The sequence below is a fragment of the Bombyx mori genome, chromosome W (genome assembly GCF_030269925.1).
Source record: "Bombyx mori chromosome W, ASM3026992v2".
In the NCBI taxonomy this organism is placed as follows: Eukaryota; Metazoa; Arthropoda; class Insecta; order Lepidoptera; family Bombycidae; genus Bombyx; species Bombyx mori.
In genome coordinates, this window is record NC_085135.1 from 974,268 (window position 1) to 1,046,356 (window position 72,089).

At 44.7% G+C, this 72,089-nt stretch overlaps 1 protein-coding gene and 1 long non-coding RNA gene across 2 annotated transcripts; one reads left to right on the forward strand and one right to left on the reverse strand.

Annotated features, from left to right (window-relative positions):
- Window positions 1-37,490: 37,490 nt before the first annotated feature.
- On the reverse strand, window positions 37,491-38,148 carry LOC134201679 (uncharacterized). Its single transcript, XR_009977019.1, has 2 exons — window positions 38,021-38,148; window positions 37,491-37,935 (listed from the first exon to the last, which is right to left on the reverse strand). It is a non-coding gene; the product is annotated as an uncharacterized LOC134201679 (long non-coding RNA).
- Window positions 38,149-50,299: 12,151 nt separating this feature from the next.
- Window positions 50,300-51,103, forward strand: LOC119629725 (uncharacterized). Its single transcript, XM_038016594.2, has one exon. The coding sequence runs from the start codon at window positions 50,300-50,302 to the stop codon at window positions 51,101-51,103; it is 804 nt and encodes a 267-aa protein (XP_037872522.2).
- The last annotated feature ends 20,986 nt before the right edge of the window (window positions 51,104-72,089 follow it).

Here is a 72,089-nt window from a genome sequence, read left to right on the forward strand (position 1 = left end):
GCCAGAGCCGCGTTTAGTCAACTTAGGCCAGTGTGGAGTTCCTCAACCTTAACAAGACGAACAAAGGTGAGGATCTTCAACTCAAATGTAAAGTCTGTATTGCTGTACGGGAGCGAAACTTGGTTTGTTCGCAAGGACTTGATCAAAAAACTTCAAGTGTTTGTGAATAGGTGCCTGCGTCAGATTTTGAAAATCTTTTGGCCTGAGAATATCACTAACAAAGAGCTGTGGAGGATCACTAAGCAGACACCAATGGAGAAGGAGATCCTTACGCGGAAGTGGCATTGGATTGGTCACACTCTGAGAAAGCCCGATACACACCTATCAAAGAGAGCACTGACCTGGAAAGTGTCTGGTAAAAGGAAGAGAGGCCGCCCCAGAACAACTTGGCGTCGCTCGGTGGAGCAGGAGCTAGGGGTCTTGGGCATGACGTGGGAGGAGCTAGAACAGACTGCCCAAGACCGATACAAATGGAAAAATTTGATTCGAGCCCTACACCCCAGCAGAGGGTAATAGGAAAGCATGATGATGATGATGATATAATATTTAGATATAAGCATTGTAAATTTTTTAACAGCAATAAAGGCTTATTATTATTATTATATTGTTCGGGAATTAATGAATTAAAATAATATAAATTGGGATAAAATTCAGAGCGTATATTTTAAACGTGTCACACAGTGCTCAGTTTACGCGGAATCGAAAAAAACAGATTATATATTCAGGCGCCTGAACATGCCCCCGAGCGTTGAAAGCTGTGCTTTCAACCAGAGCTGGATGACTCAGGCAGCGGACATATTCTGTTAAAAGCTCTCCGGTCGGCGTTCTGATGTCAGCCACACGAACGATGCCATCAGTTCCAGGGAATGTAGCCACAATCCTTCCAAGCTTCCATTTTAATGGTGGCAAGTGATCTTCCTTTACAACTACCAGTGAATTCATTTTTAGACTATCTTTGCATGAACGCCATTTAGTTCGCTGTTGTAACTCTGCGATGTATTCCTTGCTCCAACGAACCCAAAAATGTTGTCGAAGCTGTTCAATTCGTTCATAACGACTTAAATTTCCACTGGAACAATCTTGATAGTTACGTTCAGGTAACGACGTGAGAGGACGTCCAATCAAAAAATGTCCTGGAGTCAGTGGATTCAAATCAGCTGGATCTGAAGACAGCGGAGTTAGAGGCCTAGAGTTCAATATCGCTTCGATCTGCGTGAGCGTGGTGTAAAGTTCCTCGAACGTCAGATTACAATTCCCCAGCACTCGTTGCAAGTGATATTTGGTTGAGCGAACACCTGCCTCCCATAGCCCGCCAAAATGAGGGGTATACGCGGGTATAAAATGAAAGTCAATGCCTTCATTTGCTAAACTCTCACCTAAGGAATTGCAATTGTTCTTTAAAAACTTTCGAGATATCATTATGCGCACCAACAAATGAGGTGCCGTTGTCTGAATAAATATTCAGCGGCTTGCCTCGGCGTGCAATAAAACGACGCAATGCTAGTAAAAAACAGTTACTAGTTAAATCACTTACTAGCTCCAAGTGCATGGCTTTAGTGGTAAAACATATGAAAACAGCTAAGTACACCTTCACTAATCTACATCCACGTCCTCGACGACTAGCACACATGATAGGACCAGCGTAATCTACACCCACAGTTTCGAATGCATAGCCGCCTGCAGACAACCGTCCTTGCGGTAAGTTTCCCATTAATGGAGTAACGATTTTTGCTTTTATACGACTGCACAGAACGCAATTGTGATATGTGGCCTTTGCCAAGTTCCGACCGCCTATAGGCCAATATGTTTCCCTTATGGATGCTAATAACAACTGTGGACCTGCGTGCATCAGCTTTTTATGCTCAAAAGTAAATATTAGTTTTGTGAAAATATGAGTGGACTGTAATATTATAGGGTGTTTTTTATCATAACAAAATTTCGAATTATCGAGACGTCCTCCTACGCGCATTACATTGTCGTTATCTAAATAAGCATTAAATTTTAATAGAGGACTCCTTGTAGGTAATTTTTCACCTTGAAGTAATAACTTATATTCAGGAAATGAATCAGATTGACATTTTCTAACAATAGCATTTAATGCATTCTGCAGCTCGTACTCTTCTAAAAAGGCGGGTGCCTTGGTGCGCTCTTTACACAGGCGAATGAAGCGTAACGCATAGGCTACAGAACGCACAAGTCGTTCGTAATTAGAGAAACGACTAAAGTCAATAAATTTATCACTAGTACTAGTATTATTGACAACAGTATTGAGAGAGATGTCAAGACGAAGCTCTGGCAAAACTTCAACGGACTTAGGTTTAGAAGGCCAATCGCATGATTCTTTACTTAAAAAATCAGGGCCGTTCCACCATAGATGCAGCATTTGCAAGGAATTTATATCCACGCCTCGAGATATAAGATCTGCAGGATTCTGATTCGTTGGGACGTGTCTCCAGGTACAGTTACCTGCCATTTCCAATATTTCAGCTACTCTGTTACGAACAAATGGCTGAAGCTTGTGAGGCAACATTTTTATCCATCCCAACACTATGGTGGAGTCGGTCCAAAAATAGACATGGTCTATCTTAGCCCGAAGAGAATTTTTCACCTTATTATAAAGCCGTGCTCCAATCAAGGCACCACAGAGCTCCAACCTTGGGATTGTAGTTGGTTTAATTGGAGCCACTCGACTCTTAGCTATCAATAGGCGAACCATTATTTCTTCTTTATCGTTGGTACTACGAATGAACACACATGCACCATATGCACGCTCAGATGCATCTGCAAAAACGTGTAGGTCAAGCGTTTTAAAGGAATCGCAGATAACCAGTCTAGGCACACGTACATCATTCAAGAGGTGTAAGTTTTGAACGATGCCGTTCCATTGCTGATGAATATCAGATGACAGAGGTTCATCCCATGTCAGCTTCTGAAGCCATAATTTTTGCAATAGCATCTTCATTACAATAACACAAGGTGCTAATAAACCTAAAGGGTCATAAATGCGTGAAATTGCGGAAAGTATGTCACGTTTAGTATTACCTTTAGGAAGTGATGAATCTAACGGAAATGACAGTTTGTCAGAGCTCGCGTGCCATCCGAGACCCAATAACTTACTGGGCTCAATAGACCCAATATTTAAGTCTAGGGATGTATCAGTGGTATCAGGTACTAGTGTCCGTTCATTTGACATCCATTTTCGCAATGGCATCCCAGCCGATGCCAGTATGTCAGATACCTCTTTCCGGATTTTGAACAGCCTACTGATTTCATCAGCGCTGGTTAGAAGGTCGTCGACGTAAAAATCGCGTGCTATTATTTCTGAAATATCCTTATCAGTGCAATCAATGGCTAACTGCTTAAGACATCTAGTTGCAAGAAAGGGTGCACTAGCAGTACCGTAAGTGACTGTGTTCAATTGAAAAGTTTTAATAGGATCAGATGAATTATCACGCCAGAGAATCTGTTGCAGCTGCCTATCAGACTCATGGACGACAATCTGCCTATACATCTTTTCGATGTCCGCTGACAAAATATATTTGTGCTGTCTAAACCGGAGAAGTATGGAAAGCAGATCGTCCTGAACCGTAGGACCAACCAGCTGAATATCGTTGAAAGAAATGCCAGACGTAGAAGGGCTACTCGCGTTATACACTACACGGAGTTTCGTAGTAGTGCTGCTTGCACGCAACACCCCGTGGTGAGGCATAAAATACGCCGGGCGATTCTCGTCTGCTTCATGCGCGTCTGTCATGTGACCTAGTGTACGGTATTCCGTCATAAACTTCTTATACATTTGACACAATTCTGGTTTGTTGCTCAATCTGCGCTCTAAAGAAATTAAACATTGTTTCGCTCGTGAGTAGGACTCACCCAATACATCAGGGTTTTGCTTGAGTGGTATTCGAACGCAGAAACGACCATCGTCCAGACGGTACGTATTTTTAATAAAATGATCCTCACAGAGCTTTTCGTCTGGCATATAATGAGGTGACTTTAAATCAATTTCTTCTAGCTGCCAAAAACGCGTTAAATCGGTTCTAATGTCATTGATATCATCCTTAAAACTTGAATTTGTTTTAAGGAGATTACATCTTAAATCATTGGACAGTACAGAGATATGATTGGTAAATAAAGGACCTGAAATAATCCAGCCTAATTTCGTCTCACATAGGACGGGTTTTTTATCACCTAGTTTTATTTGTCGTGACCCAACTAAATCCCAAAAGAGATCAGCGCCGATTAATAAATCAACATCGCAAGGTTTGTGAAATAACGGATCAGCTAAACAAATATTCGTAGGTATTTTCATTTTTGAGATGTTGATTTCACGACTTGGAACATTACTAGTAATAGATGGCAAAACATAACAAAAAATGTCGGTTGTAAAATGATCATTTAATGATTTCATATTTACACGACATGTTTTGCCTACGCGTAATGACACGTTATTAATGCCCAATATCGATCTATCGATCTCGCTAACTTTTAAATTTAATTTATGACACATTCTTTCAGTCATAAGACAAGATGTGCTACCACTGTCTAATATGGCACGCACGACGTGTTCACAGTTATTACCATCACATAACTTAACTAAAGCTGTGGACAACAATACGTCACACGGCTGAGGTGGACAATAACCTTGACTTGATGCAACGCTTGCTGATAAGAAAACATTGCTACGATCGAGAGAAGACTTACTGACGACGACGGAAGCCGGCACTGTCGTGCCTGAAGTATCTTTCTCGGCTTCACGATTATCTATTATTATATTAGGCTTAGACATATTAGGTTCCGAAATATGAACTAAAGTGTTATGTCGTCGCTTACATATTCTACAACCAGGCTTCTTACAATGATTTGCAAAATGTCCCGACCGAAAGCAATTGAAGCAAACTTTAAAATTAGGTAACGCCCTCATTCGGGCCTCGTTACTTAGAGCTAAGAATTGCGCACAATTATTAAGATTATGAGCACATTTACACTTTGGACAAACCCTAGGAGGTGATTCAGAGTTTGAGCTAAGTGAATCTTGAGCTACCATAGCCTTAAGCTTAGGATTACCTTTACTACGCGAAACTGTGGGTGCGCTGTGTATCTCTAAGTTCTCAATAAAATCAGCTTGACTGTTTAAAAAATCAATGAACATGTCAAAGGATAAAGGGCTGTTTTGATCCAGATTACGCTTTTGTTCTTCCCACGCACAGTAGGTGTTTTTGTCTAGCTTTTGCGTTATGATGTATATTAATAGGGTATCCCAATGTTTCACCGGTTCTCCTAGAGATTCCAAAGTTCTTAAATTTTTACTTAAATTATCTATCAGATTTTTTAAAACAAAAGAGGATGCTTGTCTAATTGGCTCAAAATTAAATAACGCTTGTACGTGATTATGTATCAATAACCTTTTTTTATCAAACCTATCGCATAATATATTCCATGCTATAGCATAATTTTTAGCTGAGGTCTTGATAGATTGGATAACTACAGCAGCAGAGCCCTCTAGTGAAGCTCGTAAATAATGAAACTTATTAATCTCATCTATTTCGTCATTTGAGTGAATGAGGCTAGTGAAGGTGTCACGAAACTCTAACCAATCGCTATAAGATCCGCTAAATTTTGATATTTGTATAGTAGGTAACTTGACTGGCTTCTGAGCGCTTGAGTGAGGCTTATTTTCAATTACTTGTGTTTCCTTAAACTCGCTTAATATGCCCTGAGCGTCAGACAACGCTTTATAATAAGAAGTCTCAAACTCAGCGCGTTCATTAAGTTGTAGTTTTATATTTTCGGCTAAGCATTCCAGTTGTATCTGAACCTCATCAAATTGTTCATATAATGATTCCATCTTACCTATCCGCAATTGCAATTCCCTATTGTCAGAATCAGATAAAGGTTTAGACAATGACTGCAGGTAATTAATAAACAAAGTCAAACGCCCCTTAAAGCTGCCTCGCCTTTTAACTAATTCTTTTTCCTGGCTCATGTTGGGAACTTGGGAGATCGGGTGATGTCAACCTGGAATTTATACAATAGCAAATATTATTAACTACGTTAATTAACAAAGTTGATATATGGAGGTATTTCGTATATAAATTCAAAACAATAAACTTTATGGTTTTATCTCAATGAACCTAAAACAATTATAATATTCAAATTCAAATTATTATTCTCTCAATTGTTTTAATTGCACTTAGTTTATGCTATTAGCACGAAAAAGTGAGGCTTATACCAACTACCTGCCGACACAAACAATATAAAAGGTAGGGAGGTACTATATAAAACTTATTATTTTACTGAATTTAATTAAATTAATGCCCAATTTACAACTATGATGTACCTGATGACAAAGTAGCTATGTAAGTATATAATGTAAATCCAACAAATGTGAGTTTTACTGACCTGTACTAATTAAAGATCAATACTTACAATACCTTAATTAACTACTAGTCTGAGTGCTGGGCTATATATAATTAAGTATTTAAAACACTTTTACACCGCTCACAACACTCGGTACGAATTCCTTGTTAAATTCCGTTTTAAATTGCAACCACGTACAATCTCAGTTTTCAATGAGATAATAATCCACTCGTTATCTTCTGAATTTATCTTACTGGTACTAAATCTTCAAAATCCGGCTCGATCCAGGACCATGTTCGGGAATTAATGAATTAAAATAATATAAATTGGGATAAAATTCAGAGCGTATATTTTAAACGTGTCACACAGTGCTCAGTTTACGCGGAATCGAAAAAACAGATTATATATTCAGGCGCCTGAACAGATATCAGATAAAAAAAAATCAAACTACTTCAGGATAGAAGCTGCATAAGTTACAATAAAAGCTATGTGATATAGAACAAATAAAAGCTGTGTGATGTGTAACAAATAAAAGCTGTGTGATATAGAAAAAATAAAAGCTGTGTGATGTGTAACAAATAAAAGCTGTGTGATATAGAAAAAATAAAAGCTGTGTGATATAGAAAAAATAAAAGCTGTATGATATATAACAAATAAAAGCTGTGTGAGCCAAGACAAAATAATTTAAGACATACAATCTGTGTGAAGTAGGCTAAATAAAAATTGTGTGTGATCTAGGATTAATAAAAGTCGTATAAATTAGACAATATAAGATTTAATTACTGCTTAAACAGGTCAATTCCAGGTGCCATACACCAGCAACAACCCAGACACCATTAGCAGCGCTGATCGCCGTGGGACACGGCATACACAGGATGGCCGAATGTTATCGAGTAACACTTCCGGCCTCACATAATATGTGAACCATTATTTAATTATTGTTTTATAATATAATTAGTGATTTTATAATCAAGTGAATAATTGATTCATACCGGCGCAATAAGCCCTTTTGTTATTTAAGTTGTACAATTATATTTTTGTTATTAAGTAACACTTCCGGCCTCACATACTTAATATGTGAGCCATTATTTACAAACTAGCTCAGGTACATCCTAATGATTAGGTAATATATAGAACTTATTTTTGTTTTATAAATAGTAATTTTGTAATCAAGAAAATTGGTTACGCGCGGATTAGTAATGGGATGCTAATGAATTATTGGGATGGCGCCACCTTTGGAGTTTGTCAGTAACTAATTACCGCGACTATCCAAAGCGTGGTTCTACCCGATCGATCACGCTTTACCGCTAGCTGCCTAGATGGCGGCACTTGTATATTGTGTGGTGCTTGTGCTTACGAAAAGCTACGTGAGCTTCGTCACCCCCTCCCGCCGCCCGCGTGCATCCATCGCCGACGCCCGCACAACAGTCACTGGCAAGGTCTACAGGTGAGTGCAAGTTCTTTTAATTTATTGCCATTTTATTGCTGCTTCCGTGTAATCATTCGCCCGCCCGCTCGCTTATGTGTATTTAATTTATATCTTTAGTTTGATTACTAGCTTTTGTTTACCGCTATATAGTTTTACCGCTCCGCTAATTATAAGTGACAAACATTTGTCACATACCGCTTAGGACGGCTATTTACACGCCTTTCTACAACCCCGCTATATATGCTCCCGCCGCAGGAGGGCTATTTACACGCCCCCTTGCTACCCCATAGTTTGGTCCTGCGAGCCTGGATTAGATCCAGCTTAAATTTTAATTAGAATTAGAATTAATTTATGATTACCCCCATTCGCCATTTTGTTACAGTATTGTATTGTATGTAAAAGTTAATTACATTCATCGCTATTAATAATAACTCGTAACCGCATATTGAATTATATTTATTAACGTAGTTCATTTAGTGTTATTTTTTAGTCAGTTATTTCATAACTTTATTATGGAAAATAGACAACTAAAGAAACTTATCGCGAAGAATAATTTAGTATTTGCACAAATTAATGATTTATATAATAAATCAAAAAATATTTCGGAGTTTGATTCGGAATTAATCGAAACTTTTCTTGCCGAATCAGAATCGATTGATGACATGCGTGTTAGATTTGAAAGCAATTTGGATGATATCAATGATTTAAATTTAAAGCAAAACCCCGAAGTTGAGCCTGAATACGCAGCTTTATCGTCTTTTGACACGTTATATAATTACGTAAGACGCGCTCGTAACAAAATTAAAGTTGGTAATTCGTCAAATGTAATGAGAACTACCGCCGCCATAAATGTAACATTGCCAACAATTTCACTTCCTTCCTTTGACGGACGCTCTCTTGAAGGATGGGAAACATTTTACCAGGCTTTTAAAGCTAACATTCACGATAACCCGCAACTGTCTGATGCGCAACGTGTGCAGTATTTAATGGGCAAATTAACACATAGTGCATTAAAGTTAACCGCTGGTATAATACCCACAGGTGAAACTTATAATATTATTTGGTCGAATCTAATTAGTAAATATCAGGATAAACGAGCTTTAGGATGTCATTATCTGAATAATATATTAGATTTAAAAAATTGTTCACCTACCGCAAATAGTTTAAATATGTTCATTGAAAAAATTTCATCTTCGATTGCCGCTTTAAAACAATTAAATTTACTTGATTTGACTGATTTTATTTTATTACAATGCTCACTGAGAAGGTTGGATCCTCAAACTTTACATTCGTTTGAAGCATCGGTTCGTGGTATTGAAATACCCACAACTGAAATGTTTATTAAATTCATACAGGATCAGATAAAAATATTAGAACGCTCTGCACCGAAGTGTAACATAGAGAAATCTAAAAATCACAAATCGTTTATTTCTAGTAGTTATAATGACCCAGTCCGCACTGAAAGGGTTAACAAACCGGTTTCGTTATCTACGTGCGATCTTTGCTCGAGCTCGCACCACACGCAGTTATATCGTTGTAATGAATTTAAAAATATGATTTCACCGCAAGCACGTTATGATTTTATTAAATCGCACAAGGGTTGCATTAATTGTTTAAGCTTATCGCATACATTAAAAGCATGTCAATCAAAGTTAACATGCAATAATTGTAAGAAATATCATCATACTTTGTTGTGTTTTGGTAATAAACGGGCGAATCGAAAAAGTAAAAGCGTACCCAGTCCATCGAATGACTACGCTGATATGGACAGGCAGGTCAGTCGGTCGCAGGTACATTTTATTATCAACCGCGCAAATATACGCTCACTCGAATAAAGGGGAACGTAAAATAGTTAGATCTTTAATAGATAATGGTTCCCAAAATAATTTAATAACTGTCAATTGTTGTAAATTACTTAAATTACCGATTATACCTTTAAATAATTCTTATATTAGAGGTATTGGATTAACCGCTCGCCCGATTCACGGATATGTTTATTTAAATATTGAATCTAGATTTTCTCCTAATAAATATTATATTCACGCTTTAGTAGTAGACTGTATTACAGATAAATTACCCGCTTATTTTATAAATTCCTCAAATATGAATCATATACGTAATTTACCGCTTGCCGATTCAAATTGGAACGTTCCAGGTGTGATTGATATGGTGTTAGGTGCTCAGTTATTTCCATATATATACTTAGGTAATCGTATAGATACCGGCTCACTAGCGCCACCTGCCGTAGAAACAACCTTCGGTTATGTTCTTATGGGTGACGTACCTGAAGTGAGTTACACTGGCATTATGAAACTGCAACATGATAATTTTTCTGTTATAAATGATAATAATACCTCTTTGTGACTATCTAGTACAGTTTATATTGATAATCCACCCGCTTTCGAAAATACTAAAATTCATTCTGCATTCACTTTAAATAAAACTTTCTCATCTATAACGCATAAAGACCTTGAGTCATTTTTACATAAATTTTGGGAATTAGAGGAGATTCCTCATGAGCGTCATCTTAGCCCTGAGGAAGCCGAGTGTGAAAACAAATATATTTCTACAATTACCCGCGATAATGATGGCCGATATACGGTTGAGTTACCATTTAGTAGAAATCCCGCTGACCTTGGCAAGTCTTATACTGTTGCTCACCGCCGTTTTCTTTCGCTCGAACGTAAGTTTGTTCAATTACCCTCACTCCGCGATGATTACGATATCGTTATACAGGATTACATTAGTAAAGGTTATTTAACTGAAATTAACGACACCGCTAAGGAAACCGATAACGGTTATTATATACCGCACCATGCAGTTATCCGCCCAAGCAAGACTACCACTAAACTACGTGTAGTTCTTGATGCTAGTGCTAAAACATCTAGTGGACTGTCACTTAATGACGTCTTGCATACTGGTCCAAATTTACAGGCAGACTTATTTTTGCTTTTACTCCGCTTTCGTTTGTTCCCTGTGGCATTGTGCGCTGATGTGGAACAAATGTACTTACGCATTAGAGTGACCACAGACCACCATAAATATTTAAAAATATTGTACCGCTTTAAAAATGATAAACTTCGCATTTTCGCTTTTAACTGTCTGCCCTTTGGTTTAAAATCATCACCTTATTTAGCAATGCGTACTATACGTCAATTAGCATCAGAAGAATGTTATCGTTATCCAGAAGCCGCTAGTGTAGCTGAGTCTCAATTATATATGGATGATCTCGTCACATCCCTACACGAAGATATTTCAGCTATCAAACTATCGAAACAACTAATTTCACTCTTTAAATCAGGAGGTTTTAATTTAACAAAATGGGCAAGTAACTCCACTGCCTTTCTTAATAGCCTTCCAGAAACGCACCGCTCTTCTGTAAGCTTCTCTGATGATGCTAATAATACCATGAAAGTTTTAGGCCTTGCATGGCTTCCCGCTAATGACTCATTTTTTATGACGAGCTCAAACACTAATGAAAAGTGCACTAAAAGAACAATATTATCTTTAGTCGCACGCTTGTTCGACGTGCTTGGTTTAGTTGCTCCAGTTATACTGTTCGCTAAATTGCTTATTAAGGAACTCTGGAATTCTAAAATAGACTGGGATGATACACCTCCAGATACAATTATTTACCGCTACTCTTCACTTGTGAAAGAGCTTCCATTGCTTTCAACTATAGCAATACCGCGCCATATTGGAGTTTCCAAAGACTGTGAAGTAAATATTGTTGCATTTTGTGACGCAAGTTTGAACGCTTACGGTTGCGTTGTTTATTTACACATTACAGATCCCACAGGAAATATTACTTTAAGATTATTGTGCTCAAAATCAAAGGTTTCTCCGGTTAAAATAACTACATTAGCTCGCCTTGAGCTTTGTGCCGCTATTGTTTTGTCAAAATTAGTTAAACTTATTTATAACGCTTATAATTCTTTACATCCTATCACCGCTATATACGCTTTCTCAGATTCTACAATTGCTCTTTCTTGGATTAAATCTTCCCCGCATAGATGGTCAATATTTGTAGGAAACCGCATCGCTCAAATTCAGGAGAATTTATCACCTGACCGCTTTTTTCATATTAATGGTAAGGAAAATCCTAGCGATTGTGTGTCACGAGGTCTTTTACCGTCACAAATTATTAATAACTCGCTTTGGTGGCAGGGTCCTTCTTGGGCCTGCTATCCTATTTCACAATGGCCTATTGAACCTTTTGTACCTTGTAAATCTGGAAGTGACATACCTGAAATGAAAAAATCTGTAACACTTACCGCTTTAACTGTTGTCGAAGATTCCCCAATATATCAACTTGGGTTGAGAATTTCGTCATGGTCAAAACTTCTTCGCTGTGTTGTTTATGTACTTCGATTTATAAGAAAATTACCGCGAAACAAGTTTGTAACCGCATTCGATTTAAATACTGCTGAGAAAGCTATTATTCGAGCTCTTCAAGCTAAATATTTTGGTCATGATATTGCCAGCATTAGAAAATTAGATTTACCTTCGAAAAATATTCGTAAACTTAGTCCATTTATTGACGAAGATGGAATTTTGCGTATTCAGGGTAGACTTTCGAACTCTGATTTACCGTTTGAAACGCAACACCCCGCTTTATTGCCAAAACACGATCACATAATAAATATTATTGTTGATTATTTTCATAATACAAACTTGCACACTGGTCCGGACCTTTTGATGTCCATTATTCGTCAACGCTTTTGGATATTGTCCGCTAGAAACGTTATAAGAAAAAGAGTGCATATGTGTAAATCATGTTTTCGTGTATCACCTTCACACCCAACTCCCATGATGGCTGACCTTCCGTCAAGCCGTGTAATGGAGGCCAAAGCTTTCTGTCACACGGGAGTAGATTACGCGGGCCCATTTAAGATAACGCTTGTACGCAAACGTGGTCATCATTCACAAAAGGCTTACATTTGCCTGTTCGTATGCTTAACGACAAAGGCTATACATATTGAGTTAGCCTCGGATTTGTCAACGGACTCATTTCTTGCCGCTTTCAAACGTTTTATATCTCGTCGAGGTCCAGTTTCTTTCATGTATTCAGATAATGGCACTAATTTTGTTGGCGCAAAGGCTCAGTTAGATGAAATGTATAAACTTCTAGTTTCAAATAATTTTATATCCGCATGGAATGATGAATTAACTAAATACCGAATCATTTGGAAGATGATCCCGCCTCGGGCTCCACATTTTGGAGGTTTATGGGAATCAAACATTAAATCCGTTAAAACTCATTTAAATAGAGTAATAGGCGCACAAATTCTCACTTACGAAGAGATGTTGACTGTGTTGAATCAAATAGAATGTCTTATGAATTCCAGACCTTTATGTCTTTTATCCGCAGATCCCAACCCCGAAATTCTCACACCCGCACATTTTTTGATGTCCACTCCTTTGCAGTATTTACCCGCGTCTGAATTGTCCGCAAATCAGATGAGTCTAACTAATCGCAAAGCGTTGTTAGATAGTTTGGTTAATTCCTATTGGAGGAAATGGAGATTAGAGTACCTGCATACGTTGCAAGTCAGACAGAAGTGGTGTACATCAGATAACCCCGTGAAGGTTGGGACAGTAGTTCTTATTCATCAAGATGACATTCCACCGCTCCGCTGGCCACTTGGCGTTATACAAGAGGTGTATCCAGGTGCCGATAACATTATACGCGTTGCTTTGGTAAAAACGAAATCTGGATTTCTTAAACGTCCAGTTGTAAAATTATATCCGCTACCGCTAGAATAAATTAGAGTACCGCATGTCATCAACCGCTTCAACTCTACTCGTAAACATTCATGATGGCTTATTATTAATTAAAATTTGTTTCTTTTCAAATAACTTCCCGCTATTTAAGCTTTATGCTTCCTATCTTAATATCTTTATATATTTGTTGAAAGTCCTGCGAACTTTCAAGGCGGGCAGGATGGTTACGCGCGGATTAGTAATGGGATGCTAATGAATTATTGGGATGGCGCCACCTTTGGAGTTTGTCAGTAACTAATTACCGCGACTATCCAAAGCGGGGTTCTACCCGATCGATCACGCTTTACCGCTAGCTGCCTAGATGGCGGCACTTGTATATTGTGTGGTGCTTGTGCTTACGAAAAGCTACGTGAGCTTCGTCACCCCCTCCCGCCGCCCGCGTGCATCCATCGCCGACGCCCGCACAACAGTCACTGGCAAGGTCTACAGGTGAGTGCAAGTTCTTTTAATTTATTGCCATTTTATTGCTGCTTCCGTGTAATCATTCGCCCGCCCGCTCGCTTATGTGTATTTAATTTATATCTTTAGTTTGATTACTAGCTTTTGTTTACCGCTATATAGTTTTACCGCTCCGCTAATTATAAGTGACAAACATTTGTCACATACCGCTTAGGACGGCTATTTACACGCCTTTCTACAACCCCGCTATATATGCTCCCGCCGCAGGAGGGCTATTTACACGCCCCCTTGCTACCCCAAAAATAGTTGATTCATATTTCTTTATACTTATATTTTATGGCGCCTTCCGCTTGACAGCTTCCGGCGCCGCGGCGTAATAAACCTTTAATGTTATAAAATTATATAACTTGATATTATTAAGTAATAAGTAATAATTGTACGTAAATAATCAACAGAATAATTAAGATAAACAATATTTAATATTACCTATTAAGTTTGTATTAAAGTAGGTCAAGACGGATTGTGTAAATACCGGCGGTTAGCATATTTCAACCCCTTTTTTGTACTCTACCCGTCGCAACGTGCATTAAAGAGAACTTATTATCTTCGTGTCTAATTATCGCCGCCACCCTGATAATCCTTCAACACGTGCTAAAGTATTTACTCTTACCAAGTTGGTCTAATATTTCAGATATGTTTGGAATGGGGTATGAGTCTCCGATGGTGATATCATTAAGCTTTCGGTAGTCTATGACTACCCTCCACTTCTTTTCACCAGAAGCGTCAGCTTTTTTAGGTACGACCCAGATTGGAGACGACCAGGGGGATGCTGAAGGTTTAATGATACCTTGTTCTAACATTTTGTGGATTTGTGTGTTGACTTCCTTCTTGTGGCACTCTGGGAAACGATACGTTTTAACGTGGATGGGAGTTGATGTTGTCGTTTTTATTTCATGTTTTATTTCATTTGTATATGTCAATAGATCGCCAGGGAGATGGAAAATATCTGAGAATTGTTCGAAAAGCTGTGATTTTTCTTCGTAGTTTAGATGGGCGATACGAATTTGTTCAAGAACCCTTTTTGTTCTAAGGTTGAGGGCCGAACCTCCTACGAGGTCCCCGCGCAAAAGGGGCGCGCGGGGTATGTGAGACTCGACGATCTGCATGGTGTTGTGAGCAGACCGCGGGCCCAAGGATTTTAGGACCCACCCACTAAACGACTCCCCTGCACTCTTACACCCGACGTCCGATCCCCTCCGAGGTCAGAACCCGGATGAGGTAGGGGGGCTACCGCGGTCAACACTACAACCAGACGGCGCGGCTCACCCCAAGGACGCCCAGCCGACGGAGCCTTCGAGGCGAATCGAAGGCTCTGAAACGTCGGCCGTCTCGGTACGGCAGCCCGTCGGGCCGCCCAGACGGTGCCGCTGGTGTCCCGGAATACCCCGCTGGACCAGAACCAGCCTGCCGGGTCGGGACGCGATACACCGTCGACCGGTCGCTCTATTCACTCCACAGCAGCGCGCTAGAGTGCTGGTAGCGCGCCGCGCGGCCTCACCCCCTCAGGTCGCCCCTTGACCTTCACCGGGGGGAGGCCGCCACCTACAGGGGCCGGGACGTACGGGCGTATTCCCGCCTCCGGCCCCCGGCTCGACGGCGACGGATCGGTGCGGAAAGGGAAGAGCTCTCCCTCTCTCGCTCCGCCGCCTCCTTCTGCGAGATGGTGGACTCGCAGAAGTCGAGCATCGCCTTCCAGGACGCCTCGCTGCCGAGCATCGTAGCCACGACGCGCGGCAGCGAGAGGTCCTCTCCTATGACCGCGACGAGGGCGGCGCGTTGCTCGTCGAATCCAGAGCAACGCGCCAATGTATGTTCCGCTGTGTCATCCTCGTCGCGGTCAGCGCAGTGGTGGCACTGCGCCGTCGGTTCCCTTCCGGCTATCTTATGCAAATACCGGCCGAAACATCCGTGGCCGGTAAGCATTTGCGTCAGCCGGAAGGTGAGACATCCGCGGTCGCGGCTCACCCAGTTCGCGAGAACCGGGCGGACCGCCTCGACGGTACGGAGGCCGGCCGACGGGTCCGCCAAACGGCGAGACCACGCCTCCAGCACGGACCGCCGAGAGTGGAGCCTCCGCGCTCGAACTACTCCTTCGCCGGGGCGCCCTTCCCCCCTAGAGCGAAGGTCGCTACGCCACCTGTAATCGGCAGCGAGCGCCTCCGCCTCCAGGTCCCAGGGTGGCGCCCCGGCGAGCAAGCACGCCGCCTCGAAGGAGACGGTGCGGTATCCTCGGATCGCCCTGACCGCGATCGCGCGCTGCGGACGTCGCAGCGCCGCGACGTTCTTGCGGGTCAGGGCGTGGCACCATACGGGAGCCCCGTATAGTGCCATCGACCGCACCACCCCCGTGTAGAGGCGGCGCGCCACCTGATCGGGACCCCCGACGTTTGGAAGCAGCCGGCTCAAAGAGCCGGCCGTCGCCATCAGTCGAGGGCCCAACTTCTCAAAGTGAGCGCGGAAGTTCCACCGACTATCCAATTCGAGGCCGAGGTACCGAAGACCGGTCACCCCGACCCCGACGCGGACGCCTCCGATCACGAGGTGGGCACCCAGAGGCGGCGCTCGTCCCGGCCCGTGAAACAACAGGGCCTGGGTTTTGTCGAGCGCCACCTCGAGCCCCAACCGTCGGATCCTTGTGACGACGTGTACCACGCCTGCGCACGCCAGACGGGCAGACTTCCGGTAGTCCTTCCCCGGAGCCACGACCAGAGTGTCGTCAGCGTAGCAAATGACGCTCAGCCCGGGGAGGGGACCCCGTATGACGCCCCGCAGGACCCAGTCGTAGCCGATGTTCCACAGCAGGGGGCCCAGGACAGACCCCTGTGGAACACCGCGCTCGACGGGGAAGCGGTACATCGCCCCACCGTGTCCGATGCACTGGATCGACCTGCCCTCGAGGTAGGAGCCGATCAGTCGGCGGAGGTATGCGGGGACGCCGTGATACTCCAGCGCCCCCGCGATCACCGACCAGGGCAGGGTGTTGAAGGCGTTCCTTACATCTAAGGATAACGCCATCGCCACCCCGCCCCGGGATACGGCTTCGTCGGAGAGGGCCCTCACGCGCAGAATCGCGTCGATCGTCGAGCGGCCCTCCCTGAAGCTGTATTGCTCCGCCGAAAGATCGGGACCCGTCTCGGTCAGGTGCCGGACGATGCGGGCCGCGACGATTCTCTCGAGCATCTTGCCCGCTTCGTCCAGCAACACGATGGGGCGATAGCCCGCGGGTGAGTCCGCGGGGCGCCCGTCCTTCCGCAGAAGGACCAGTCTGCCCGTCTTCCATTTCGACGGGAACCGTCCCGACTTGAGGCACGCTTCGAAAAGCCCCCCGAGCCGGTCCCCTAGGGCCTCGAAGGTCAAGCTCCAGACCCGGCCGTGAACGCCGTCAGGGCCGGGGGCCGTGTCCTTCGCTCTCATTTTGGACACGGCCGCATGAATCTCCGCCCCCGTGATAGGGGGAGGGGGCTCCTCGACAGCGGGAACGCTGGGGCGACGTGGAGGCGTGCTCCACGTGGCGTCCATCTGGGGGGGCTCAAAGTCCCCCCCCCGCTGCCGGCGGGAAAAGCGCGGAAACTATTTCCCGCAGCTGCCGAGGCTGGAGCCGCTCGGTCACCGGGAGCGCCCATGGCTGCAGTTTCCTGCGAACCATCTTGTATGGGCGCCCCCAGGGATCTTCGTCGAGCGACTCCAGGAGAGTCTTCATGCTCTGCTTCTTGGCCTCGCCGATGGCCAGCTGCAGCGCCGTCTGCTTTTGACGACAGTCAGCGTGCAGCTGGGCCGCCGTCTCCGCGAACGCAGCGTCGCGACGACGGCGGCGGCGGTGGCGTGCGCTCCGGCGGCGCGCCCTCACGCACTCCTCCCGGAGTCTTGCGATCTCGGGCGACCACCAGAACGCACCCCCACGTGGTGCTCGGGGTCCGACCCGGGGCATGGCGGCATCGCAAATGTTTGCCATGGTGCCCCGGAACCAGTCGACCTCCGCATCCACGTCCGCGAGCCGCACGGGTTTTGGCGCCCACGCAGCAACAGCGGCCGCCTCCATCAGCAACTCCTTGTTCATCCTTTTCAAGGCCCACCTGGGGAACAAACGGGGCGCACCTTGCGGGAGCTCCTCCTCGCCGCGGGCGCCCGCGGCTGACGACGACGACAAGGAGGAAGCGGAGAGCTCGAATCGGACGTATCTGTGGTCCGAGAGCGTCTCCGCCCCCTCGAGTACGCGCCAGCCGCGGGTGCGGCGCACGGCGGACGGGGACGCGAACGTCACGTGGGATTCCCCGTTCCACCGCACGCAAGTCGCGACCGTGCCTCTGTTTAGGAGACAGAGGCCGGTCGCGATCGCCCACTCCGAAAGGGCCTCGCCTCGCGCATCCGTGCGGGGGGAACCCCAAGCCGTACACTTGGCATTGAAGTCCCCCGCGACGATGACAGGGCGGGACCCGAGGCGGTGTAAAAGCGCCTCGAGCCCGCCCAGAAACCGCTCGAACTCGGCGAGGCTCCTGTTCGGAGAAAAGTACGCCCTGATCACGACGGTCCCGTCGATCCTAGCCGCGACGTACCCGGGTCCCCTGGCCACCATATCCAAGGGGGGTAACGCCGCGGACTGTCGTAATATAATGGCCACGGAGCCGTCGACGTCCCCTATCCAGCAATCCTGGTCGGTGGGGACGAAGTACGGCTCCGCGGCGACAGCGACGTCGATTGACCACTCCGCCATGGAGTGGACGAGGAGATCCTGTGCCCTGGCGGAGTGGTTCAAGTTGCACTGGAGGAAGCGGTGGACGCAACCCATTACGGGGCTACGTCCATCGCTCCCTCGTCTGTCCCGCCCTGCGGCTCTTCTCGTGCCGCGGCGGGAGCTGACTCACCGGCTGCCCTTTTTGCAGCCGGCTTCTTTTTCTTTCCGCCCCTCTTCGTTTTTGTAGAGGAGGGGGCGGACTTACACGCCGGGCCCCCGGCCCGGTGGTCGGCCTTCCTTTTAGCCGCGTCGCACAAGACGCAGTGCGGCGCGGCTGTGGTGCAGGAGGCTGCCTTGTGCCCCGGTTGGCCGCAGCGGAAGCACAGGTCGCTGCGGTCCACTGTCGAGGGGCACTTGGCGAGGCCGTGGCCGGTGCCGAAGCACCGAAGACAACGCCACGGCCTGCTCTCCTGCAGCTGCACGTGGGCCACTACCCAACCCACGCACAGCCATCCTGGGCTGTCCGAAGGCCGACCCTGTGGAGGGGTGGCCAGGAGGTTCGCCGTTGCTACCGGGCAACGCGCCCACGCCGTCCGGGTTCCGGAGTACGTCGCCCGGAGCTCCCCGACCTTGACATCGGCGAGGGCGTAGTTGCCCTGCGACGCAATGGCTGCGGCGACTTCCTCCTTTGTGGCGCACTCGTCGAGGCCCGTGATTTTAACTTCTCCCATCTTCACGGGCCGCGCGATGCGCACCATCTCGGGGTCCGGCAGAATTCCTCGAAGCCGGGCCGCCAGTTTTTCGGCCGCGGCGTTCGTGTTTTCGCCGGGGCACTCCAAAAGACGAGCCCCGTTGGCCGTCTGCCGGACCTTGACTCCACCCTCCACGCCGAGGGCGTCCACATTTACGCCGCCGCGCGCCTGGATCATCACGTCGTGGTACGTGATGCCCTTTTCTTTGGCGGCCGGCAGCAGCTCCAATACCACTGCAGCCGACCGCGGGGCGCGCGGCTTTCTGCGTCCGTTTCGGCCCCTCGGCTCCGCTCGACCCTCTTGGCGGGGAGCGGTGGCCGCAGGGGCGGGCTTGGGGCGCGGCGCAGCAGGCGCCGCCACTTTCTTGGGCCCACGCCGCACTACCGTCGTCCAGGCCTCGTCCATATTGGCCGGGGCTGGGGGCAGTGGGCGGGGCTGGGGGGTCGGTGCCGGTTTGGCTGCATTGGTCCGCCCCTTCTTCTTGGTCCGGCTCCTGCCGGGCCCCGCCTTCGCAGGCTGGGACGGGGCAGGAGCAGTCTTCTGCGTCTCACGCTGGCCGGTGACTTGTGCTCCTGCGGGGGCGGGTTTTGGTGCCCCCGTATCTTTTTGGGTCCCCGAAGCGGCCGGACGTGCCGCGGGTGTCGCGCCCTTTTTAGGGCCGCTATACGTTCTAGCGGCCACAGTCCTGCGGGGTGCCGGTGTAGGAGCTCCGTTTTTTACCTCATGAGCGAGGGGCGGTCTTGCGCGCTCAACGGTCGAGCTCCTTGCCTCCTGTATAAGGAGCTGCCGCCTCAGCTCCTCGACCTCAGTGAGGCCTTCCGCTTCGGGCGGAGGAGGGACAGGGGCCGAGCTGCGTTGCCGCTCTATAAGGTCGGCCACCATGGTCCTCAACTCGGCCATGTCGACGCGGAACTGTCCGTTCACCGCCCGAAGTCGGCCATTTTCCTCCGCCAGTTGCTCAAGGCGGGCGTGCTGCAGGGCTATTTCCTGCCGCAGGCCTGCCGTCTCCGTGGTTGTGGTGCGGTCCACAACGTCCTGCAGCCGTTCCTCGAGTGTGGCGGCCGCCGATTTCATGGCCGACACTTCTGAGCCCTTGAGGCCTCCAGTGGATTTAGCCGCAATGGTCGCGACTATCTTCCCGACTATTTTACAAGCTCGGAGGGGGTCAGAGGGACCCACCTCCGTCAGGGATCGCTGTAGGCGCTCGACCTCTTCTATTTTCCTATTTTTATTTTTATTTTTCGCCTCACGGCAGGCGGCCCTGAACTGCGCCGAGGAGGCAGCGTCCAGTCCGCAAGACGACGGCTTCTCAAAATCAGTGGCGGGCGGCGCCGCAGCAGCCGCCGGCCCTTCCGCCAATGCCATGTACTTGGCGCTGGCAGGCTCTCCTTCCGAGGAGTCAGACGGAGGAACAGATGCCGGCTGACGAGCCGACTTCCTCTTCCGCCGAGTCCGCTGCCGATCGCAATCGGCAAACAGCGCTGGCGTCTCCCGCCCACTAGACGCGTCGCCCCTTGCGGAGCTCCGCGCCGAGTGCAGCGAGATGAGGCTGTCGCACCTCTCCAGCAGCACGGTGGGGATTTTGTCCCTTACGCGACCCGTGTTGTCGCCCCCTTCGTCGTGGCAGTATTTGCCCCCCCCAGAAACGGTGGGGCAGCGTGCGGCCGATCGCTCGACCGCACGGAGGGATTCTCCCCCCGCAGAGCGGGAGGTACCCTCCTGGGGTAGCAGTTTTGGAACAGATGACATTATACATTTTTTCCTTTTTTATTAACCAGGGGTCGGTCCCCTGGGGTCTGGTTGGTACCCTTGGGACTGGACTCCCTCCAGCCATTCATCCCATCGCCGGGCACCAGAGCTTAGGATTGGGGCATTTTTTAAAGAGGTTTACGTCCTCGCGGCCCCATGCCTCGCGGCAGCGGCCCCCGTCCCCCACGCGGTGAGGATTACGGGTTGGCCGGCGGCCCGCCGAGTGCAACGAGCAACACGACAGACCACCGCCCGACGCTCAAGAGAGCAACTACGACGAAGCCACGCCGTTTCAGCACGTAATTTGACCTCCTTAAAGGATGCCATTAGAGTGGCCGAAGATGAAACTAGCTTAACTGCGGAGCGTCAGACCATTATGTCATATAACCGTCGGTCTACTCGCACTAATAATTTTGGTCATCGTGGATTTCGTGGTCGAAATTCATTTAAATATTTTCGAGGTATTAGACAGCCACATAATGTGCAACAAAATTTTGCTGCGTCAAGGAATACGTGGCGAGGCACCCGAGGTGCTCAGGTATATCGACGAGGAGCGTCAAGTTACGGCGCCAGGTATGTTCGTGGAAATCGTGGCAATTACGCAAATTATTCTAATAATAGAAATTTAAATCATTTTATTGCAAATGAACGACATGATTTACCGACTTCAGAAAATAGTCGTAATGATATTTTTTCGGATCAGAATTCGGGAGCATTTTTTCGTCCCTAATCAAGTTCTTACTTGTGATAGCATTAATTGGGTAAACTTAAGTTTAAATAACATACAGTTAGAATTTTTAGTAGATACAGGGGCCTCTTTATCGTGTGTTAATTATGATATGTTAGATTTATTTCAGCTAGAGTTACATAAATGCGATTTAAATATCCATGGTATTGGTGGAAGTTTAAAGTCCGTAGGATTTGTTTATTTAGCATTAGAGTTCAGGAATATTATTTTTAAGCATAAGTTTTACGTATTTAGGAATTTACCATGTAAGTCGATAGGTATATTAGGTCAAGATTTTATTAAACGATATAGTGGAATTATAGATTATGACTCAAATACTTTATCTCTCAAAGTCGCAGAGAGGAGAGTTTCATTGACTTTACATTATTATAATTGTAATTTTATTATTGGACCGAGGTGTGAAGTTATTAAGTTCATACCTACGCGTATTAATTATGACTGTGTCATTTATCCGAAGGAGATAAGACAGGGTATTTTTTTGGCTAGTGTGGTAGCTAGGCCGAAAAATTGTAGGATTCCTGTAAGACTTTTAAATACTACTGACAAAGAAGTATCTTTATGTTTGAATAAAGTTGAAGTTGATAGGTTAGAAAACTATGAATTTTGTAATTACGAAAGCTCGGATGTTAATGTAGAGAGAATACGGACGTTATTTTCATTACTTAATGTAGGCTCATACTTAAACAAAGAAGAACAGTTGTCAATCGAGCAAATTTGTGCCAAATATTCGGACATATTTCATTTACCAGGTGACAAATTAAGTGTTACGGACGTTTACGAGCAGTCTATTCATTTAAAAGAACATGCTACACCTGTGTATAGAAAACAGTACAGAATTCCGTTTATGCAGAAGGAAGAACTTAATAGACAGATCGATGATATGTTACGAGAAGGTATTATAGAAAAAACTTGCAGTGAGTGGTCTAGCCCTCTTTTGCTAGTTCCTAAAAAGTTAGATAGGAGCGGTAAACGTCAATGGAGAGTAGTGGTGGACTACAGACAGTTAAACGAGAGAGTGCAGGACGACAAATTTCCCCTCCCAAATATAACAGATATATTAGAGTCTCTATCAGGTGCAATGTACTTTAGCCATTGCGATTTAAATCGTAGTTATTATCAATGTAATCTTTCAAAAGAATCTAGAAAATATACGGCGTTCACGACAGATAAAGGGCAGTACCAAATGTGTAGATTACCGATGGGGCTAAAAATTAGTCCATCTGCCTTTAGTAGATTAATGACAGTTGCTATGTCGGGTTTAAATTACGAAAAATGTATTATCTATTTAGACGATTTAATAATTTTTGGCCGAAATTTGACGGAACATAATAAAAACCTCATGTTTGTTTTTGACAGATTACGAAAAGTTAAATTAAAATTAAATCCGTCTAAATGTGAGTTTCTAAAGCGACAAATTCTTTACTTAGGACATGTAATATCATCCTCAGGTATTTTGCCCGACCCTGAAAAGATTCGAGTAATCGAAAGCTATCCGACACCAACGTGTGCGGATGACGTCAAACGTTTTGTTGCATTTAGTAACTATTACAGGAAATTTATTCGAAACTTTGCAGCTATTGTCGTGCCACTAAACAAATTATGTAGAAAGAAGGCTCAGTTTGAATGGACTACAGAATGTCAGAATGCCTTTGAAACTCTTAAAAAGTTGCTATCTAGTCCGCCTGTCTTAGACTATCCAAATTTTTCTAAAGAAAATGAATTTATTTTACAAACAGATAGTTCAGGTTTTGCTATTGGCAGCGTGTTAAGTAATTCTAACGGAAAACCCGTCGCGTATGCTCGTAGGAGTTTAAATAAAGCGGAGTTAAATTATGCAACGATTGAAAAGGAACTTCTGGCAATAGTTTGGTCAATAAAATATTTTAGGCCATATTTATATGAAAAAAAAATTGTAATAAGAACTGACCATAGGCCTTTGCTTTATCTTTTTAACATGTCAAATCCATCCAGTCGCTTTACAAAATTTCGTCTTTTATTGGAGGAGTACGACTTTAAAGTAGAATATGTCAGAGGAAAAGAAAATGTAGTTGCTGACGCACTATCTAGAGTTATTTTGACTTCAGACGAGTTAAAACAAATGAATAATAAAGTCATAAATGTGATGACTAGAGGACAATTCAGAAAAAATCAACAATCAACTGATTTGACAACTAGTACTGAGACTTCGAATGACAATAGGTCTGATCAGCCTAAAGTTACCGAAGTACTCAAGAAATGTGATACGGATGTAGAATTAATTATTTTACCGGAAAGAAATCTGCGCAGATTACTTAGTTTACAAAATAATGACGATTCGTTAATTTTTTCAAGGAATAGGACTTTCGTGTATTGTAAAAGTAAAAATAATGTATTTGCAAGCTCATCTTCTTTATCAGTAAACTCGCGAGACGATTTATTGAAAGAGATGGCATTATTTTGCAAAACATTGAATATTGAAGAATTAATAATTATGAAAACGCGTAAAAATAAAGAGCTCATTGAAAGTATAACCAAATATGTTGCTAAAAATAAATCGAGTGAATTTCCTCGAATATGTGTTATAAAGGACGTCCAAAGAATAAATGATGATGACGATAAAAAAGTAATAATGAACGATTTTCATTTATTACCTAGTAGTGGTCATATAGGAGTTCGGAGAATGATAAGTAAAATTAGGAAATATTATTATTGGCCATCATTAGAAAAAGATGTTAGATGTTATGTAGAAAAATGCAGCAAGTGTCAAAAACAAAAATACACAAAAATTCATAGGGAACCATTAAAAATTACATCTACAGCATCATCATCTTTTGAGAAAATTTTCTTAGATATTGTAGGTCCATTAGATAGAGATGATTTAGGCTACTTTTAACATTGCAGTGCGAACTCAGTAAATATGTTGAAGCATACCCTTTAAAAACTAAAACAACAACAGAAGTTGCTAAAACATTTGTGGAAAACTTTATTTTACGATACGGAATTCCAAAAGAAATTGCAAGTGATAGAGGTACAGAGTTTATTTCTAAGGTTATGTCAGACTTATGCAAAATTTTAAATATAAAACAAACAATTGCGACTGCTTACCATCATCAAAGTATTGGATCATTAGAAAATACACATAAAGTGTTAGGAGCCTATTTACGAATCCAAACAGATAATCATCCTTCAAGTTGGAGTTCATGGTTACAGTATTGGTGTTTTTCATATAACACTACTGTACATTCAGAGACTAAATATACACCTTATGAGTTAGTTTTTGGTCAAGTATGTAGATTACCTAATAATTTATGTAATATTGTAGAACCACTGTATAGTTTCGATAATTATATGTTGGAATTTAAATACAGATTACAAAAAGCTCAAAGAGATGCAAGAAATAATTTAATTATAAGTAAAGAACGTAGAAAACTAAATTATGATAAGTCAAGTAATCCCATTGTATACAAATCAGGTGATACACTATTGTTGAAAAATGAGATAGGAAATAAATTGGATACTTTGTACACTGGCCCATATATTGTGATAGAAGACCTTGCGCCCAATGTTAAAATTAATATTAATGAAAAAAATGTCATAGTTCATAAGAATAGGACAAAGTTGTATTCGGAACCATAGTTGTTTATTAATGTTAAGTGTAATAATAATTATATAATAGAAGTAATAAATGAAAAAAAAAAAAAACATATGATCAAATATTTTTTTTTTTCAAATAACAGGGATGATGTAGTGTGTAAACATTCAAGTATGTATACAGCCTTATTTAAAGTGCTTCTTCAGCACTACTGTCTTACTGTCTTGTAACTAAATACATATTTGACACAATAAACCGAACCTTCAAACTGAATGGACGTATTATTTACTCTCGTCTAATCCATCGTGACCAGACCACACCACAGTAAAACAATGTTATATTGAAGGTGGTGATGATATAATTAGTATAGCCGAAGATGAGACGGTCTCTGTCTTACCCAGACCCACGAACGAAACATCACATACAGGTAAACTGTCAATTTCTTATTCTTACTAATCATTTATGTTATAAATGTGATTATAAAATATACCTAATATCAGTTCATTGAACTTGCTTAACCATGCTACCAATTGTATTATAGCATTACTTACCTCTTACTTACCTACTTACTTGGCCTAGGCCTTAATAGGCCTATGTCCAGCAGTGGACGTCTATAGGCTGATGATGATGATGATGATTACTTAACCTTAACAGCTTCTGCATATACGCAAAGCTTGAAAATAAACAGCTTTAAGAGAAACGCACATTACAATAAATCCTATATGGACTACATGTCGGATGAGGACGTTCAACAATTTTTAGATGAAGCTTTCCCTTCCGAAGCCTCCAGCGCAGAATATGATACAGAAGAAATCACAGACACATCTAATGATGACAGTAAAAAGAGTAAGTGTTGTCAGAGTAAAAATATGTTTACATGCGTTTGTGTGTATGTATGTATGTGTGTGTAAATATGTATCTGTGTAATGTAAGTGCCATGTGTTTCAATATTATTATGAATAATAAAAAAATATATTACTTAATAAAATAATATAATGCATTATAGACAAGAAAAACAAGAAGAATAAAAAGAGTAAGCAAGGCAAGAAAATAACAAAGAAAGACATAAAAAATAAAACGGAAGACCATAACATTTCTGCTAAGAAAAAAACAACAAAAGCTTCTATTTGGAAAGAAAACAAGAAAAAAAAAGAAATGGGTGAATCTTATAGCAATCATAAAGAAAAGTTAATTGAAGCTAAAATATTGAAACCAAATCCATGTGCTGGTAAGAATTGTGGAAATGATTGTGGTAATATAACTGAGGAGAAACGTCAACAATTATTTTCATATTTTTGGCAACTTAATAGTAACCAAAGAAGAAAAGATTGGATAGCTCAATGTGCTGTGAAAAAGGCAATCAAACGACCAAATAAAGACAATAATACAAGAAGTTGCGCTTACGATTACTTCATAAATGAAGGAGAAGGAAAGAGAAGAGTTTGTCAAAAATATGTTCTAAGTACTTTGGACATAACTCAGCGATTCATTCTGTACACATTGGAAAACACAGATGGTGGGTATGCGAAAACCGATGTACGTGTATCAAATGGTGGATCTAATAGAACTAACGAAATAGTTACAGAACATTCAAACAACTTTATAGAATCTTTGCCGAAAGTGCCATCGCACTATTGCAGGACAGACTCAAAACGATTGTATTTTCCCGAAGAATTTAGGAACGTATCTAACCTGTATCGTATATACAAAGATAACTGCAGGCAAAGTGAAATAAAAGCAATGTCTTTTCAAGTATTTAGGACCTGGTTTAAAAAATCTTACAATATCGGTTTCCACGTGCCGAAAAAAGATAAATGTGCCATTTGTGTGAATACCAAATTAATGAAGAGAAATCCGGAGAAGAAACAGAAAAAATACAACAGCATGCTAATGAAAAGGATGAATCATATAAAAGATTTAAATGTCATCAAAATATACATAAAAAGGATAAAAGTATAATTTGTGCAAGTTTTGACATGCAAAAAGTTTTAAATACTCCACATGGAGATTCAATGATGCTCTATTACAGTCGAAAATTATCGGTTTATAATTTTACGATTTACGAAAGCTCTACTAGAAGAGGATACTGCAATGTGTGGACAGAGATAGATGGAAACCGTGGAGCTAACGAAATTTGTACTTGCTTATATAATTACATTAAAAAATTGACTCATGTGGTTAAACAAGAACTTTGTTATTATATTGCGATTCTTGTTATGGCCAGAACAAAAATAAATTTGTCCTTAGCATGATACGTTACGCACTGTCTCAATGCAAGAACATAAAGACAATTCAAATTAATTATTTGATTCCTGGCCATACCTATATGCCGGTGGATAGTGTTCACACTACCATTGAGACTAAAATAAGAAAGTGTATCGTTTGGGCACCATCACAATGGCCTACTATAATGGAATTGGCACGTCTGGATCCAGAGCATACAAAGTTGAAGTACTCAATGGAAAAGATTTCATTGATTTTGACGATCTTGTTAACTCTACATTTACCTACCTTTAAGAATCAAGAACCCAACTTGATGTATATTAAAAATTCAATGTTACCTGACGCAGAAACCATAACAATTCCTTTGAGTCCATTAAAAAATACAAATTGTTTGAAGGATATGTTATACCCTACAGCATTAGAAATATCTGCCAAAAAATACAAGGATTTAACGAGTCTAGTCAATAAAAACATAATTCCTTCAAGGTTTGCTGCAGAATACAAAAATTTAAAAGTAAGCATTAAAGCAAAGGATTACTTAATGGACACAGATGAAGAAGACATACAAGAAATAGATAGTGCAAATTGATTTAAAAATTGTTAAACTGAAAATGTAATGTTTTTAATTTACCCTAAAATAATTTATTTATTCAACATTTATTGTTCACAAAATAAACATAAACTTTTGTTTTTGTTCTTTCCAGATAATTTCCAGATAAATATTTTATTTTGTTCTCACAAAATAAATAAATTTCCATAGTTACAGCGTTATGTTTTACCATCATTTCAGTATTTCTAGCAGTAACGACAAATGAAATGCATCTAGTTATACACAAGAATATCATTTACTTCAGAATTGACACAGATAATTTATTGGTTTATGTAATTACATCAAATATTCTTTACGCATAAATGTTTGATTTTGAGTCTCCCATACATTTATATGCTTCATTTACAGCAAATTCACGTAACAGACAAAAAGTTGCTATTGTTGTAACCAACACAAACACATAATAAAACTTACTTCTGGTAAAATCTTAGTATTCGGCTTGATAGAAAACAAAAAAATACATTTTGGTTCTTAAAATGATACTTCCAAGTTTTATAGTTTAGGAGTTTTTTTTTTTTTTTTAAATAAATAATTTTCTTTTGCCTCTGGTGAACATTTTTCATTTTGTGGGTTATAGCAGGTTTGCTTTTTGCCGTCGATATATATATATATATGTTGGCACACGTCAGGGATGGCTGAGCGGTAGGTTCCGTCATCACTCGTATTTGGTTGAACTCAGTTTATAAAAAGTCAATAAAACCATTTGAATAATAATTATTGAAACTCAACACACACAACTTTCACAATGACAGGGTAAACCGACAGTTTCGTTCCACATACCGACAGATCGACTGACTGACTGACTGACTGTCAGAGACTCACTGACTGAGACGGACGGAATGACTGTCTGACACGGAATGATTGAAAGTTTACTGGTGGCCCGAAGGCCTTTCCAGTTTCACCAGGACAGGTGGGCGAGCAAAGGCTCAGCCAAGAGGGGTGGGATTTGCTAACAACTGCCCGAGCGCCTCCGAAGGAGACCTAACAACTCAAGAGCAATTGTTTCGCGAATGAATCTACTACCGGATCGGAATCGCGACCCGCTGAGAAGATCCGGCGAGAAACTCAGCGGGCTGATGCATGGGTTAGGTTGCACGTCGACCTCTTTGTCGAGTTCGACGAGTACGGTTACCGGGGTCCCTAAGCCTGCCCCTAGTATTAGAGCTGAAGGCATCTAATGCAAAGGTTATTGGATCTGATGGATCCGTAAGGACGTGTCTAGGGCGTCGACGGTGACTGGCTCCTGCATGATCAGGATTCGGAGAGTAGTCAGCGGCGGCAACGATAAGGCGATTATCATGACGCATAGCCTTATCGAAGTATCGTTCCGACGCTGACTTCATGTATTTCCGAATTGATTCGAGGCCCAGGTCGTCGTGTAGGTCAACGTTCCTCACGAACCACGGAGCGCCGACAGCTAACCTGCAAAAGCGGGATTGTAGGGATTGGAGGGTGTCTATGTGTGTGCGGGCCGCGTGAGCGAACACCACACTCGCGTAAGTCATGACGGGCCTTATGCAAGTTTTGTAAAGTGTCACCTTGTTCCGAAGGGACATTTTACTCGCTTACAGATCATGGGGTAGAGTCTACCGAGAATAAACGCGGCACGGTCACGGACTGATTTTATATGCGGGCGGAATGTCATCGATGCATCCAGGGTAACGCCCAGGTACTTGACCTTCCTGGCCCAGGGTATGGGTTGTCTAAAGAGAGTAATCGGGGGTGTGAGATTCCTCCTCCTAATCCGGGAGGAAATCCGTGTGGAACTTCCCCTCTGAAATAGCACCGCAGTACTTTTCGCTGGGTTGATGTCTATGCGCCATTTTCGGAACCACTGTCCTAGGGCTAGGGCTGCGCTCTGAAGCTTCTTCGCGATTAGGGACTTATTTCTACTAGAATAGTAAACAGTCGTGTCGTCGGCGAATAAAGCTAAATGGGTCGGCGGCGACCGGGGAATATCGTTGACGAATAAGCTAAATAGGAGGGGTGAGAGGACAGAGCCTTGCGGGACTCCAGCTGTGAGAGGTCGTGGGGAGGAGCGGGTTCCCTCGACTCGATATCGAAAAGAGCGGTTCGACAAGAAGTCCCGTATGATGAGCACGAGACTATCCGGCACGCCCATGTTGAATAGTTTGAAAATCAAACCATTGTGCCAGACTTTGTCGAACGCTTTTGCGACGTCGAAGAAGAGAGCTCCCGTGTATAACGGTTTTGGTCGATTAAGCCCCACAAGAATGTGCTCCGTGAGGCGGTGCACCTGTTGAACGCATGAGTGATTTGTACGGAATCCGAATTGTTCATCGATGAGAATGCCCTTGGATGAGACGAAATCTCTGAGGCGCTTGTAGAGCAGACGCTCATACAGTTTGCCTAGAGACATGAGGAGGCTAATCGGGCGGTAGCTCGTCGGATGATTTTTTGGTTTACCGGGTTTATGTATGCCGATAACGTCCGCTTCTTTCCACACCGCGGGAAAGATACAGTTCGCCATAGCGGCATTGAAAATAGATGCCAACATCACGATGAGTTGGACGGGTAGAAGTTTAATAACGCGGTTAGATATACCGTCGGAACCGGGAGCCTTGCGAGGACGTAGGTCTTTGATCAAGTCTTTAACTTCCATCGGGGTGACGGGTGGTAACACATCCGAGGGTGGCAAGGAGGCTCTGCGTTCTACCTCACTGTCTACTAATTCTACATGAACAGGGTCCACGGATTGAGTGCTGGGCGTGCACTGGGTTTGCAATGTATCGGCCAGCAGCTCTGCTTTTTCGTCATCATCAAAGGCCGCGAGTCGGCCTGAGGGGCCTACGAGGGGGGGCATAGTTACTACCGTATCCGATTTGAGAGTACGAGCTAAGCGGTAGTAAGACCTTTGGGAGGGCGCGAGTCCTTCTAAGAAATCAGACCATCTGGCATCTCGGACTTCGGCGATGCGAGACTTTACGTCGCGTTGTAGGGCACGCATTCGAATACGATTTTCCGCGGTAGGATACCTGTCGTAGGCGCGTATCGAGGCGTTCTTAGCTCTAAGGAGTTCCCTAATATCGTCGGACAATTTGAAGCGGTGAAGGAAGTCCTCCGCTACAACTTGTTTCGATGACCTATCTAATGTCGAGGTGATGTGTGATGTTAAGATGTCTATGGCTTCAGCGGTATCCTGAGGAGACGGGGTAGAGTCCGGGTTAAACGGGAGCGATGGTGGATCAGATTCAGCCAGGCTGATGCCCAGCGTGTGCCAATCCACCACAGTCCTCGTGACGGGAACGGAATCGGGAGCGCGACCGAGCTTCATGACGACGGGACGGTGGTCTGAATCTAACTCTGAAACTACTTCGATCGAGTGTAAGCGCAGAGTTACGTTTTTTAATAACGCTATGTCGAGTATATCCGGGCGATGCGCGATATTTAGCGGGTAGTGAGTCGGGGTTAACGGAGCGACGATATCGAAGGCGAGATCATCGACTAACGCGTCAAGCCGCCTGCCATTCGGGGTTGTGGTGTGTGAGTTCCACCTGATGTGTTTACAATTTAGGTCGCCCGCCAGAATGACAGAGCTCCCCATACCGAGCAGCGCCTCAATATCACTGCTTAGAACGATCTTATCCGGTGGAAGATAAACGGACGCGATAACGATCGGCGCGTGTCCCGTCAGTGAGATTCGGCACACTGATGCTTCGATATTAGCGAGCGCGGGAGGATCGAGCGGGACGCAATGCAGGGCTCTTCTATAGTAAATAACGGTACCACCACCACGGGCAGAGAGCCTGTCGTTCCTGACCATGTTATAGTTCGCGATTTTAGGGTCACGGCGCGCGGGCTTAAGCAGGGTCTCCTGCACTAAGAAAATGTCAATTTGATGGTCACGCAAAAAATCACAAACCTGATCACGTTGATTTGCGAGACCGTAAGCGTTAAAAAATCCTATTGTTACGGATAAGGGTTTTATTCTACTAATGTACGCCATTGATTACCGGCGGAGTGAGGGGAGGAAGTACGTATTTAACGACGCGTATACGTCAGCGTATTCTTGCACAACGGCGATGAAATGTTGTGCAGTGGAGGCGGCGCGAATGGCGTCACCCAAAGCGTTAACACGCTCAAAGTTGATCGACTGAAAAAAGTCGATCGCTAGAGCGAGATTTTCGGACGCGGTCGGAGGGCAGGTCGCGGGGGAGGGACGTATCGCGGGGGTGGGACGAGTCGCGGGGGAGAGAGTTGTAGCCGTGTTCGTGTACGGCAACGGTTTAGCCCAAGCCGAGACGCTGGGCACCGACGCCGGCACGAAAGCAGGCTTAGCCTTCGGCACAGAGGGTACCGTGGCTTTGATGTCTGGGCCGGAAGCTCGGAGGCGGTTTTGACGGGCGACGCGGCGATTTATTTTTGGAGCTCGGGGGCATCCACGGTAGTTCGCGGGGTGACCTTGTGTTCGACACAGGACACAGCTAGGCGGTTCCGTCGCGGTTTTTTGGTCGCGAGCGCAGAGGGCCGTGGCGTGATCGCCCAAACACTTAACACATCGGGGGCGCGCGTGACAGTTACGGGAAGAGTGCCCGTACAGTTGGCAGTTATGGCACTGACTAGGAGTGCCTTTTTTATGGGGGACTTCGACGGCAATACCGGAGAGCCTACAGACGGTCCGAATGTTAAAAATTTGCTTACCCTCGGGGGTAGGCTGGAGGGCGACTAAAACCATATTGTATGGCTCCCTACCGCGGCCGGTGTGCATGCGGTGCACGGAATTTACTGGTAGGCCTTGTTCTATCAGATCTGCCTTGACGAGATCGGCATCTAGCTCCTTCGGGATTCCACGTATGACAACGCGGAGTTCGCGCTCCTCCTGGAGCGTATAAGTGTGGAAACTTATACGCTCCTTTCGGAGGTAACTTGAGAGGGCCCTATGGTCGTCGGGTGTCGTTACTTTTATTTGAATCCCGTTGGCGAGATTACGGGCGCTGGCAAAATTAATATTTTTGGCCTTAAGGGCCAGGGAAACTCGGTCCCAAGCTGCCTTCTCTTGAAGGATAACCGGGGGAGGGGTCTGAGTTTTAGATTGCGCCACCGGTCGCGGCGACGGAGTGGCACGGGCTGGAGGCGCAACGGGAGTCTGAGGGCGGGGGCGCGACGCGTTCGCGGCTTTGCTAATTTTAGCGGCCGCGAGAGCTCGAGACTCCGCGGCACGCTTCTTACCCTTTTGTACCAGGGTGAATCCATCCGTCGATGAGGCGGGGGCGAGGTCGACCTCCATCTCCGAGTCAGAGTCGGAGGAGGACGAGGAGGCGGGCGCAGGTGACCTACAAGCAGGAGTTTTGGAGGGCGCGACGGAGGCCGCGGATGATCGCGCTGCTGGAACGATGGCCACGGCGGACGACGCAGTAGTTTTACTCGCCAGTATAGGCGACGCGGGAACGGCAGGCACGACGGAGGCTGCGGTGCTCGATGTAGACGCTTTGCACGCAGGTACAGGCGACGCAGGAGCAGCGAGCACGGCGGAGTCTTCGAGAGAGCTCGCAGTGTGATTGGCCTTGAAAGCCAGAAACTCTGAGGCGAGCTGTGGGTGACGAAGTCGGAGGAATTCCACGAATACAGCGTCCATGATCGCTGAGTACCCAGGTGGGGCGGCCCCGGGTCTTGAAAACACTCGCCTTGCGGCGAGGCCCCAACTTCTCGGACCTGAGCGGTTCTATTGAACACAGGTGGCAATGCGGCGCGATTACTACAGGACAAAGAAAAAGCACAACAAAACAGAAATTACAAAAAGAAGCAAAACAAATAAATACTTGCAGGAAAACACTTTGTCGGCAAATGTTCCACGAACACAAAAATAACTAAAACAAAACAAATAAAAGCTTCCAGGAAACACACTTGGTCGGCAGATGTATCACGAACACAGGCCGCGCGAACAATGGCCGGGCTAACAAAAGCCGGGCGAACAAGGACCGGGCGATCGAGTGGACGATGAGCACGTCCGCACGTGACGGGTGCCTCTATCGGAATGCCACGACTCTGTCCACGTACCGCCATTTTATACTGTGGCGTTACGGAGTCTACCCTTCGTTTTGTGATATTTATCAAAACAACATTTCATCATTTAAAATAATAATCAAAACCACCGTCTTAATATTACTAAAAGTCGTCATCCACGACAACTAAAAGTCGTTATCCACGACACGGCCATTCTGACACGTCACACGTCCCTGTGTGACGCTCCTGCAAGGAAAACAACCTTCTGCAATATCAAACAGGTTTCGTCTCGGCCAATCCTTCATTACAAACCATAACGTTAGCTCTCAACAAGATCTTTAACAGACTATGTTAACCTGTGTGAGTAGATAACTTAATTACCCAATTATTAGTGATACACTATACAACTGAAAAATTTCATTAATGCTCAATAAGCATTAGAAACCCGAGCTATTACAAAACAACTCAATCTGAGCAGTATTTCATCAGTATTCTGTATCAACCACAAACTATCGTTACAATTACTTCCATCTAGTGAGAGTAACTCATGCCACCTATATCGAGTGACGATAACTCAATTCAAGTGCCACCTCCATCGAGTAGCTCTTGGCTACTTATTGCCTCCATCCGGCAAATAAGTGGATCTTCCATTCAGTACCCACTTCAACCATAAAACACATCGCAATGCCTCCATCCGGCAATAAAACGAACACATCACCTAAATCGAGCGATGTGTTCAATTACCAGTCATAAATGACACCGAATACTGTTTTTTACTAATCACACAAAATAGGACAACAAAATCCTTACTTTAATCAGTCAGTTGTATCGTGGTCATTTGATCCTACATCTTCTACATCACTAGTGTCAACAAAATCGTATAGAACGCTCCTGGCCTGGCTGCCGGCGCAGCTAGTAACATTGCCACCCACATTATCATTAAAACAAATGATAAAACCAATACACATCACTTCACAATAAAGAGTCAAGGTCATTACTAGACCAACACAACAATAGTCTCCATTGAGACCCAGGTCTCCGCTGTACCAATCGATGGAGATACTCTCACCTCACTGATCAGTCTCGTCAGTAGCACTACTTAGAGGCAACCTTACGTAATCATAGGTTCTATTACCAGTTAAAGCCATCTTCATTTCAACAAAATTCAACATCAAATTTTACTAACTTTTCAATGTTCTGGTCTCGTCAAAGTTAATCTCTTACTTTCAGTATCATTTTAAGTAAAAACCTTTAGGGATATGGCACGCGAACTATTAAGAATTCGAAGGGGCTCGCCTCTGTTATTCTTTGGGTAGAACAATTTAAAAAAAGATGTACGGCTTCTAGCACTTCTTGTCAAAAATAATTCCATGAGTTCATCGCGAGCTTGGTCATCAATAACGCAAGTCTGGGCTTCGAATAAGGACACTAGATTTAAGCATTCTATTTCGCTGAATGCTCAATCTCACTGAACCGATTAAAACAACTATCAGGTAGTACATGACATACAATAGGTAAGCAATAAACCATCACATAGGATCTGTTCCGTACAGTTTTGGGTCAAAACAACAGAAACCTTTTATGAGAACCATCGTATAAAATTGCTGAATTATGAAGCTACTACTAATAGATTTCTTGACAAGAGAGCATTCGGCACCAGAATCCAAATAAAAATAATACGACTCACTAGATTGTTCTTAGTTCTTATTTACCAAAATTGCCCGATATTACGCAGCTACCGGCACGTCGCTCCGCTCGGCCGGTGAATAGTTGACCCATCGAGCGCCGACAGACGGCGTTTGCGTCCCATATCTAGTATTGGCTGCAGCAATCACGTGTCGATTGCGACACGGCCTTACTGACTGTACACGTTCTCGTGTGATGGTTAACCTACAACCAAAAACATCCACGAGAACACTTGTTCCGCTCGATCACTCCTGACTACACTTTACGACTTATCGGAAAATTTAAAGTCATCAATCAAAGCTTTAAACTGTTTTAATACCATTTTAACCAAATCAAACAATAGGGTATACAAAGTTCACTATTCAGCAGCCAGAGCACGTACGACAGTCGTTCATCAAACTTCAAATTTACTCTGTACAAATCAGGCATAGCTTACAGGAACTCAGATCAAAGAAAACTTCCGAGTGTGGGTGACTCACATGTATTTATTTATTTTATAATATTTTATTATAATTACACTACACAACAACACATACATACTTTATTTTATTTCAACACATTCATTTATCACACAATCATACAAAACATTATTTACACTAAACAAAATTAATTCACAAGCAAAGTCGGGCGATAACTGCAGTATAGCGGCGGCGATAATATTATTTCGCTAGTACATCGGTGCATAGACGAACCGGTCGTCGCATTTTTACCGATCCACCGCCACCAGTCGAAATCTGACTTGCGAGCGCGCATCCCGTATTATCTTTTCTGTTCTACGCCTTTTATAATTTTTGCTTTTTGTTTCGTGTACCGCTTGTGTTGCTTGGACTATCTATTTCTTGTTACTTTCTCCTTTCTTTATATTTGTGTTCGTCTTAAATAAAAACTTTCTTTGTGTCCATTTGTGTTTGCAAAGATTTTATAATACCAACCCAAGACAACTAAACTGGTGACCCCGGAGAACACATTCAAGAGATGTCCAGTTCGAGTGGAAGTGATACACTTAAATCGCAAGTTAATACACGACCACGACGACACGTAAAAATGGCGTCGCCAGTCGCAGCGACAGACTTAACAACTTTTTCGGGTCAATGACATCGCGACCCCGGCACCGCAGGTAGCAAGCGCTACCACGTCTACAAATATTGACGAGTTGACACGACAGGTAGCAGAGCTCCCTCCTCCGCGATTCGTCCCGCCCCCGCAACTCGTCCCTCTCCCGCGACTTGCCCTCCGACCGCGTCCGACTATAACGTGTCTGTGTCTAAGGGTGTCCCTGGTATGCCGATGTTACATGAGGCCCAGTCGCGTCACTCCCCAAAAGGTGGTCTATGGGTCGAGAGACACGGGGCCGAGTCGCACCACTTCTAGACACGTCACCACCGGTAGACAACCGGTGAACAGGAGACTCTGTGAGGAGGATCTCAGGGCGCCACCACTTACCGCTCTGGGAGACTCACGCCAATAAATGAAACAATTACAATATATATTACACTTGAGTTTATTCACTACACAGGAATACAGATTCGATGGTTATAATTGTTCACACAGAATAAATTTAGTGGTAAGGTATCCTTGATTAAATGTGTGTCGGTAAGTATACCGGACACACGAGAAAGTATTTAATAAAGTGAGATTAAAATTAACAATATTATAAACAATGACGGTATCACCAGTTTGGTTCACAAAATGACGATGAACGTTTACTGGATTGCTTCCCCGCAACTGGGGTTGCTGGATCCAAGCCAGGTTGTGTATGCAGGTGTGTTTCCTGTTTTACGGTAGTCAAGCACTTTCTTGGATCGCCTAGCCAGAGCGCCTCGTTTCCGGCAGCGTCCACTCAGAAAAGTACTGCGGGATCTTGAAGGTGATAGTAAGGTCACGCTCCGCACCCTAACATGTACATGTAATGTACCAGTTATTAGGACCTACACGACAAGACAAAGTGGTGTTAACTTCTATTTAGATAATGGTTGTGGACACAGTGTGGAGAATAAATTATGAAACACTTACCCTGGTTGAATAAAAATACACCAAGGAACTGTTAAATTGACTTTGGTAAATACGTAATACAACTTGCACTGCAGCTCAAGAGATGTTGATTGAAAAAGGCTTCGGACAAAGTGACTTGTCCTTTTATAAGAATAGTCTTACGGTTATAGTGCTGTGACAATCTCACCCTCGAACCACAGACAAGATAGCACGGTCACGCTATGCAGTGTCGAATAATTGCACTACGCAGTGCTTCATAATTATATATTTCCAACACTGCGCCACGTATACGCTAGAGGGCGTTAATTTAAAAAAAAAAAAAATTTTAATTTTTCTAACGTTACACGACAATCTCGCTTTAGCGATCGACTTCTTTCAGTCGATCAACTTTGAGCGCGTTAACGCTTTGGGCGACGCCATTCGCGCTGCCTCCACTGCACAACACTTTATCGCCGTTGTGCAAGAATACGCCGACGTATACGCGTCATTAAATACGTACGTCCTCCCCTCACTCCGCCGGTAATCAATGGCGTATATAAGTAGAATAAAGCCCCTATCCGTAACGATAGGATTTTTTAACGCTTACGGTCTCGCAAATCAACGTGATCAGGTTTCTGACTTTTTGCGTGACCATCAAATTGATATATTTTTAGTGCAGGAGACCCTACTTAAGCCCGCGCGCCGTGATCCTAAAATCGCGAACTATAAAATGGTCACGAACGACAGGCTCTCTGCTCGTGGTGGTGGTACCGTCATTTACTATAGAAGAGCCCTGCATTGCGTCCCGCTCGATCCTCCCGCGCTCGCTAATATCGAAGCATCAGTGTGCCGAATCTCACTGACGGGACACGCGCCGATCGTTATCGCGTCCGTTTATCTTCCACCGGATAAGATCGTTCTAAGCAGTGATATCGAGGCGCTGCTCGGTATGGGGAGCTCTGTCATTCTGGCGGGCGACCTAAATTGTAAACACATCAGGTGGAACTCACACACCACAACCCCGAATGGCAGGCGGCTTGACGCGTTAGTCGATGATCTCGCCTTCGATATCGTCGCTCCGTTAACCCCGACTCACTACCCACTAAATATCGCGCATCGCCCGGATATACTCGACATAGCGTTATTAAAAAACGTAACTCTGCGCTTACACTCGATCGAAGTAGTTTCAGAGTTAGATTCAGACCACCGTCCCGTCGTTATGAAGCTCGGTCGCGCTCCCGATTCCGTTCCCGTCACGAGGACTGTGGTGGATTGGCACACGCTGGGCATCAGCCTGGCTGAATCTGATCCACCATCGCTCCCGTTTAACTCGGACTATACCCCGTCTCCTCACGATACCGCTGAAGCCATAGACATCTTAACATCACACATCACCTCGACATTAGATAGGTCATCGAAACAAGTTGTAGCGGAGGACTTCCTTCACCGCTTCAAATTGTCCGACGATATTAGGGAACTCCTTAGAGCTAAGAACGCCTCGATACGCGCCTACGACAGGTATCCTACCGCGGAAAATCGTATTCGAATGCGTGCCCTACAACGCGACGTAAAGTCTCGCATCGCCGAAGTCCGAGATGCCAGATGGTCTGATTTCTTAGAAGGACTCGCGCCCTCCCAAAGGTCTTACTACCGCTTAGCTCGTACTCTCAAATCGGATACGGTAGTAACTATGCCCCCCCTCGTAGGCCCCTCAGGCCGACTCGCGGCCTTTGATGATGACGAAAAAGCAGAGCTGCTGGCCGATACATTGCAAACCCAGTGCACGCCCAGCACTCAATCCGTGGACCCTGTTCATGTAGAATTAGTAGACAGTGAGGTAGAACGCAGAGCCTCCTTGCCACCCTCGGATGCGTTACCACCCGTCACCCCGATGGAAGTTAAAGACTTGATCAAAGACCTACGTCCTCGCAAGGCTCCCGGTTCCGACGGTATATCTAACCGCGTTATTAAGCTTCTACCCGTCCAACTCATCGTGATGTTGGCATCTATTTTCAATGCCGCTATGGCGAACTGTATCTTTCCCGCGGTGTGGAAAGAAGCGGACGTTATCGGCATACATAAACCCGGTAAACCAAAAAATCATCCGACGAGCTACCGCCCGATTAGCCTCCTCATGTCTCTAGGCAAGCTGTATGAGCGTCTGCTCTACAAGCGCCTCAGAGATTTCGTCTCATCCAAGGGCATTCTCATCGATGAACAATTCGGATTCCGTACAAATCACTCATGCGTTCAACAGGTGCACCGCCTCACGGAGCACATTCTTGTGGGGCTTAATCGACCAAAACCGTTATACACGGGAGCTCTCTTCTTCGACGTAGCAAAAGCGTTCGACAAAGTCTGGCACAATGGTTTGATTTTCAAACTATTCAACATGGGCGTGCCGGATAGTCTCGTGCTCATCATACGGGACTTCTTGTCGAACCGCTCTTTTCGATATCGAGTCGAGGGAACCCGCTCCTCCCCACGACCTCTCACAGCTGGAGTCCCGCAAGGCTCTGTCCTCTCACCCCTCCTATTTAGCTTATTCGTCAACGATATTCCCCGGTCGCCGCCGACCCATTTAGCTTTATTCGCCGACGACACGACTGTTTACTATTCTAGTAGAAATAAGTCCCTAATCGCGAAGAAGCTTCAGAGCGCAGCCCTAGCCCTAGGACAGTGGTTCCGAAAATGGCGCATAGACATCAACCCAGCGAAAAGTACTGCGGTGCTATTTCAGAGGGGAAGCTCCACACGGATTTCCTCCCGGATTAGGAGGAGGAATCTCACACCCCCGATTACTCTCTTTAGACAACCCATACCCTGGGCCAGGAAGGTCAAGTACCTGGGCGTTACCCTGGATGCATCGATGACATTCCGCCCGCATATAAAATCAGTCCGTGACCGTGCCGCGTTTATTCTCGGTAGACTCTACCCCATGATCTGTAAGCGGAGTAAAATGTCCCTTCGGAACAAGGTGACACTTTACAAAACTTGCATAAGGCCCGTCATGACTTACGCGAGTGTGGTGTTCGCTCACGCGGCCCGCACACACATAGACACCCTCCAATCCCTACAATCCCGCTTTTGCAGGTTAGCTGTCGGGGCTCCGTGGTTCGTGAGGAACGTTGACCTACACGACGACCTGGGCCTCGAATCAATTCGGAAATACATGAAGTCAGCGTCGGAACGATACTTCGATAAGGCTATGCGTCATGATAATCGCCTTATCGTTGCCGCCGCTGACTACTCCCCGAATCCTGATCATGCAGGAGTCAGTCACCGTCGACGCCCTAGACACGTCCTTACGGATCCATCAGATCCAATAACCTTTGCATTAGATGCCTTCAGCTCTAATACTAGGGGCAGGCTTAGGGACCCCGGTAACCGTACTCGTCGAACTCGACAAAGAGGTCGACGTGCAACCTAACCCATGCATCAGCCCGCTGAGTTTCTCGCCGGATCTTCTCAGCGGGTCGCGATTCCGATCCGGTAGTAGATTCATTCGCGAAACAATTGCTCTTGAGTTGTTAGGTCTCCTTCGGAGGCGCTCGGGCAGTTGTTAGCAAATCCCACCCCTCTTGGCTGAGCCTTTGCTCGCCCACCTGTCCTGGTGAAACTGGAAAGGCCTTCGGGCCACCAGTAAACTTTCAATCATAAAAAAAAAAAAAAAAAAAAACGTTCTTACCGCAATGTAAGTTTTTGCTCTGATATTGTCATTTTTTTTTTCGTTATTTTAATGTTCTGTATTATATGTTATTATTAAGTTCATGCGGAAATTACATTGTATTCAGTTTAAGGAAATCTATGTCTTTCCACCCACAAGAGTAGGGTATGCAATTTAGAGCTAACCAAAATGTTAAACGCGGAAACTACAAAGGTTTCCGAGGCAGAGGAGATAGCTATTTTATAGGAATAAGAAAAATTATAATCGTAACTATAATTGTTATGAAAATAGTACAGGTCAACGAACTTCACATATCGTAAATCGAGGTAAACACTCAGGCGATCAACGCCAGCGTCAGCATTTTCGCGGACGGCCGATGAATAATCAGCGTGTACAGCATAACACGCAAGAGTCCAATATCCAAGACAACTTGCGCAACGATAACGCAAATAATTATGACAACTTAGAGTTTTTCGCACCTAAATAGTGCACTCATTCTATTTTTAGTTATAGTAATTTTTGTGTAATTAAGTGTCAACTTAAAAATAGTAATATCGATCTTAATTTATTAATCGATAGTGCAGCTAGTTTAGTAGAATTTATTGAATTTAGTACAACAGGATAAGATAGTTATAGAAGAAATTAGTTCTAATTTAGAGTCTATGGGATATATTTATTTAAATATTATAATTAATCATGTGAATTTTGCTCAACGCAGTTGCAGATGCATTGAGCCGGATACCTTTTACATCCAACAGCTTAAAGGAAATGCAACAGCATGTAGTATCGTTCATGACAAGAGTACAAGCTCGTAGGTTATGTATTGACTGTGACAATAACAACATGACTACGGAGGTATCCTCTACTCCAAGGCCTGATCAACTAACCTAATGGAAGTGGAAATCCTCAAACGACCAATTGACGGCGTTGAATTGATGCTATTTTGTAATAAAAATACATTAAAAGAGATAGAAAAAATCAAGCATTTTACTAGTGATAATGGTAACTGCAAATTCGTGCCTGAAAAATCAGCAATTTTTATAATTTCTCAATCGTTGTCTTTTTTTTTTTTTTTTTCCGGGCCGAGGGCCGAACCTCCTACGAGGTCCCCGCGCCTAGGGGGCGCGCGGGGTATGTGAGACTCTACGATCTGCAGGTGTTGAGAGCAGACCGCGGGCCCAAGGAATTTAGGGCCCACCCACTAAACGACTCCCCTGCACTCTTACACCCGGCGTCCGATCTCCGTCCGGGGTCAAAACCCGGTCAGAGTAGGGGGGTTCCCGCGGTCAACACTACAACCAGACACGCGGCGCCACCCCGAGGACGCCCGACCGACGGGTCGTCGAGGCGATAGTCGACGACCAACGACGTCAGTCTCCGCGGTACGGCGGCCCTTCAGGCCGCCCGGGCGATGCCGCTGGTGTTCCGGGATACCCCGCTGGGCCAGAACCAGCCTGCCGGGTCGGAACGCGATACACCGCCGACCGGGTTGCTCTTCCACAGTATGTTCGGCGACGACAGCGACGACGAAAATGCGGACCGCATCGCAGTCCGCAGCCGCCGACGCGTCGTCCCGTCCTCCTGGTGCCAGCGCGCTAGAGTGACGGTAGCGTGCGGCGCAGTCTCAGCCCCCTTAGGTCGCCCCGTGACCATCACCGGGAGGAGACTGCCTCCTCATAGGGGCCGGAGCTGGACAAACGCCCTCCTCCGACCCCCATCAATCGTTGTCTACCGTAAGTGTGTTAACGAGAGAATTATAACGTTTTTGCAAGCAAATCAAGATAAACATGCTCGTAATAATTAAAAGCAAGCGCTATGAACGACTTGTAAACAATTTTATAAAGGAAATAAGCCATTTGAAAGATTTTCCCAAGTTACTTGTCATTAAAGATGTGACAAATATTACTGACAAAGACACAAAGACTGTGATCCTAAATGACTTCCACCTGTTACCCACGAGTGGCCACGCGGGGGTAAACAGAATGTTAAATAATATTAGGAAGTATTATTATTGGCCAGGAATGACCAATGAAGTATCAGAATACGTAAAGAAATGTAAAAGTTGTCAGATTCAAAAGCATTCCAATAGACGTACAAAGGAGCCAATGGTTATCACATCCACGGCATCCACTGCTTTTAAGAGAGTTAGTTTAGATTTAATGGGGTCATTAGATGTAGATAATTTTAATTATAAGTATATTCTGACGTTACAATGTGATCTGACTAAATATGTTGAAGCTTATCCTTTAGAAAAGAAGGATACAGTTTCAGTACCGCGATCATTTGTAAATAATTTTATTCTGAGATATGGTATCCCTACAGAAATAATAACAGACCAGGGAACAGAGTTTATGTCATCAGTATTTACTGAAATTTGCAATTTATTGCATATAAAAAAACTGCATTCAACAGCTTATCATCATGAGACTCTTGGAGGTTTGGAAAACAGTCATAAGGTTCTAGGAGCTTATCTTAGGATTCAGTGTGATAATAATAAAACAGATTGGAGCAGTTGGCTTCCATTCTGGTGCTTTTCATTTAACACTACAGTTCACTCTGAGACAAAATACACGCCATTTGAATTAGTATTTGGTAAACATTGTAATCTACCATCTAACATAGAACAAAATTCATATGTTGATCCCTTATATAATCCTGATTCTTACCCTTTAGAACTAAAGTACAGACTTCAAAGAGCACAAGCTGAAGCAAGAAACAATTTGTTATTTATTAAAAAATTAAGAAAAATAAATTTTGACAAAACTATTAATTCAATAAAATATAAGAAAGGAGATTTAGTATTAATTAAAAATCAAGTAGGAGATAAGTTAGATAAGATTTATTTAGGACCATACGAAGTCATAGAAGATATCTCACCAAATGTTAAAATCTTAAAGGATAATAAAGCATACATAATTCATAAAAATAATACAAAGAAGTTTGTAACTTAATATATTGTTTTATTGGATTTTTGTTAGTAAAGTATGAAAGTTAATAATATTTTGTGTAATTTAGTTTAAGTAAAAAAAAAAAAAAAAAAGTAGTTATGTAATAATATCATTTTTTTTTAAAAGAAGGGAGGTGTAGTGTGCAGCTCGCCTAACCTTATATTTGTAACTGCACACACTAAATTATAACAGTATTACACGAATTGTCGACTTGAACAGTTCTCTTTTATTTTCACCTACAACACTCCAATACACCTCGATACGCGCCTACGACAGGTATCCTACCGCGGAAAATCTTATTCGAATGCGTACCCTACAACGCGACGTAAAGTCTCGCATCGCCGAAGTCCGAGATGCCAGATGGTCTGATTTCTTAGAAGGACTCGCGCCCTCCCAAAGGTCTTACTACCGCTTAGCTCGTACTCTCAAATCGGATACGGTAGTAACTATGCCCCCCCTCGTAAGCCCCTCAGGCCGACTCGCGGCGTTTGATGATGACGAAAAAGCAGAGTTGCTGGCCCATACATTGCAAACCCAGTGCACGCCCAGCACTCAATCCGTGGACCCTGTTCATGTAGAATTAGTAGACAGTGAGGTACAACGCAGAGTCTCCTTACCACCCTCGGATGCGTTACCACCCGTCACCCCGATGGAAGTTAAAGACTTGATCAAAGACCTACGTCCTCATTCCGATCCAAGCACTCGCCGCGTGCTGACGTGCTCATTGGTCGTTCGATCGCCCGACCTCGGTTCGTGGCACATCTGGCGTCCAAGTGTTTTCTCGGAAGTGACTACCTGTGCTAATTGCGTCGCACCGCCGTTTGTGAACGGGCGGACCCCTAAATTCCTGGAATTCGTTCGGCAACTTAGCGGCCCGTTTGTAAGCGGACGTTTGTGTGCCGTAATTAATCGTGATTATCATAATTTTGGGGCCTCGCCGTAGGGCGAGTGTGTTTAAAGTCCCGGGGTAGTGGGCACGTAACAGTTAAAATGGAGTCCACGATCGATCTGTTCGCGGAATTCCTCCGTCTGAGGTACCCGACATTATCGGCCGAATTTTTAGAATTTAAAGCCAATCACGCCGCGAACTCAGAAGCGGTCTCCGTCGCGCCCGCCGCTCCCGTGTCCCCAATACTCGCGAACAAAGCTCCCGCGTCGATCGCTGCGGTCTCGGTTCCATCCCTGCGCTCATCCGCAGCATACGTCGCGTCCACGGGTTCATCCGCGGCCTCCGTCGCACCCGCACCGTCCACTGCCCCCGAGCGATCGTCCGTGGCCTCCATCGCGACCGTCAACCACGCGCCCTCTAAAACGCCCGCCTGCGGGTCGCCCGCGCCTTCCTCTTCATCCGACTCGGAGTCGGACATGGAGGTCGATCCTTTATTTTATTTATACTTATTGTACACAAAAAGAAAATACAATAAAAACAGATTTAAAGAATGTCTAAATACTATGTACAAAGGCGAGCTTAACTCATTCATGAGTTTTCTTCCAGCAAACCATTATCAGAGAGAAATACGATGTATAAGAGGGGAATAGTGTACAATATAAGAGCTATTAAAGCATGATTTTTAAACTAAGCATTAAAAAAAATTATCTAATATTAAATGAAAAATATATATAAATAAAAATCCTTCCTTCCTATATAAATAAAATTCCGATCCTTCCCCCGCTCCCTCGACTGATGGATTCACAGTAGTCCAAAAAGGTAAGAGGCGCGCTGCGGAAGCCCGAGCTCCCGCGGCCGCCAAAGTAAGCAGAGCCGCGAACGCGTCGCGCCTCCGTCCACCGACCCCCGTTGCTCCCCCTGCCTGTGCTACACCGTCGTCGCGACCGGTAGTACAAAAGAAAATCCAAACCCCTCCCCCGGTAATCCTTCAAGAGAAGGCAGCCTGGGAACGAGCTTCCCTGGCCCTTAAGGCCAAAAATATTAATTTCACGAATGCCCGTAACCTCGCGAACGGCATTCAAATTAAGGTTCAAACACCCGACGACCATAGGGCCCTCTCTTCTTACCTCCGTAAGGAGCGTATAAGTTTCCATACGTATACGCTCCAGGAGGAGCGCGAACTCCGTGCCGTCATACGTGGCATCCCTAAAGAGTTAGATGCCGAACTCGTCAAGGCCGACCTTCTGGAACAAGGTCTACCAGTAAATTCAGTGCACCGCATGCACACCGGCCGCGGTAGGGAACCATATAATATGGTTCTAGTCGCCCTCCAGCCTACCCCCGAGGGTAAGCAAATTTTTAACATACGGACCGTCTGTAGGCTCTCCGGTATCGCCGTCGAAGCCCCCCATAAAAAAGGCACTCCTAGCCAGTGCCATAACTATCAACTGTACGGGCATTCGTCCCGTAACTGTCACGCGCGCCCCCGATGCGTCAAGTGTTTAGGCGATCACGCTACGGCCCTATGCACTCGCGATCAAAAAACCGCGACGGAACCGCCTAGCTGCGTCCTGTGTCGAACACAGGGTCACCCCGCAAATTACCGCGGATGCCCCCGAGCCCCGAAAATAAATCGCCGCGTCGCCCGCCAAAACCGCCTCCGAGCTTCCCACCCAGACATCAAAGCCTCGGCACCCTCTGTGTCGCAGGCTAAGCCAGCGTTCGTTCCGGCGCCGGTGCCCAGTGGCTCGGCCTGGGCGAAACCGCTGCCGTACACGAACACGGCTACAACTCCCTCCTCCGCGATTCGTCCCGCCCCCGCGACTCGTCCCGCCCCCGCGATACGCCCCTCCCCCGCGAATTTCCCTCCGACAGCGTCCGACAATCTTGCTCTAGCGATCGACTTCTTTCAATCGATTAACTTTGAGCGCGTTAACGCTTTAGGTGATGCCATACGCGCCGCCTCCACTGCACAGCACTTCATCGCCGTTGTGCAAGAATACGCCGACGTATACGCGTCGTTAAATATGTACGTCCTCCCCTCACTCCGCCGGTAATCAATGGCCTACAAAAGTAGGCTGAAACCCCTATCCGTAACGATAGGTTTTTTTAACGCATACGGTCTCGCAAATCAACGTGATCAGGTTTGTGATTTTTTGCGTGACCATCAAATTGACATATTTTTAGTACAGGAGACTCTACTTAAGCCCGCGTGCCGCGACCCTAAAATCGCGAACTATAACATGGTTAGGAACGACAGACTCACTGCTCGTGGTGGTGGTACCGTCATCTACTACAGAAGAGCCTTGCACTGCATCCCGCTCGATCCCCCCGCGCTCGTTAACATCGAAGCATCAGTATGCCGAATCTCACTGCCGGGACACGCGCCGATCGTTATCGCGTCCGTTTATCTTCCACCGGATAAGATCGTTCTAAGCAGTGATATCGAGGCGCTGCTCAGCATGGGAAGTTCTGTCATTCTGGCGGGCGACCTAAATTGTAAACACATCAGGTGGAACTCTCACACCACAACCCCTAATGGCAGGCGGCTCGACGCGTTAGTCGATGATCTCGCCGTCGATATCATCGCTCCGCTAACCCCGACTCACTACCCGCTAAATATCGCGCATCGCCCGGATATACTCGACATAGCGTTATTAAAAAACATAGCTCTGCGCTTACACTCGATCGAAGTAGTTTCAGAGTTAGATTCAGACCACCGTCCCGTCGTTATGAAGCTCGGTCGCGCTCCCGATTCCGTTCCCGTCACGAGGACTGTGGTGGACTGGCACACGCTGGGCATCAGCCTGGCTGAATCTGATCCACCATCGCTCCCGTTTAGCCCGGACTCTACCCCGTCTCTTCAGGATACCGCTGAAGCCATAAACATCCTAACGTCACACATCACCTCGACATTAGATAGGTCATCGAAACAAGATGTAGCGGAGGACTTCCTCCACCGCTTCAAATTGCCTGACGATATTAGGGAACTCCTTAGAGCTAAGAACGCTTCGATCCGCGCCTACGATAGGTATCCTACCATGGAAAATCGTATTCGAATGCGTGCCCTACAACGCGACGTAAAGTCTCGCATCGCAGAAGTCCGAGATGCCAGATGGTCTGATTTCTTAGAAGGACTCGCCCTCTCAAAAATCTTACTACCGCTTAGCTCGTACTCTCAAATCGGATACGGTTGTTACTATGCCCCCCCTCGTAGGCCCCTCAGGTCGACTCGCGGCGTTTGATGATGACAAAAAAGCAGAGCTGCTGGCCGATACATTGCAAACCCAGTGCACGCCCAGCATTCAATCCGCGGACCCTGTTCATGTAGAATTAGTAGACAGTGAGGTAGAACGCAGAGCCTCCTTGCCACCCTCGGATGCGTTACCACCCGTCACCCCAATGGAAGTTAAAGACCTGATCAAAGACCTACGTCCTCGCAAGGCTCCCGGTTCCGACGGTATATCTAACCGCGTTATTAAACTTCTACCCATCCAATCTATTTTCAATGCTGCTATGGCTAACTGTATCTTTCCCGCGGTGTGGAAAGAAGCGGACGTTATCGGCATACATAAACCCGGTAAACCAAAAAATCATCCGACGAGCTACCGCCCGATTAGCCTCCTCATGTCTCTAGGCAAACTGTATGAGCGTCTGCTCTACAAACGCCTCAGAGACTTCGTCTCATCCAAGGGCATTCTCATCGATGAACAATTCGGATTCCGTACAAATCACTCATGCGTTCAACAGGTGCACCGCCTCACGGAGCACATTCTTGTGGGGCTTAATCGACCAAAACCGTTATACACGGGAGCTCTCTTCTTCGACGTCGCAAAAGCGTTCGACAAAGTCTGGCACAACGGTTTGATTTTCAAACTATTCAACATGGGCGTGCCGGATAGTCTCGTGCTCATCATACGGGACTTCTTGTCGAACCGCTCTTTTCGATATCGAGTCGAGGGAACCCGCTCCTCCCCACGACCTCTCACAGCTGGAGTCCCGCAAGGCTCTGTCCTCTCACCCCTCCTATTTAGCTTATTCGTTAACGATATTCCCCGGTCGCCGCCGACCCATTTAGCTTTATTCGCCGACGACACGACTGTTTACTATTCCAGTAGAAACAAGTCCCTAATCGCGAAGAAGCTTCAGAGCGCAGCCCTAGCCCTAGGACAGTGGTTCCGAAAATGGCGCATAGACATCAACCCAGCGAAAAGTACTGCGGTGCTATTTCAGAGGGGAAGCTCCACACGGATTTCCTCCCGGATTAGGAGGAGGAATCTCACACCCCCGATTACTCTCTTTAGACAACCTGTAGGGTAACTATGTAGTTACATAAATAAAATTTTATGTATATATCGATGATTGAGAAATTATATTAATTTTTAATATTGTCTACTTTTGTAACAAACATCATTTATATATAGTTAGCAATGACGCACCGTGCGCAAGCACTACGGGTGGCCCCCGCGCGCGCGCACATCACCCGCGTCTTCCAATCGATCGGCCGGCCAGTCCGTAACCAGTCTTGCCGTCGGATGATTGTCGTATTTTATTTGCTAACCCGCTTCGCAGTGCTTGCGCATAGTTTGCTTAACGTTTATGTTTAGTTTAAAGTTGAATTTGTAAATTTGTTTCCTTTTCCTGTGTTTGGCTGTTTCGTGATCTGTACTTCAATTTCTGTTCTACTCTTCGTCTGTGAACTGTGTCTAACTTTCTCCTTCTAATAAACTTAAGTGAATGTAACATTGTAACGTAAACTGTCTATCATTTCTACGCTTACCATATTCGCTTTACTGGTGACCCCAAATTAGAACACAATGGCAAACAAAGACGACAATAAAGATGGAGATTCGAACGTTAACCGTGTCGGCGTGCGGGTACCTGCTTTCTACCCGACAAAACCAGAATTGTGGTTTGCAGCTCTGGAAAGCCAGTTTGCCTTGGCAAAGGTGACACAGGATGAGACTAAGTACCACTACGCTATCTCACAGCTGGAGGCAAATTACGCAGAGATTGTGGAAGGTGTAATCACATCCCCCGCCGCAGCGGATAAGTACCAGCGCCTGAAAACCGTGCTGATAAAACGGCTCACGCAATCACGCGAACGCCAGGTCATGCAGCTGTTAAACCACGAAGAACTGGGGGATAGGAAGCCGTCGATTTTTCTGCGACATTTAAAGCAGCTCGCAGGTCCAGGTGTTCCCGATGACTTTATCCGGACCGTATGGACCAGTCGCCTTCCCAGCGGTGTCCAGACCATCATCGCCTCCCAAAGCAAATTACAGCTGGAAGAGGTTTCGGAACTGGCAGACCAGATTATGGATATAGCGGCACCAGGTTTGCAGGTCGTAACAGCTTCCGCTTCATCCACAACGGGAGACCAGCAGATTGCGGCGCTCACTAAGCAGGTACAAGCTCTGTCAGCCAAGTTAGATCGAATGTCACGTCCGAGAGATAGATCGACGTATAGACGTCGTGGCCGTTCATTGTCTACCAGCACCAGGTCGCAGTCCAACTACCGGAAGTTTCCCACCTGCTGGTATCATATGAAGCATGGATCGAAGGCGCACAAATGCGTGAAACCTTGCGACTACGCGGGAAAAGAAACGGGCAGCCGGTAAGCATGGCCGTCGACTGACCCAGTACCGGCCGTTTATTTGTGGTGGATAAAAGGACTAAAATACAGTTTTTAGTGGACACGGGAAGTGATTTGTGTGTTTTTCCTAAAACATTGCTCAAAGAAAGACGCTTTAAAACCGGTTATGAACTCAGTGCGGCAAACGGTTCGGTAATAAATACATATGGGTACGCCCACTTTGTACTAAACCTAGGCTTGCGCCGCGACTTCGCTTGGCGGTTTATAGTAGCCGACGTTACAAAGGCGATAATAGGGGTTGATTTTCTGTCACATTATAATCTTGTTGTAGATATTCGCAATCAACGCCTAATCGATGGCAGCACAATGCTAGCGTCCCCGGGTTTGCTTGCCCGCACTAATGAGGATGTTTCTTCGGTCAAGGTAATGTCCGGTAAGTCTGTGTATCATGACATACTAGCAAAATACCCCGAGATTACTCGTCCTCATGGAATAAACACCACACCTCGTCACAATACTGTACACCACATACGCACCACACCTGGGCCGCCTGTATCATGTACACCGCGCCGATTGGCGCCTGAAAAATTAAAAATAGCTAAGGCTGAGTTTAATGCTATGCTACAAATTGGTACCTGTCGTCCATCAGATTCGGCATGGGCGTCGCCGCTTCACCTCGCCTCTAAAAAGGACAACGGATGGCGTCCCTGTGGCGATTATCGTATGTTGAACGCTCGAACAATCCCCGACCGGTACCCAATCAAACACATCCACGACTTTGCACATAGTCTATCTGGTAGCAGTGTATTTTCAACCATCGATTTAGTGAAGGCTTACCATCAGATACCCGTACATCCAGGCGACATCGCGAACACCGCCATAACAACGCCGTTCGGCCTGTACGAATTTCCGTACATGACGTTCGGACTTCGTAATGCCGGACAGACATTTCAGCGCTTCGTAGATGAAATGGTAAGGGGTCTAGATTTTACATACGCCTATCTAGATGATTTTTTAGTGTTTTCTAAAGACCAGAGCACCCATGAAGAACACCTTCATCAGCTGTTTAGCAGATTGCGTGAGTATGGCATGGTCATCAACACTTCTAAATGTGTATTGGGTGCCTCGGAGGTCAAGTTTTTGGGGTACCGCATCTCAGCTGCAGGAACGACTCCTCTGCCAGAGAAGGTCGACGCTATAAAGAGCTTTCCTACCCCCAAGACTGTTAGGGAGCTACGCAGGTTTCTAGGGATGATAAACTTCTATAGGCGGTTTATCCCTAACGCGGCCCAACATCAAGGACCCCTCAACGCGTTGCTAACAGGATCAGTCAAAGGCTCTCAACCAATCGACATGACAGGTGAGGCATCGAAGGCATTTGAAGCCTGCAAAGAAGGCCTCTGTCAGGCCGCCTTGCTGGCTCATCCAAAATGCGACGCCAGGCTGGCACTGGTAACTGACGCGTCCGACAGCGCTATAGGTTCTGTCCTCCAACAGCACAATGGAGATGCGTGGCAGCCTCTAGCCTTCTACTCTCATAAGCTGAGTCCCACCCAGCAAAAGTACTCACCGTATGATCGAGAGCTCCTCGCCATTTACGAGAGCGTAAAATACTTCCGCCACATGATCGAGGCTCGCGACTTTGTGATCTATACGGACCACAAACCACTCACGTTTGCCTTCCATAATCGGAAGGAGAACTGCTCTCCTAGGCAGTTTAGGCATCTAGACCTAATCGCGCAGTTCAGCACCGACATCCGTCATATTTCAGGTAAGGACAACGTGGTGGCCGATACCCTCTCAAGAATTGAGGAAGTTGTGCAGCCTTTAAATTTGGACCAGCTGGCCCTTGCCCAGCAGTCTGATAAAGAGCTAGAGCAACTGATCGTGGAAGGTAAGAGCTCACTGCGCCTAAGAAAAATAAATTTGCCCGGGTCGCAATATGAGCTCTGGTGCGATGACTCGACCGAGACCCTGAGACCTTTCATGTCCAAAGTGCTTCGGCGGAAAGCTTTTGAGAGCTTACACTCTCTAAGCCATCCAGGTGCTAACGCCACGGCGAAGCTTGTCTCAGAGAGGTACGTATGGCCAGGCGTCCAACGGGACTGCAGAGAGTGGGTCCGTACATGCTTAGCATGCCAGCGCTCCAAAGTCACGAGACACGTAAGTTCACCCATGGGAACATTCAAACTTCCCGCAGCCAGGTTCAAATTTGTTCATATTGACCTGGTTGGCCCTCTGCCAGTTTCACAAGGGTATCGTTACTGCCTCACGGCGATCGACCGCTTTACACGGTGGCCAGAGGCTATCCCTTTGACCGACATCACTGCGGAAGCCGTAGCTAAAGCCTTAGTCAGTGGGTGGATTTCGCGATTCGGGTGCCCTGCTGACATTGTTAGCGATCGTGGGGCACAGTTCGAGTCAGCCCTATTCAGAAGTCTTGCACAATTCATAGCTTTTCAGCATCGACGGACAACTGCATACCATCCATCGTGCAATGGAATCGTGGAAAGATTCCACAGGCAGCTTAAAGCTGCCATAATCTGCCACGAGAGTGCAAATTGGGTCGACTCCCTTCCTTTGGTCTTACTGGGCATCCGCAGCGCTTTCAAAGAAGACCTTCAAACCACCTCCGCTGAACTACTCTATGGTGAGCCACTTCGTTTGCCAGGTGAATTTTTTAACACAGAACCAGATTTTGGCGGTACACCAGTCTTGACAGAATCTGCGTCAAAGCTACGTGGTATTGTGCAAAATTTGAAGCCAACGCCTGCGTCTCGCCATAGCAATCAGAAAAAGACCACGTTCGTTTTCAAAGATTTGGCCACTTGCAGTCACGTATTCCTGCGTGACTGTACTGTCGGTGGAACTTTGAAACCAGCATACACTGGACCATTCGAAGTGGTTCAACGTGGGGATAAAGTCTTCACGATCATAGCCAATGGTAAGAAGGTCACGGTATCCGTAGATCGCATCAAGCCGGCCTACATACTACATGACCCAGACACCACAGCACTTACACAGCCCACACGTACACCACACACACATACCAACCACACACACTTACGTACTCCTCACACAGACGATCGGGTGCTACCGGAAGCCGAAGAGCATACTCGTCGAACTAGATCGGGGCGTAGGGTCAGATTTCCGGACTATTATCGCCCGTAACCCGGTCTCTGGAGGGGGGTGATGTAGGGTAACTATGTAGTTACATAAATAAAATTTTATGTATATATCGATGATTGAGAAATTATATTAATTTTTAATATTGTCTACTTTTGTGACAAACATCATTTATATATAGTTAGCAATGACGCACCGTGCGCAAGCACTACGGGTGGCCCCCGCGTGCGCGCACATCACCCGCGTCTTCCAATCGATCGGCCGGCCAGTCCGTAACCAGTCTTGCCGTCGGATGATTGTCGTATTTTATTTGCTAACCCGCTTCGCAGTGCTTGCGCATAGTTTGCTTAACGTTTATGTTTAGTTTAAAGTTGAATTTGTAAATTTGTTTCCTTTTCCTGTGTTTGGCTGTTTCGTGATCTGTACTTCAATTTCTGTTCTACTCTTCGTCTGTGAACTGTGTCTAACTTTCTCCTTCTAATAAACTTAAGTGAATGTAACATTGTAACGTAAACTGTCTATCATTTCTACGCTTACCATATTCGCTTTAAACCCATACCCTGGGCCAGGAAGGTTAAGTACCTGGGCGTTACCCTGGATGCATCGATGACATTCCGCCCGCATATAAAATCAGTCCGCGACCGTGCCGCGTTTATTCTCGTTAGACTCTACCCCATGATCTGTAAGCGGAGTAAAATGTCCCTTCGGAACAAGGTGACACTTTACAAAACTTGCATAAGGCCCGTCATGACTTACGCGAGTGTGGTGTTCGCTCACGCGGCCCGCACACACATAGACACCCTCCAATCACTACAATCCCGCTTTTGCAGGTTAGCCGTCGGAGCTCCGTGGTTCGTGAGGAACGTTGACCTACACGACGACCTGGGCCTCGAATCTATCCAGAAATACATGAAGTCAGCGTCGGAACGGTACTTCGATAAGGTTATGCGTCATGATAATCGCCTTATCGTTGCCGCCGCTGACTACTCCCCGAATCCTGATCACGCGGGAGCCAGTCACCGTCGACGCCCTAGACACGTCCTTACAGATCCATCAGATCCAATAACCTTTGCATTAGACGCCTTCAGCTCTAACACTAGGAGCAGGCTTAGGGACCTCGGTAACCGTACTCGTCGAACTCGACAAAGAGTTCGCCGTGCAACCTAACCCATGAATCAGCTCGCTGAGTTTCTCGCCGGATCTTCTCAGCGGGTCGCGATTCCGATCCGGTAGTAGATTCATTCGCGAAGCAGCTACTCTTGAGCTGTTAGGTCTCCTTCGGAGGCGCTCGGGTAGCTGTTAGCAAATCCCACCCCTCCTGGTTGAGCCTTTGCTCGCCCACCTATCCTGGTGAAACTGGAAAGGCCTCCGGGCCACCAGTAATTCTTCAATCATAAAAAATAAAAAAGGTACACAAAACACACACAAAAAAAGGAAAACAGTCAACAGTCCGGACAGTCGCTGATGACGACACAAGACTGCCGCAACACCACGGGTCGCCTCTTCATCACGGACAGTAAAACTAAAAATCAATTTCTTATTGATACCGGTAGTGATATTTGTGTCTACCCAGTGTCCGCACTTCGAGAGCGTCGTTATAAAACCTCTTTTCAACTCAGTGCCGCGAATGGTTCAGTGATAGATACGTATGGATATATCGAACTTAATCTTAATTTAGGTTTTTTTTTTTTTTTTATTGCCTTTGTAGGCAGACGGGCATACGGCCCACCTGATGGTGAGTGGTTACCGTCGCCCATGGACTTCAGCAATGCAAGGGGCAGAGCGAAGCCGCTGCCTACCGCTTTACGTCGTGACTTTCCATGGCGCTTTGTTGTTGCTGATGTCACGATGGCTATTATTGGTGTTGATTTTTTTTCACATTACAACCTTATTGTTGACATCAGCAACCAACAACTTATTGATACTTTAACCAACCTTAAGTTTGTAACATCCATATGTAAAAATAATTGTCTTGTCACGAGTGTAAAAATTCCAACTGGTGGTAGTGGTATCACAATATTTTAGCACAATATCCGGAAATAACTCGCCCCGCTGGTACTCCGGGTATCGTCAGACACCACACGACACACCACATCATCACCACACCAGGTCCACCTGTATCGCTGCCGCCCCGTCGTCTCGCCCCAGATAAATTAAAAATCGCCAAGCAGGAGTTCGATGCCATGCTACGTAACGGCACGGCACGCCCTTCCTGCAGTCCTTGGGCATCACCACTGCATCTGGTGTCGAAAAAAAAAGACGACGGCTGGCGTCCATGTGGCGACTACAGGTCATTAAACGCACGAACCATACCCGACAAATACCATATTCGTCATATAGATGACTTTTCACATTGTTTGTCCGGATGCACAATTTTCTCGGTAGTGGATTTACAAAAAGCTTATAATCAGATACCAGTAGCTAAGGACGACATTTTAAAGACAGCGATCACAACACCTTTTGGATTATTCGAATTTCCGTATATGACGTTCGGGCTGCGCAATGCCGCGCAAACTTTTCAAAGATTCGCTGACGAGATGACGCGTGGACTGGATTTTACATTTCCTTATATCGACGATTTTTTAATTTTTAGCAGGTCAACCCAGGAGCACGAAGACCACCTGCACCAACTCTTTACACGCATGTAAGAGTATGGCGTTTTGGTTAATACTACCAAATGTGTCTTCGGCGTCCCAGAAGTCACGTTTTTGGGTTACCAAATCTCCGAAAAAGGTACCAAGCCTCTGGTAAGCGAGGTCGAGGCAATCTCAAATTTTCCTGTCCCAAAAACCGTCAGAGAACTCCGACGATTTTTGGGCATGATAAATTTTTATCGCCGATTCCTACCCAATGCTGCCCAGATACAAGCGCCTCTCAACGCATTGCTAGTTGGTTCCGTTAAAGGTGCACAACCCGTCGTTATTGAGGGGACGTCATTGCAAGCCTTCCAAGACTGCAAAACCAGCCTATGCAATGCAGCTCTCCTAGCCCATCCCGATACTCAAGCAAAGTTGAGTCTCGTGACAGACACTTCGCACTCTGCAATAAGCGGAGTACTCCAGCAACTTAAGGGTGGAAATTGGCAGCCGTTAGCATTTTTCTCTCGCAAATTGAGCCCCTCGCAGTCAAAATACTCGCCGTACGACCGAGAGCTTCTCGCCATATATGAGAGCATAAAATACTTTCGGCATATGCTTGAAGCAACAAACTTTACTGTGTATACTGACCACAAACCTTTATGTTACGTATTTCAGCAGCCGAAGCATAACTGTTCGCCGCGTCAGTACAGACATCTGGACTTTATCTCCCAGTTCACCACGGACTAAGGTTTGTTTCGGGCAAAGACAAACCACAGATCCGGAGCTGGCAGAACATTTATCAGGTGGAATATCTTTACGCCTGACTAAGATGAGCGTCCCTGGAAGTCAAGCTGTATTGTACTGCGACGTCAGTACGCAGATGCCCAGGCCGTTCGTACCACGAGAGATGCGTCAGAAGGTATTTAATTGCCTTCATTCACTCAGCCACCCCGGTCCCAACGCTTCAGCCAAACTCGTTGCACAACAATTCGTTTGGCCACTAATGCGGAAAAATTGCCGTGAATGGTCTAAGGCAGTCTTTCTCAAAGTGGGCGATAACGCCCCCTGGGGGGCGTTTGAAACCTAGAGGGGGGCGTTAAGGGGCCCAGGAAAAAATGGGGGGCGTTGATGTGGGTTAGGGGGGCGCTGTAAAATTTGTAATTTCATTTACTTAATTTACCCATTACCGTCCAATGTCAAATAGTATAGTAAGCCTAAGCAGCTCACTTATGATGTATAATGCCCTTCCAATCCCACCACACACACAGCATCACCTTGTTGCGAGTTAACCCGGGTTTTGCCAGAGTCTGTGAAGCCTGACCGGCCTTTGACCACAACCTTTCTCGTACGTTCTTGTCGTACGTGATCCACTTTTCATCACCAGTTATCAGCTTCTTCAAAAATGGTTCGGTTTCATTACGTCGCAATAAAGAATCACAAATGAGTACACTGTTCATTAGATTTCTTTCAGTGAGCTTTTTTGTGTGCCCAGTTTTTTTCAAATGCGCCATAACTATTTTGTGGTCAATTCCCAGTTCTTCAGTTACGTCGTAACTACTGATATGCCGATCTTGCCACACTTTTGCAAAAATGGCATCGATTTTATCCGTAATAGGGCGACCAGAGCGACGTGCATTTTTGACATCAAAAATTTCGGATTGAAAACGCTTAAACCAAAGTGGATTGCCCACTCTCCATAGTGTGCTAGGCCCAAGATGGACATCAAATATTACTATAAAAATGTACTGATTCAAATTCTTAAATGTATTGGATATCTAAAAAATATATTGAAATTGACGCCAGTTAGGCAATCGCCCGATGCCCGTATTTGCTGAATCCACATCGGATGACCCCGTGCGTCATAACAGAAACTGCACCATTGCAGATTAAGAAGTAAACTTATTGCTAAGTTTACTTTAATAAATATATTGTAATTATAAATTAGTCTTGTAGTACATTCAAACGAATAAACATCGTTTTAATTAAATAAATTCTTTTTTTTATAATTAACTCGTTCGCCGTAACTTAACTGGCGCAGTCGGTAGGATCGCGACACTCGCCTTGAATATAACTCTTCAGGCTTGAGTGAACGGTATCAACCGTTATTTTCGCGAGCTCATACAACGGATCTACGAACGGCGACTATCATCAAGCGGGAGTTCCGGAGAATTGGGAGTCCTGCTGTACTACAAGGCCCGGTTGGAGATGCAAAGGACATTGGGGTGAGTGCAAGTTGTATTCCCAGTTTCCTGTGCTATATTTCCTGCCGTTATATCCTGAATGTTATGTGTGTTTGTGTATAGACTAAAATCGCTATAAACAAAGCACTACATACACTAGAGTAGGTGAATCTGATAGGTATTTTTTTTTATATGCATATGTCAATGACACAGTTGTAATTCGCTTGGATAGCAATATTATAAATCACAGGTACGTTTTATTGTTTGCTAAAATCGCGGATCATATAACGTTGCTGATAATTCATTTTCACGCTTTTGTCGTACAGAATAAGCAGAGTACTAGCTAATAATCTTACGTAAAATATTATTACAAAGTTATTTAATTGTGAGTTTTATAGTTTTGTGTTGTATAGCTTATAAAGATGGCAATGGCAAACATCGAACTAGCAACTTTTAAGTTCATTTCTGAACTGTTACCTAAGTACGATGGTAACCCTAAAACATTGAACTATTTTATTAAAGAAGTAGAAAATGTTATATCATTATTGGATCAACCAGTTAGGGTACACCCCGCTCTTATTAGCTTAATTAAGAGTAAACTGAGCGATACTGCAATTTGTGCAATAGGTTCAGAGGGAAACGTGGATAGTTGGCAATCAATTAAAACAGCGCTAACGCGTAGATTAGGCGAACCACGCAACGAAATACAATTGATGCAAGAATTAATAAGGTTGCGTCGTAATAAGAACGAAGACGCAGAGTCTTTTGGTAAACGTTTACGAGAAATATTAGACACATTAAACGTGGTAGGTAGACACACAGATAAGTCATACTACGAAAATATGGTAATAGATCAATATGTAAGTCACTTAGACTTTCACGTATCTATTGGGGTGAGGATTTCAAAACCCTCGACTCTGGAAGCAGCTATAGTAACGGCTAGACAAGAGGAGGCGCGATTAGCGTTTAATAGATTTAATAATAGTTTTATTTCATTAAATATACAACATAAGCAAAAGGAAATACCTAAGGCTAACCAAAGCTCTTACCCGGTAAGTAACCTTCCCCCGCGCAATAGTTGGAACCCGGAGCTAAAACCACAACGAGGGCCAACCATGCCGTCTTGGAGGAGTGGTCCGGCGTCATGTAATGTGAGACCTAGCGGATCAGGTACCTTTAGGAATACAGGCAACTTTAGACCACAACTAAATGTACCTCGACAGCAAATAAACCCACCACAAAGAGTATCAGACGTCACTATGAGGTCAGTAAACAAGCCCGAAAAACCGCGCTTTGCACCGGAAAAAATGTTCTACACACAGCATAGCCAGGAGCAGTATTACCCTGACAATTACGACCCATATTACAGTGGTGAGTACTATAACCATAACATGCAATACAGCGACCAAAACTACGAGTATATGCCAGATATGTCGGGAGAAGAATCAAATCAACAGGATTTTCTTCAGGACGAGGACCAATCGAACCTCAGCTGATAAATAGTGTTAACCTCAACCACCACGGCAAAGACCGCCTCCCTTACATCGAATTACCGGAGTTTCAAGGTAAATTTTTATTAGATACTGGTGCCTCACGTTGTATGATATCACCGGATGTAATAGTCGGTACTAGTCTCGAACACTGCATAGAGCGTGAGCCATTTACAGTAAAAACCGCGCATGCTACTACTCGTCACGAGCACGTTGCAATTTTACCTTTACCGTGCCTGTTCAACACCGATATACACCATAAATTTTTATTGTTTGATTTTGACCCAAAATATAAGGGCCTTATTGGGATGGACTTGTTTAAAAAATTAGGCTGTAATATAGATTTCAAAAACAAAGTCTTGCGAACTTTTAATACTGAAATACCAATCTATTTCGACTATCCGGTAAAGCAAGTTAAAATAGAACCGAACTGCGAGAGGTTTATAACGGTTAAAACAAATTACACCGACGGTTATTATATTTGTGACGATTTCACTTGGTCTAAAGGATTAAAGTCACCAGCCGCGATAGTGACAGTAAAAAACGGGACTTTCAGGACATCTATAATCAATTGTAATGATACACAACAAATAGTGAGTAACAATCGTATGTTAGCCCTAAGCCCACTACCGTCACAGTTGATAGAAAACAGTCAGAAGTACGAAATTAACAAAATTGAGACGGAAACTGACATAGATAAAGAACTTTGTGAAAATTTAAAGAAAATTCGTACCAACCACATGAACGAGGAAGAAAAACGGGAAATTACTAAAATCTGCTATCAGTACCGTGACATATTCTACTCGGAAAACATTCCTTTATCGTTTACCCATACAGTAAAACACGAATTAAGACTAACCGACGACACCCCCATCTTTGTACGAAGTTATAGACAGGCTCCCCAACAACGAACAGAGATACAAAAACAGGTAGATAGTCTATTAAAACAAGGAATCATCAGGGAAAGTATCTCCCCTTGGTCGTGCCCGGTACACATTGTTCCAAAAAAACCGGATGCATCAGGAAAAGTTAAATGGAGACTTGTTATTGACTATAGAAGACTTAATGACAGAATTATAGAAGACAAGTACCCCTTACCAAACATTAACGACATCCTTGACAGATTAGGGCGCGCACAATATTTCACGACCATAGATTTAGCAAGCGGCTACCATCAATTAGAAATGCACCCTAAAGACGTAGAGAAAACAGCGTTTACTACTGAAAGAGGCCATTATGAGTTCCTAAGAACGCCTTTCGGACTAAAAAATGCCCCGAGCACTTTCCAGCGTCTTATGGACCATATACTCCGAGGTATAGACAACGTATTTACGTACTTAGATGACGTCATAATAGCCGCGACGTCCCTACAAAACCACAATGAAAAACTGAAATTAGTATTTCAGCGATTCAAAATGCATAATCTGAAAGTTCAGTTAGACAAATCAGAATTTCTACAGAAGCACGTTAACTTTCTAGGACATGAATTGACTGACCAAGGACTAAATCCTAACAAGGACAAAATTAAAGCAGTATTAAATTTCCCTATATCACAAACGCAAAAAGACATAAAAGCTTTCTTAGGACTAGTAGGGTACTATAGGAAGTTTATTAAGGACTTTGCGAAGTTGACGAAACCTTTAACAGCATGTCTAAAAAAGAACGCAAAGGTTGAACATACAAACGAATTTTTAGACGCAGTTGATAAATGCAAACAAATCCTAACAAACGCCCCAATCCTGCAATACCCTGACTTCGACAAACCGTTTATTTTAACGACAGACGCATCTGACTTTGCTTTAGGAGCAGTACTTTCCCAAGGCAATGTGGGCTCAGATAAACCAGTAGCCTATGCCTCAAGGACATTATCAGATACTGAGATCCGTTACTCTACCATAGAGAAAGAACTGTTAGGGATAGTATGGGCAATTAAGTATTTTAGACCTTACTTATATGGCCGTAAATTTACAATTTATACGGACCATAGACCCCTTACATGGTTAATGAGTCTAAAGGACCCTAACTCTAAATTAACACGATGGAAACTAAAGTTAGCAGAGTATGATTACAAAGTTGTTAATAAAAAGGGCAAACAAAACACTAACGCAGATGCACTATCCCGAGCAAAAATTTTTCATAATAGTATAGATTCTCTAGCTGTTAATGTTGATGACAATAGTGACGACAACATAATAAATAGAATATTCGAAAACGCCCGTAGACAGGCAGAGATAGAAACTAATGACCCGAATAACCAAGACAATGAACGTAACAATACTGACAATAACGACCAACCTTATAACAACAATGACGTAGAAATGACCAGTATCTATCACTCTCAAATTGACGAAGAGACAGACACAAGGAGTGCAACAACAGTCGACCCCGATCAATTAGTTTCTACAAATCATACCCAACCTGATAATGAAAATAACGGTATCCCTATAATATCCGACGCTATTGATAGACAGTTGAAACAATTTTACGTTAGGTCCACACCAGGTTCTACATACAGAGTAGAGGACAGATCAACAAACTCTAGGACAGTTATTAAGGATGTTTTCATCCCAGTAAATAACACTGAATCAGAAATTATCAAATTTTTAAAGGAACACACAATAGCTGACCGTGTTTTTCATTGCTATTTTACGACGAAAATCTATACTTAGCCTTTTCAAGAGTGTATACTACGATCTTTAATGACAGAGGACCTAAATTAATAAGATGTACTTCGCGGGTCACACTTGTTGAAAATAAAACTGAACAACAAGAACTCATTAAGCGATATCACGAAGGTAAATCATCGCATCGCGGTATCCAAGAGACCTTTAAGCATCTGCATAGGAATTATCACTGGCCTAATATGTTATTGACAGTTCAAAGGTTCATTAATCAATGCGACCTTTGCCTAAAGGCCAAATATGAAAGAAATCCCTTAAAACCTTCATTGATTATAACAGAGACACCTACGAAGCCATTTCAACACTTGTTCATGGATCTCTATAGTACTGGAGGTGCAACGTTTTTAACAATTATCGACAATTTCTCTAAATTTGCCCAGGCGGTGCCTCTGAATGCTTCTAGTAGTGTTCACATCGCAGAAGCTCTATTACAAGTATTTTCTGTACTAGGACTACCTCTTAAAATCACCACAGACTCAGATACAAAGTTCGATAATGACGTCATAAAAGAGATATGTGCTTCGCATGATATCCACATTCACTTCACGACGCCTTACAACCCAAACTCTAACTCACCCATTGAACGATTTCATTCAACCATCGCAGAAATAATAAGAATTCAAAGAATGACAAATAAAGACGACCCCATACAATTGATCATGAAATACGCTATCATCGCCTATAACAACGCTATTCATTCTACTACAGGCTATACACCACGTGAGCTTTTATTCGGTCATACGGCATCCCGAAATCCATTAGAGCTATATTATCCTAAAGAATTTTATCAAGATTATGTCCTCAATCACCGCAAGAATGCAGAAGCAGTACAGGAATGTATAGCAGCCCACGTGTCTAAGAACAAAGAGCAGGTAATAGAAAAGAGAAACCAGGCAGCGGAAACAATCACGTTTAAGGTAGGTGAAACCGTTTACAAACAGGTCGCCAAAACCACCAGGAGTGACAAGACAAAACCAGTATTTAAAGGTCCGTATAAAATCATTCATTTACACCCTAATAATGTCGCAGAAATTATAGGGCACCATCCAAATTCTAAATCGATTCGAGTTCATTTCAAACTCTTACGTAGACCACATCTTGTTCCAGGACCCTCATCGCAGGAGCCTTCGTGCTCTACACAGCCGCCGACTTGACCCTTAATCCTATAGACAATACTAATGGCATCCTTTTGTTAAAACAAGGACAAATTTTGAAGCAGATAGACACTTTTAGTCTGGCCTGCGTATATAACGTATCGTATTTACATGAAACAACCTTAAAGCTTATGTCTTTATATGCCAGTACTAAGCTGCTGAAGGTAACGAAGAGTTGCATAGAGCATATAAGGATCAAATAGAAAATAGTTTACATTTAATAGGGAAGAAGTTAGCATTTATTGCACCGCACCATAGATTTAGACGTGGCTTAATTAACGGTTTAGGTTCAGTAGTTAAAACTATTACAGGTAATCTGGATTATGAAGACGCTATTAAGTTTGAAAATGAATTATCTAATCTACGTAATTCAGTCCATAATATTAACACATCTCAAAAACAAACTTTATTCATAGCAAAGCATGCAGTTGAAGAATTTAGTAAACAGATCAAGTTATTAGACGAAAATCAGCAAAAGATAGGTTCAATGTTAAAAAACGCCACTTTAAGTAATAACGTAGTAATAAGCAGATTGCACTTTTTAGATTTATATATCCAAATATATTTTAGTTTGCAATTACTCTTAGATAAATTAGTTATATTAGAAGACGCCATGACCTTTGCACAACTAGAAGTAATGCATCCTAGCATTATAGCTCCACACAGTCTTATAAGTGAAATAACAGCTATTCAAAAACTTTACCAATTTAGACCCGTTGATAGAATAAGTATTAAAAATATTCATAGTATAGAGAGCTCTATTAGCGTAAAAGCGTATAGCACAAACGACGCACTAACATTCATACTAGATATCCCTTCCATAGATGAAAACCTTTATGACCTTATCCATCTATACTCCATACCAGATAAACAAAACCTCACCATTATTCCTAAATCCAAATACCTAGCACTGGGAACCAACGAGTACTCATACCTGGAGGAAGATTGCAAGAAGATCACACAAGACGTCCAACTTTGCACATCGCTGAACACCCAACCTGTGGAGAACTCTGAAGACTGCATAGTAACTCTTATAAAACACGAGAGCACAAACTGCACCCGTGCCAGGATGAATCTGAAACAAGGCAAGGTCCAGAGACTAGAAGACAACAAATGGCTTATCATCTTGAAAGACGAACAAATCCTGAAATCTCGCTGCGGAAGGAAATCTGACTATAAAAAGATGTCAGGAATATACATCGCCAGCATTACAAGCGATTGTCAAGTGGAAATATTCAACCGAACACTGAAGACAAACACGGACACTATTACAGCTGATGAAATCGTACCCATTCCCAGCGAAACCACTATTCTAGAAGGGAATATTCGCTATAACCTACAACTGAAAGATATATCTCTGGATAGCATCCACGAACTGATGGACCGGGTCGAAAACATTCAACAACCTATCATCGACTGGCAGACTATGATGACTACCCCAAGTTGGTCAACACTGGGACTCTACCTCATTCTGATAGCAATAATCATCTGGAAGCTGTGGCAGTGGAGACAGCGACGACTACAATCAAAGAACGAGAGCCCCGAGAACACTAGCACCGAGGACGCTGCTGGAAGCTGCGGGACGCGCTTCTATCTTAAGGAGGGAGGAGTTAGGCAATCGCCCGATGCCCGTATTTGCTGAATCCACATCGGATGACCCCGTGCGTCATAACAGAAACTGCACCATTGCAGATTAAGAAGTAAACTTATTGCTAAGTTTACTTTAATAAATATATTGTAATTATAAATTAGTCTTGTAGTACATTCAAACGAATAAACATCGTTTTAATTAAATAAATTCTTTTTTTTATAATTAACTCGTTCGCCGTAACTTAACTCGCCACTATTATAAAAAATATAATAAAAATAAAAACTCGTTTTGAGGTTAATTTTCTATATAAATAAGTGTCGGATTGTGAGATACTTCAAGAACTTTTCTTTTCTTAATGTTTAAGATGTTCCTAATTTATTTTTATCCAATAGGGTATAAAAACACACTTAATTCTTTAAATATCTATATTTTCTTCATCTTCATACACAATTAGTATCATCTAAAAATAGCAAAGGAGAGCATATACACGGTTTTAAATCTCGGTCAGGGTAAAACCACAATTCACACAATGTTTTTTAGTCGTAGTATGAAACGTTATTGATAAAAGTATAATAAATCGAAGAAAAATCAAAACACATCCATTTTGTACGCAAGCACAACACCACAAGCAGCAAGCGAAGTGTCAGTCAGTCAGATTAAATTCAGTGTTGTCAGTATAAAGAAAAATAATAACATGAAATTCATATATCGATTTTTTTTTTAAATAACCGATAATTGATTTATATCTTAATCTTTTTTTACGAGTACACATTATTTTTTATGTTTTTGTTTTAGTTGTACATATTTAAATAACAATACTAGTAAAGTTTTTTTTATTGCTTAGATGGGTGGGCGAGCTCACAGCCACCCTGGTGTTGCTAAGTGGTTACTCGAGCCCACATACATCTACAACGTAAATGCGCCACCCACCTTGAGATATAAGTTCTAAGGTCTCAAGTATAGTTACAAGTTAAAGTCCAATGGGTATGTCTTCGATGTTATTTTATGTGCATAAAATCCATTAAAATCGTTTGATTAATGATAATACTTAAAATGATTTATTTATATGTTTTATTTATATACTCAAAATATTTACTTCATACGTAAAAGGATTTGAAGCTGGCAATATTTTTCCCGCAAAAATAAAAATCCTTGTTTTTTCAATAGAGTTACTTTTTTTAAACTACTTATTGTAAACTATAGTGGCGCTTATTTGCAAGAAAGTAAATGCATATTTATTTATGACAAAATTAATGCACTAAGTATTTTTTCTATAATCTATTGTCCGCTTTGGGCCGAAAATGGGCCATCCCCTTTGTGCTACTCTCACAGACACTGCACAAGGTCCATAAACATCGCAATATTTTTTCACGGCTGGCGTTGCTTTTCTACCTTTTTTGTAGTAAAATTTTAAAATGTATCGAATATCTTCATTAGATTCACTCATCTTGACAGTACGAAAAATAAATAAAATCACACATCTTCCTAATTTTAATTTGGAATTATCTTCTTTCGAACTTAAACTTTTAATGATACCAAAACCAGCCAGATACAAATAGTATAGCTAAGGAGATTTTATTACAAGTTCATACATTTTTAAGCTATTGCATAGCTTTTATCGCGGGCCTTGAGCGTGGCGACCGAATCATGAAATTCCGTAACGAAAAAAACCTAACATCCCTCACTCCGCCTACCATGTAGCTCGCGTTCAACACATTCACACGTTGCGCTTGTGTAGTGTTTGTGAATAAGCGCGTGGCGTGACGTCACACTGCATGCGCATCATGAAAAGTCTGCCCATCTCTTTCGCGCGCGGTTTAGCTTATGAATATGAAGGGGACAGTTAAGGTTTTGCCTTTATTAAGGTTTAATATAGCGTGGTCTTGTTTTATTATTGTTTTAATATTAAATTATCATTGTCTAATTATAATGTCATAAGTTGATAAAAAATGCTATGCAATAGCTTTACCGCCGCAGTTCCCGAGTGCCACACGTTTTTTTTTTTTGTCAAGAGGAAATCGCCGGACTTCCGCCCTTCACTGGGGATGGAGGGCGGGGCATGTCGGAGTCGAACCGACTAAAACCTCTTGTCGCTCAACAACCAGCATCCAAACCTCGCATGAGACAGAGCTCATGAAAAGGCAAAGGGGGGAAAGTGAAGCGTTTAGTGCGGAGCACATCTCTCCCATTACCCTCCCCCTCGGGACGCCGGACTGGTGGTCGTCGGCGCCACGACCACCAGCCCTCTCGGTCGGCAGGCTGTCCGAAGCCTGCCTAGATGGCGCCGGTTAGAATGGTCTATCCTACGGAATACCCCGCTGGGTCAGAACCAGCGTGGGTTGAGGATAGCCGGCCTTCCATCACCCGGATGCTCTGCCGTGTCCAAGTCGCAACCACGATGGTGGCACTCTACCGTCGGCTCGGCTCCGATCCGGTGCAACCATGCCCAGTGAGTACCTGCGTGAGCCGGAAAGTGAGGCGTCCTCTGTCACGATTCACCCAATTCACAAGAACCGGGCGAATCGCCTCGACGGTCCTACGACCAGCCGAAGGATCGACCAGCCGCCTGGACCATGACTCCAGCACGGACCGCCGAGGTTGGGCCCTCCGCGCTCTGACCACACCGGGGCTGGGACGCGCCACGCCCCGGGCACGAAGGTTAGCCCGCCACTGATAGTCAGCGGCGGGCGCCTCCGCCTCCAGGACTCAAGGCGGCGTCCCAGTACACACGCCGCCTCGAAAGAGATGGTGCGATAACCACGGATGATCCTGACCGCGATGGTGCGTTGCGGCCGTTGCAGCAACTTCGCTACCCCCACGGCCAGTGACTGGCCCTACGCGGGCGCCTCGTATAAGGCGCGTCACCTTGTCAGGCCCCCCGATGTTGGGAAGAAGCCAGCTTAACACGCCGGCCACCCCCAACAAACGAGGGACCAAGTTCTGAAAGTGAACACGGAAGGTCCAACGACTGTCCAGAATGAGGCCGAGGTACTTCAACTGCACCCCGACCCGATACGGACGCCTCCAACAACGATATGGGCATCGACAGGTGGCACTCTCCGCGGCCTGTGGAACCACATGGCCTCGGTTTTACTGAGTGTCACGTCGAGGCCTAATCTCCTGATTTTGCCGATGACATGCGCCACCCCAGCGGTGGCAAGACGAGCAAACTCAGCAAAACTCCCCCCCGGGACATGACCAACGTGTCGTCTGCGTAACAGATTACGCTTAGGCCCGGGAGGAGGGCACCTCTCAGTACCCAGTCATACCCGATATTCCACAAAAGAGGGCCGAGCACCAACCCCTGTGGAACACTGCGCACGACCGGGAACCTGTGCACGATCCCACCGTGCTCAGTACACGTGACCGATCTGTCCTCCAAGTAGGAAGCCACCAGTTGGCGAAGGTAGGGGGGCACTCCGTGTCTTACCAGGAACATTTTTTAAATAAAAGAACACTTATTGCGGCATAACTATAATAGTTAGACATATGCTGTCGCGACACTTTTTGTAAATACTAATGTTTTTTATAAAGTCGTAGTACATTATTTTATTCTGTCATCAATAGTTTTCGTAGGGCACGCGACGTAAATAATATTTTAGGTAAATTTTTTTTACACCTTGGGTTCTTGGAGTTTTAGTAAGAATACCTAATTTTTTTTCAAAAAAGAATATAGCCTATGTCGCTCGGGAATAGTGAAGCTTCCAAATAGTGAAAGAATTTTTCAAATCGGTTTAGTAGTTTCGGAGCCCATTGAATACAAACAAACAAATCTTTCCTCTTTATAGTATTAGTATAGATATTAATTATTACAAATAATAAAAACGCTGACTTAGGCGGCGGTTTTTATTTGAACCAGTTCTAAATTATAAACTAAAATTCTATGAAAAATTACCCATATTTATCTATAATACGAAATGATATTAATTTATTTTTCGTAGTTTCCTTCCTTCTTGCGTCGATAATCCTCAGTGCTGAGGGTCGTGGCCTCCTCTAATAACTTTCTCCTGCATCATCTTGTGCCATTCCTGCCTGTCCTCGGCTGTGTGGATAGCAACGTGGAGTGGAGCGTATTTGGTCCGACCAGCGCATTGGATTTCTGCCTCTGTGCCTTCTCCCGCATACCTTGCCTGTTACCAGCAGCTTTTCCAGATTGTCACCTCTCTTTCTGGCGATATGTCCAAAGATCTCGAAACTCCTCCGCGCGCATGTAGTGCGGAGGTGCATTGGAATCTTGAGCTCGGTAAGAATGGATTCGTTGGTTCTGTGTTCTGTCCAACGAATCCCAAGCATTTTCCTCCAGCACCACATCTCAAACGCGTCGATGCGTTGGCGGTCGGCTTTCTTGAGGGTCCAAGTCTCTGCGCCGTAGAGAAAAACGCCACCCAAACACGGTCCATTTGGGACATAGCTCTCTTTGCCATACTGATTCGCCTTCTGAGGTCCTTTTCGGAGGATCCATTACTAGCTATGACGGAGCCCAGATAAATGAAATCCTCTACGACTTCCAGGTTTAGCTTATACGTAGTTTAATATTATTATTGTTAGTAGTAGTATTTACTAGTCGAAATATAAATCTTTAATTATCTTATGATGAGAATCTTATATTAATGAGAAAGATAATCAACAAAAATAGTTTCGTTCTTTTATTTTATTTTATTTTATGATTGAAGGATTACTGGTGGCCCGGAGGCCTTTCCAGTTTCACCAGGACAGGTGGGCGAGCAAAGGCTCAGCCAGGAGGGGTGGGATTTGCTAACAGCTACCCGAGCGCCTCCGAAGGAAACCTAACAGCTCAAGAGCAGCTGCTTCGCGAATGAATCTACTACCGGATCGGAATCGCGACCCGCTGAGAAGATCCGGCGAGAAACTCAGCGAGCTGATTCATGGGTTAGGTTGCACGTCGACCTCTTTGTCGAGTTCGACGAGTACGGTTACCGAGGTCCTTAAGCCTGCTCCTAGTATTAGAGCTGAAGACATCTAATACAAAGGTTATTGGATCTGATGGATCCGTAAGGACGCGTCTAGGGCGTCGACGGTGACTGGCTCCTGCGTGATCAGGATTCGGGGAGTAGTCAGCGGCGGCAACGATAAGGCGATTATCATGACGCATAGCCTTATCGAAGTACCGTTCCGACGCTGACTTCATGTATTTCTGGATAGATTCGAGGCCCAGGTCGTCGTGTAGGTCAACGTTCCTCACGAACCACAGAGCTCCGACGGCTAACCTGCAAAAGCGGGATTATAGAGATTGGAGGGTGTCTATGTGTGTGCGGGCCGCGTGAGCGAACACCACACTCGCGTAAATCATGACGGGCCTTATGCAAGTTTTGTAAAGTGTCACCTTGTTCCGAAGGGACATTTTACTCCGCTTACAGATCATGGGGTAGAGTCTACCGAGAATAAACGCGGCACGGTCACGGACTGATTTTATATACGGGCGGAATGTCATCGATGCATCCAGGGTAACGCCCAGGTACTTGACCTTCCTGGCCCAGGGTATGGGTTGTCTAAAGAGAGTAATCGGGGGTGTGAGATTCCTCCTCCTAATCCGGGAGGAAATCCGTGTGGAGCTTCCCCTCTGAAATAGCACCGCAGTACTTTTCGCTGGGTTGATGTCTATGCGCCATTTTCGGAACCACTGTCCTAGGGCTAGGGCTGCGCTCTGAAGCTTCTTCGCGATTAGGGACTTGTTTCTACTGGAATAGTAAACAGTCGTGTCGTCGGCGAATAAAGCTAAATGGGTCGGCGGCGACCGGGGAATATCGTTAACGAATAAGCTAAATAGGAGGGGTGAGAGGACAGAGCCTTGCGGGACTTCAGCTGTGAGAGATCGTGGGGAGGAGCGGGTTCCCTCGACTCGATATCGAAAAGAGCGGTTCGTTAAGAAGTCCCGTATGATGAGCACGAGACTATCCGGCACGCCCATGTTGAATAGTTTGAAAATCAAACCGTTGTGCCAGACTTTGTCGAACGCTTTTGCGACGTCGAAGAAGAGAGCTCCCGTGTATAACGGTTTTGGTCGATTAAGCCCCACAAGAATGTGCTCCGTGAGGCGGTGCACCTGTTGAACGCATGAGTGATTTGTACGGAATCCGAATTGTTCATCGATGAGAATGCCCTTGGATGAGACGAAGTCTCTGAGGCGTTTGTAGAGCAGACGCTCATACAGTTTGCCTAGAGACATGAGGAGGCTAATCGGGCGGTAGC

What these genes read in the sequence shown, in the direction of transcription:
- LOC119629725 (XM_038016594.2), top strand. Translation starts at nt 50,300, where the DNA reads ATGGCAAACAAAGACGACAATAAAGATGGAGATTCGAACGTTAACCGT.